Here is a 72089-nt window from a genome sequence, read left to right on the forward strand (position 1 = left end):
CAACATGAATGAGTGTTGACATCATCCCCAGCAGGAGGAGTAGGGTGTGTCAGCTGATGCAATGATTCAACAGCACAGATTTTTGGACTGCAGTCCAGATACATGACATTATCTAGATTAATATTAAATGCACAGACTAATATTTCACATTGTTTTGCACAGTTCGTCACACATTCACAGGCATATTACTAGTTTGAAAAAAAGGACAGAGGCATTGCTGCACAGCAAAGTTTTTAGTTTCCAGGGCTAAAAATGTTGAAAAAATGTTATAAGATACAGTGCTCCTTTCTTCACACTGCCTTATGTTGCATATTGGTATTGAAAATAATGTGGCAGACTGCTGCTTTTGTTCTGGGTTAATTCTGTTAGCTTGAGCTAATTGTGGTTTGGCTTAAATGCACAACATGTATATGGGTTTGTCTTCCTCCCTTTTATTTTTTTTCTGACATTTTGAATTCATTCAAGTCAAGGTGTGTACAGTAAAATGAAAGTACACCCATGTTCACTTCTAAGGTTTTATGTTTCGGGACATAAAAAAAAAAAATGGCCATCAGCAAGTCTTAAGATTAGGCAAATATAACTGCCGCTGAAGTCATGATTTATTTAACAAAAATTTAGCCAAATTGCAGAAGCAGTATATATATATATATATAAAAAGTGTGATCATCAGCGAGTGTGAACGTCCCTATAAAAGCAGAAGCTTTGGCAGTTTGTTGGACTGGAGCATTCAGGTGTTTGGTAACACAATGCCAAGGAGGAAAGACATCAGCAATTGCTTTAAAGAAGTAATTGTTGCTGCCTATCAATCTTGGAAGGGTTATAAAGCCATTTCCAAACAATCTGAAGTCCATCGTTCTTTAGTGAGAAAGATTATTAACAAGTGGAAAGCATTCAAGACAGCTGTTAACCGCCCTAGAAGTGAATGTCCCAGCAAATTCACCCAGAGGTCAGACCGAGCAATGCTCAAAGAAACTGCAAAAATATCAATAGCTACATCTCAGACTCTCTAGGCTTCAGTTAGCATATTAAATGCTAAAGTTCATGACAGTACAATTAGAGAAAACTGAACAAGTATGGCTTGTACGGAAGGGCTGCCCGGTGGAAGCCTCGTCTTTCTAAAAAGAACATGGCAGTGTTGCTTCTTAACAAACCACAAGACCTCTGGAACAAAGTTCTTTGAACAGATGAGACCAAAATGAAGATGTTTGACCACAATGCATAGCACCATATTTGGAAAAAAAACAGCATATCAGCACATACACCTTATACAACTGTCAAACATGGTGGTGGAAGGGGTGATGATTTGGGCTCGTTTTACAGCCACAGGACTATTGTCTAATAGCCACAAGCTATTGAATCATGGGTGTACTTAGTTTTTCAAACATAGCTTCTGCATTTTGGTTTAGTTTTTGTTAAACAAATAATGCCACAGTGTAATGTGTGTTGCTCATATTGGGTTGTATTTACTTAACTTTAAACCTGGTAAGAACTTGATAAATTTTATTATGTCCTGATATATAAAACTTTATAATTGAAACAGGGTGTACTTCTTTTTTCCATGACCATATGACTGCAACAGTCACTCAGTTCTCTAAAAGTACAAAAGATATCAAAATACAAACAAAAGAAGTGCATCAAAAATGTTCAGATACAAACGAACTGCCATGAGTTTATATGTGTGTGCACTTAATTCTCAATATTTCTCTGCCAGTGTTTGAACGCAGATGGTGGTCACAAAGCGGATGAGAACTGTTCAAAGCTGACTCATATCAAAGGCCCTCTGGCTCTTTTGAAGTGCAGTGTTTGCAACAGGTGACATTTTGGGCTCAAAACCATTTATAACTTTGAACAGTAGCCGTGGGCTGAACCTCCCTTTGACCCAGCAGGTATGGAGAGGACAAATCAGGATGGAGGGAGCCAGAGAACGAGGGAATACATGAAAGTTAGTATCCTATCACTTCATGTTCGACTGATAGCTGCAGGCCAGCAACACGAGGATGCTTCATCCGGAAAACTGAGGTAAATGTTTAAAAGAATTAGGATAAAATCTGGAGTAAGATACCTTTTTTACAGCCTATCTGGATAACCTGAAGATGACGTCTTTCTTCACATTTTGTTGAAAAGGAAAGAGGAAAATTAAGGTACGTGTGATGCTACTGTATGTACACTGTGGACGCATCCATTGTTAAACTACTCTATGGATATTCTTCCCATTTTAATTTTTTTAATGATATCACAAGTCTATAAGATGCATGTGTAATTTCAAATTGACAACAATAACTACAATCCATTTCCATCTTTCTCTTATTTTACAAGGTTTTTTCTTATATAAAAGACTCAGATGCAAAATTTATGCACACTTGAATGATGCATTTCCCATGTGTGAGTGTGTGTGTAGTGTCAGAACAATCACTGATTAAAATAATACACAAAAGACAAAATAAATCATCAAGGGCAAGTAGTAAAGGTGGCTTTAATTGATTTAAGTGAAAATGAGCTGCAGTTTTCCTTTGACCTGCAGAGATGATGGTAGACCCCCTGTCAGACTGTAGCCCGCTCATCAGTGCAGCATCTTCTGGTAAGCTCCGTCTGGTCCGTCTGCTGGTAGAAGGTGGAGCAGAGGTAAATGGGCGCAACCCAAAAGGAGAGACAGCTCTGCTGGCTGCCTGCAAGGCCCTGAGAGGGGATCCTACTGGACCTGAGGCAATTAAGGTCCTCACATACCTGCTCCAGAACAAGGTCAGCGTGCAGTGACAAATACTTCCAATTATATATAGGCACTTAAATGTAAACCTCTGCATACAAGTTCAGCAGTTTATTGATTTAGGTGCATTTTCAATGCATGAAAAACTGTAGTTGTTCTAAGAGAGGGGAACTTTTAATGCATAGTAAACAGGTTTGTGATGTATCCAGCTCTGCTCGTGATTGTCATTTTCTCTCTGAGTCTCTTGCTGTGATGTTTTGCACCAATCAGGCAGATCCTAATGCACAAGACCGTGCTGGCCGTACTGCTCTGATGTACGCCTGTATGGAACGAGCAGGAGCTCAAGTAGCATCCACACTCCTTGCTGCAGGAGCTGACCCAAGCATGGAGGACCACTCTGGAGCCTCAGCTTTGGTTTACGCCATTAATGCACAGCATCAGCCTACCCTGAAGGTCAGTCAGGAGTATTAAAAAAAAAAAAAATGAAAGCAAGTATAAATCAATACATTTGATGGATGGAAGAGATTTTGATATTATTGCTTAAAACAATGCAGATAGATTATGAGGTTTAGCATGGTTTATGTGCTAGGATTTTAACTCTATATCATGTTAAGATGGAGCTAAATTCAGTTGACATACTTTGGTTTATCTTAAATGACTATCATTCGAATATCATGAGTTTATAATAGAACTCCAAAAGAAGGAGACTTCAAAACCTCCACAAAACCTGTCAAATTCAGTCAGTACTTCACCAGTATTCATGTACTTCAGGTGTTGATGGATGCCTGCCGGGCCAGAGGTCGTGACATCATCATCATCGCCACTGAAATGGGAGTGCATGGGGGCCCTGTGACCAGGCGTTATCTGAATGTTTTCCCATCCCCTGATACCTCACCAGTGTCCTGCATGTCTCCATCTGACATTGTCCTGAAGACGGGCTCACCAAATTCACCCGAGGGCGAAAACATCTTCAACTTCAGAGGAACAAGTGAGTAAAGAGCATCACTGGAAGGAAAATGCCTTTGTTCAGTTGAGTTATGGTGTATCTCACACCAACGAGCAACTTACTTAAGATATTTAGTCAACATCAAGTTGGACAAATCAGACACTCTTGGTAGCCATGAAAAAGCTTCTGGAATAATTCTGGCTGGACTAGAGCTGGACAGACTGCTTGGCAGAATTGGTAGAGTTCATTTAAATTGGTTGGTTTTCTGGCACAGACCTGGTTCTTAAGCATAGTCCACAAAATTTGAATAAAGTTGATGTCAGGGCTTTGGGAAGACCATTCCAGAAGCTTAATATTAGCCTGCTTTATCCATTCCAAAACCAGTTTTGATGTGTGTTTGGGATCATTGTCCAGTTGGAACACCCAACTGTGTCCAAGTGTCTAGCTGCTGATTTCAGGTGGAGTTGGAGAATTTGGAGATGGTCCTTCTCCATTAGTCCATCCACTTTGTGTAATGTACCATTACCACTGGTAGGAATACAGCCACAGTGCATGATGCTACCCCCACCATGTTTGACAGCTAGTACAGTGGCTTGGAAGCCTCTCCTTTATTCCTCCAACCATACATCTTGTCACTGTGGCAATCTTTGTCTCGTCTTACCATAAAACTTTTGTTCAGAAGGCATTCAGCTTGTCCATGTGGGCAGCTGTAAACTTCAGTCAGGCTTGAAGGTGTTGATTTTGGGGCAGGGGCTTCTTTCTTGGTCGGCACCCTCTCAGTCCATGGTGATATGAAACTTGCTTCACTGTGGACAATGATGCTGGTAATCCAGCAGTTTCTAGATCATGGATGGCTTGAGCCTTGGTGGTTCCTGGTTGTTCCTGAACATCTTAACCAAGTTCCTCTCATCTGTGGGTGACAATTTGGGGTCTTTTTCCAGACCTGACAAAATGGTGACATTGCCAAATAAATTGTACTTATGTTCACGTGTTTGAACTGATGATCTTGGAACCTGCAGTTGTTTGCTCCAGGAGACCTTCCCAATTTGTGTAAGTCTACAATTTTCTTTCTTGGATCTTCACTGACTTCCTTTGCCTTTCCCATTGTTCTGAGTATTGGTCAATTCAATGAGTGCTGCAAACAAATTCTTTTTATGCTGGCAAAGAGGAACTACCAGTTGTAGTTAATAGGCCTTAGCCTTGTAAAGTTCAAAGACATTGTAGAACTTTCAGCGCCACTTGTTCAAAAATTTAAGTGAGTGTATGTATATATTTGAGCCTGTATGTATACTTTTGACCCTGTGTGGATTAGAGAAAATCCTAAATACATTCAAACCAATTCTTATTTTTTTAAAGTCATCAAAGATGCGTGCTGTACAATCATTTCACCCTGGAGAAATAACAGTTCAAAGGAATGATTAAAAGCCCAAAATTACCATAACATCCATGCCCATGATGAGTGTATGCAAACATCTGACCACAACTGTATTTTTAAAGTTGGAACAGAGCTGCATTTCTTAGCAAACCCAGACAGTCAGCATTGCCATTGCAGCCCTGACAGCATTTCCCAACAGAACAGAAACATTTCATCACAGGATGAGTTATGATTTTTAGATTCTTTTTAACAGATAAGCGGATGCTATCCATGTCAACAAAATACTCCCCCACAGCACACCGGGTTCCCTAACCAGGTCTTTCTAATATTATCAGAGTTGTCTGGCTATACCACCTTAAAATGGAGATCAATACCACAACTTCTGTATGCAGACACTTGCCTCTCCTGAATAATAGCAGATGAGCACTGAACAAAAGCAAGTCTAGACAGATGAGAACAAATGCCCTGTGGTAGAAATCATTAGCTGTAAACTCATTCCTGAGGAGAGAAAATGAACATGTGTTGCCAAGGTGAGCGAAGCTTGTAATGAAAGAAGCTACAGGTGCTGACTCATGAACTAAATTTGTACCATAGAAGCAGAGTGAATCAAGACAGATAGCTGTTATAGGAGAGCTGTGTCAAGTGTAAGTGATGGACCGGGGAAATCCTGGCTGAATATTTTTAGAATTTAAATCACAAGCTGCGCACAACATATTTATATGAATGTGCAGTCTTGTAAGAATCAGTCCCCCACTTTATTCTAGACTGAAGGATCTCAGAAACTATAAGCTGGATTGCCGTGGCTCCCAAGCGGTAGTTGTATGTGGCACTCTGAGAAGGGTTCAAAATGGGCAAATGTAAGTTGAAGGATCAGAAATTTCACATTGTGACCACTGCTACAGCTTGTGTCTTCTAAACAACCAGAAGGAATACAGCATGGAGCAAGAAACATCTCTAAAAGAGGAATGTAATCACTTTATTGATTGAATCCAACAGTTGCCAGATTTTGGGGAGTAAAAAAAAAATATTCAAGTGGTGATACACTAGCACCTAACTTGAACCTGCTTGACTCCGCACCACTATCTGCTAAGCTGCAATGTTTCTCTGTTTTAAGATCCTATTTTGGTAGACTGCACACTACATATCAAAAGCCTTGCTTGGACTTCCAATAGGGACATAGCCTTATGACCAGTGGTTCTCAAATCCAGGCCTCGTGGCTCAGTGTCCTGCAGGTTTTAGATGTGTCTCTGCTTCAACACCCCTGAGTCAGATATAGAAGTCTTTAGGAGGACTCAGGGGAACTGAGGAGGTAATTCAGCCATTTGATTCAGGTGTGTTGGATCAGGGACACATCTAAAACCTGCAGGACACTGGGCCACGAGGCCTGGATTTGAGAACTACTGCCTTATGACAAATATGAAGAACTTCTACATGTATGATTTTAACCCCTCAAACTGTCATGTTCTTTTCCATCAGGCCAGCGAGGGAGTAGCAGTGGCATTAGCAGTAGACATTCCTGCTGTGAGCTGAGTCCACTGGGCCAGTGCAACTCTCCACCTCCCAGACAGAGAATATCATCTGAGCCTTGGCTAGCAATTCACAACCTGGCCTGTCTGAACAGAGCTTACGAGGAGGGCATGAGGGAGAGGAGCCTGCAGGAGGAGGGACACAGAGAGGACTTGAGGAGGGATAAAGGAAGGAAAAAGGATGAGGAAGAAAAAAAGGAGTCCCGTTTTCATCGGTCCAGTGTGGAAGAGAGGAGAGAAGGCAAGGTTCAAAGGAGGGATAACAGATTTGGAGGAGAGAATTACAACTACTGCCATGAGGATTTCTCTTTGAAGGTCTCCCATTCAGTCCTCTCACTCACTGAGATGAGCTCTACTCCTGCAAAACCCAATGTGGTCTTCAAACGATGGCTTACTCCTGCAGGGTTGCCCTCAGACAAAAAACTCCCCACCTGCCTGCCCCCTCACTCCCAGCTCCGCAGGAATACCCTTCCCTTTGTCACAGTGGACCCACCTCTGCTGCACTTCCCTCCCTTAGTAAGCCAATCCTCATCTCACCTCCAGGTTCCAACTCAAGTTTCACCTTCCAAAAGCAGAACCATGGTGTTTCTGCCTCACCCACCCAGTTCCTCTCCTCCCTCTAAGGCATCAGTGAGACCAGCTCTACTCCCTCCACTGGCCCTCGCCTCCTCCGTCACCTCTCTTGTTGCTCCTTCTGCCTCCTGCTACAGCGAGAGAAATGGGAGGTCACTGCGTCGTCACTCAGTGCAGCTTGAATAGAGAAAAGGAGGAACACAGATGAACCCTTTAGACATGTTAGCCTGTGTTTAACTTAAAGCATTAACAGTCCCAGCATCAGTTTTAGCTTTAATAGTTAGGTTCATGGGTGTGGGCATAGGTGTTTGTAATTTTGCCTCTGTAATAGAATCATGGGAAGAGAAACATATGGAGAAGGAAGGGAGCAGCATACACATCACACCACATCATCTGTCAAACATGATGGAAGCAGCATGGGCATGTATGGCTGCCAGTGGAACCAGGTCACTAGTGTTTATAGATGATGTGACTGCTGATAGAAATAACAGTATGAATTCTGAAGTGTAAGCCAGAGCACCCAGAGAAAACCCATGCAAACTCCACACAGAAAGGTCCCAGCCAGATTGTGGATTTTAACCCAGGACCTTCTTGCTGTGAGGCAGCAGTGCTATTCACCATGCTGCCTTGCAACCTGGTCAAATAACAACAACAATTAACAACAAAAAAGCAAATATTTCAGAAAATGACTAAACCTCCTGTTGTGTCCCAAACCCCAGGCTGGGACCCACTGGTTTATTCTATATTGCCAGAGCAGGGAGTAATAAACTGTATGCCATTAGTGTTCTGAAAAATCTATATACATACCTTTTAGAAACTGAATCCTCTTCATCAAATTTTAAATTTCTGTTGGGAGGCAAAAATCATTGTTCTTTATATTAAGATTTTTAAAAAAGTGCATGTTCATGGCAAAAGGAGTGAAGTCATTTTATTTATTTTTAATATGTATCTACAACAAGGGGGACACGGGCAAAAAACGACTGACAACTTGATGAAAATTAAAACAAACAAAAAAATACATTATCAATGCAGATTTCCCACCTTTTTTCCGATAAGCAACATTTTTTTTTCGTCTAAAGAAACTTTACAATATAAAGAAACATACGAAGGAACCTCTTATTTTACTACACAAGACATTTAGGATCTGAAACTACCCTAACATGAGATACAAAGCAACTCCCCAAGGACAGACTGCCTCATATTCAATACTGCTTTGTCATCAAGAGGAAAAATGAGGAACTGAACAGAAAAACCTTTACTCCCCACCCTCCCCCGAAAGTCCTCTCTTAACCCTCCCTCCCCCTGAATGTTACAGTATTATACATCAGCACAATAGAAATACAGAAATGATCAACGTTGTGACGGCTTTACTTACAGGACAGAAAGAAGCCGGATTGCATTTTATACAACCCCATTTCAACGTACAGGAGAGGAAAAACACCTCTTCCTGCACCATCTCCACCTCTTCTTAGCAACAAATCTGTCCGTGTGTGTGTGTTTTTTCTCCATTTTTACTTTCCCAAACACGTCTCCTGCCTCATTTTAAATAGATTAAAAAAAATCCTTCATAGTAAAGTATGTACTCTGGTCCCTGGTGCTTTGGATTTTGATAGCCAGTGTCCTTTGTACCCCTGCTTTCTGATTCAGTTGTGTCAAGAGGCTAGAAGCTGTAATGCAGTGTAAAAACATCCTCTTTACTTGTTTTTGCAAATTCATGGTCAAAAATTAGCTTTTTATTTTTCTTTTTTGCCACGTTCCATTGAATTTCCAATAAAACAGGCAGAGGAAGAAGAATTATATTTCATCTGAAGCTGGGTTTTCCAGTAAATGTGTGTGACAGTGAATTAGCTTGACTACAAAAAGGTTTTTCCTCCATTGTCCTGCCGGACCCCTCGACACAACAGCGCCGACGCACAGTAAAGCCCCACGTTTGTCTGTGATGAGGTGAAATAGCGTAATAGCAGCTCCAGTTTCTGTTTCTCTCATCATTCATATTATTTCTGAGTAAAAGTCACGCCATCTCTGAACAAATACACAGTTGCCCAAATCAGCTCGTTTCTGATCAACTGTTAAAGTTGTGATTTGAAATATCAAAACATGTCAATGATATCAAAATGCATTTTACAGTATTTACAAAAAAATTTAAATGAAAACATGGAGTTGTACAAAAAAAAAAAAAAATCAGAGAGGGGTGGTGTGTGATTGAGTGTGTGTGTGTGTGTGTGTGTCAATGCTGGCCTATTAGAGAGGTGAGAATACGGAAGCAAAAGGAAGGGAGGCCACTCGCCACAGTCAACAGAGCAATGCCTTTGCTGCTTCCTGACCTGCTGTTCTCCAACATAAAGAAAAACCAAAACCCACCAAAGATCAGATCAGCAGATGGGCAGAAGCCACTTCAGCGCAAGCAACCGCAAAGAGGGGAGAACAAAACACCTGCAATCTAAACTGGTCTGTGAAAGCAAACGTTTGCAAAGCGCAGACATACATCACAGTGTGTGGGAACCTCATCAGCAAACGAAAACGAGCCACGTGTTCACTACAGGTCAGCAGACGGACTGTAACACGTAACGTATGTACACGACGGAGTGAACGGTGGGAAGCAATAGTGGAAGCAGTGTGAGTGCGGTCAAAATGGAGTCGTGATAACTTCAGCACCTTTAGGGATGGATGGAGGGGGCGGGTCTAATGACAGAGAAAAGGAGATGATGCTGAGTGGATCTGTATATTTACACAGTTGCTACTAGTTCTGCAGTTGACAAAAACTAGGGATAACACTTAAAAAAAAAAAAGTAACAAGGCTTCATAAGACAAATTAAAAAGTACATAAATAAATAGAGCTGTGCATTTTACTGCAGGGAAGCTACTAAAGCAGGAGACTCTTCTTCTGGTGTGGGTTACTGAGCAACAAGTTCAAATTTTTGGATTTTATAAAAGGAAGTTGCCAACCTCCAAAAAACAAACAAAGATTAAAAAAGGACCAATCAGTACCATGAGGGATAAAATATTACCTGCAGGGGGCAGTGTGCTCACACGGAGCAACATGTTACACAGCAAATAATTACCGATTTGTGTGCACGTATACTGTCTTCATCATAATAAATGTGCCCTTACAAACAACAGAAATTAGAACCTAATCTTAAAATGATCATACCAATAATCATTAATAACAATAATTAAAATAGCAATGATACAATACATACACAAAAAAAAGGAAAATCCTGTTCACTGATCATCACAACACCTCTGTTACAAATGTACACACAAGGAGAACAATGTGAGGGGACGAAGAAGATCGGATGAAACGACCTTCTGATAAACCCATCAGGAACAGCAACAAATCAAAATACGATGATTTAATAAAAAAAAAAAAAAAAAAGTCCAAAGTTGTGGTTGAGAAGCTTCCAGGCAGCTGCTAAGAGACCTGACACCATGTCACCAGGGGAGGGCTGTGTTATCCAGTCTCCTTTCTCCCCCTTTCTCTCTCTGTTTGTCCTCCTTCCCACACTCATTGTCTAGACCCTGACAGGAAGCCAGGGAGGCTGGGGCCGGACTCAGAGAGCAGGCTCTTCCTGTTGCTCTGCGACTGCTTCCTATTCACACCCGCAGCCAGTTTACATGCTCCGGGAGGGCCCGTCTTAATTAGAGTCCCAGCATGCTCAAGGGCCGTCCCAGAGGGCTGTGTGGCCGTAGAGTTCCCCCGAGTGAGAAGAGAGGGGGGGGGGGGGGGGGGGGTGTAAAAGGGGGGACGGCGGGTTGGGTGGTAGTGGGTCCCAGTTGAGGAGGGGACAGACGAAGGGATCCAGTCCAAGGTGAAGTAAGGATTCAGTTGAAGAAAAAAAAAATCAGGTGCAGGTTTACAAAAAATAAAGGGGGGGGTGGGGGTGTTTGAAACAAAAATACAAAGAAAAAAAAAAAAAAAAGGAAAATAAAATCACACACTCATCGTCATGTTGGGTGAATACTGAAAAGAGAGAGAGGGAAGGGGGAGGAGGGCACAGATGAGTGGATATGTCACTGACAACATTTAAACACCAGAGGGTGCTCAAACCCAGCCCTGCAGAGCCAGCAGAAGCTCAGGCTTTGGGTCCAGCCAAGTTTAATTCACCGGATTCAAGCAATCAGTACATCACAATTCTGCTGTATTTCTAATAAGGACTGGGAATGGCACACATATCCTTTATAGACTGAAATCAATCTTACCAAGTTTTCAAACAGATATTTTTATCAGTTTTAATGACAATTTAGCCAATAGCTGTTTAGCTCAGATGATACCAACCCTCCTACTGATTAATTGATTCAAATTATTAAGGCCTAGTTATAGTTCCAGCCAGTGCAACCTGTGGCTCTTCAGGCCAAGGGTAAGAGACCATTAGTTTTTATACAATACAAGGAGCAGTACCCCCCCCCCCCCCCAAATTGTGTGCTTAACACGAGGTTCAACAGTTTAGTGAGTGCTTAAAATATAAAAATCGATCTTATACTCAAATGCAGCATACATTTATGTCAATTGACTGCAATCACATCACTAACACAGAGGGTACAATATGAGTTCCTATGTGATTAGTAAGCGGCTACAATGCAAGCAGAACACAAGTTGTTAATTTGCTACGAAAACTATTCTTCAGCTGTTTTTGTGTGCGCTATAAAAAGTGTGTAGCAGGTTTTGCTTTTCAGATGTCCCAAATTACAAAGTATTTCATAATATATTACTAAACTTAAAAGGGGGACTAAATGCCTTTTGTTTTTTTATTGTCAAATACATCCAGACTGTTAAGATGGTGGCAAAGAAAACTCTAATCACTCACTTTTAGACAGTTTTTTTTCTATTCCTGGCACTATATGATATCAGTGAGAGGGGATATCCCTAATATAATCATCACAGGTGCACTGTTTGGGCTGTGAGCACATAAGTCTTCTGCTTGTTTAGGGGCAGCCACTCAGAAGAACGATGGCTTAAAGAGAGGGAAGTGAGCCAAAACAGCTTGTTTCAGACAGTGGATGAAATAAAGCACAAAGCTCAGTTTGAGATAAACAGCGAGTATTTTGAACTGTGAAACACGCAAAGCTGAGTGGTAGTCCAAGAATAAAATAACTGAGCACAACAGGAGCTCTTTAAAAGTACAAAGAATAAACAAGCAAGAGAGCTGCACTTTAAAAAAAGAAACTAATACTAGTCGCTTTCAGAGGTCTGCTTGGTTCCTCGTTACCAAAATCTGACCAAGAAATCGAGCTGGGTCTTTTAAGGCCCTGGTTGTGTAGTCACAGGCCTCCCTTTGCATGTATGCAATACCCAGAGTCACAGCATTGAACTGCTGGTATTTTTGTCTAGTGATGCCCTCTTCTTATCGTGTCTATTTGGATATATACGTGTCTATATGGATGTGGTCTGACGGTCACTGCTTTGGGCAGATTTGCCATTAGCTAGTCATGAATCTAGACTAAAGTGCTTTTTAATACTTGCATGTGTCATAAGAATCTCTTTATTATTGAAAACAAAGAAACTGAGGCATCCATTGAAAAGCAACACTGCTACCTTACTGCTCCAATAATATGATCTGTTAGACTAACATAAGTAAATTAATAAACTACTGAAGTAGGGCCAAAACACAGATATTAACAGAACATTTTTCAATAGTCAGATTAATTCTGGAAAGAAAAAAAAAATGGGTGCACCCTCTGCTTGCATTCTTCCACTGTTTCATGTCAGGATGTCAAGGAGAACTGTTAAGGGTTCATGAGATGTCATTCACCCGCTCTACTCACACTTTCGCTTTGGAATGGGTTCAAAAAGTTGCCGCCCATTTCGCCGTCATCTCTCGGCGTCCCGGGAGGGTTGTTCATGCCCCCCATGTTATTGGGAGAGCTCTGGAGGCAGGAGCAGAGGGTTAAAAATAAACACTAAACTGCTTCTTATTGGCAACACGATTGAAGTGTAGAAAGCAGAGATTCTGAATAAGTGCTGTAGTTTACAAAAACACTAATAAGAAGTGTTATAGAAAAATCTGACTCACCTTTGGCAACCCATCCATATCCCCAGACCCTGAGGCAATAAAAGAAAAAAAACAGTTCACTTGGTTTTGTAAGCAGTTTCACTTTGTACAGATAACAGTCATCAGTGTGTTTAAGCTGACCTAGTGATCCATTCATGTGGTGTGGCTCCATGGCTCCCATAGCTCCCATTGGCCCATCAGGCCCAGGTCCCATAGGGAACTGGTGAAAAGGTGTGGAACAAATCTAATGAGTAACCGTTAACATGATTCTCCATCCTTGACCTCTCTGATATAATTGTGACGTTTTTCAGCCTGAGGTGAAGTTCAGATTGCTTAATTTATTCTCCCCACTTCATTTCCAGTCAATTCTTATTGAGCTCAATGTGGCAGCATTACATTTCTCTAATGCTGGATTGAACTGGTGCCCAGTGATGTGGTTATAAGCCCTATTAGAGCGGGATTATATTTTGAGGGCAAGACTGTGTCATTTTAATCATTACAACAGCATCCATTATTTTACGCTAGAATCAATCTGCAACGTCTGAAAAAAAATGAAGAATGGCTGGAAAGTTAAACTTCTACAATAACAGTATAGTATTATTATAAAAAATAAGATGTTTTGGGAGACTCACATTGGGTCTGTTGCCTCCAGGTCCAATTGGATTCATCATCGTATAGATGTTTTCACTGGAATTAGTTGAATCTAAGAGAAAGACAGAACAAAAACATCAGTTTCAGGATATCAGAATGACGACATAAAACCTCATAAATATGAAAACAAAAGCAGACGGGAACTAATGAGAACACTCAGACTGATGGCACTCGGTTGGGGAGGGGGACACATTCATGCTTTTCTTTAGTGAAGAGGAAAATGGGAAGACACATGTACTTTTAATACACAAGTGTTAGTGCTGGGGACATAGTAAGGTGACGCACCACCTGGGCTGGGCATGATGGGAGTTCCAGGTGGACCTCCTCCACCCGGAGGACCCTGGGGAAGGAAAAAAAAAAAAAAAAAAAAAAAGAAAAAATTTTAAAATTCTACTCAGAGCATAAATGAATCATTCTTTAATTTAAAAAACAAACAAACAAAAAAAAAAACCTGCACCCAATCAGCAGACCTGCTTCTGTAGAACAACTCACCACATAGTTTCCTGGAGATGAGGAGGAGTAGGCTATCTGCAGGGGGAGGAAGAACCAAAGAATCAGATTTGAAGGTTGAAGGCTAGAAATGTTCATCCACACAAGAAAATTAAAACTAATGCAACATTCCTGCAGTAAACCGCTATCAATGTGCAGTTTGTCTTGAGACTGCCAGGAAGGTTTCCTTGAGCTATAAACTGGTGAAACTGCGATTTGTCAAATTTTGTGCAAGAGCTACCCATTTATTTTTTGGGTATCTGAAAAGCAGATCCTTTTCAGAGGTAGAATTGGTGTTGTTTGAACTTTAGAAATCGCCAAATGTACTTAAAGCAAAGTTTTTGGGGGATAAACTTGCCAGCACATTAATGGTGTTCAGAATTAACTCTCTATTGTGATTTAAACATGTTAAGCACTTTGTAAATGTTTTTGGGAAAACTAAATAGGTTATTTTTATAAGTTATTATACAATGGATTAAGCTTGAATTCTTGTCTCAGTGTTGCCATTACTCTGCCCACCACCCATCGTGTCAGTGTTTAATGTGTATGTGCAAAGGGCTTCAAACTCACAGAGTTAGCATTAGGACCTGGCCAAGGCCCTCTTCCTCCGGGACCCCTGAGGAAAAATAAGCACAAAGTTCAGAAAGCAAACCAGGAATAAAGAGAAAAGGGAGTGTAAAGGGACATATAGAAAGGTGACAATGATTTCAGCAACAACAAAGAGCTATAACATTTTAGTAACTGCGAGGACAAACTCTGAGTTCAAACCCTTTTTCTAATAGTCCTTAAGTATTACTACGAAAAACAAACTTTAACTTCTTTGGCCTGCACTTTTTTTTAGCCTTGCTGGCTGCTAAAACGACCTGTGAATGAATGGCATGATGTTAATGATCAAGCAGTTCCTGGGACTTACATGTTCATTCCTGGCATTGGACCACCCATTGAGTTGGGAGGAGGCCTCATGCCTCCATAATTCTAAGAGATAAGAGGTTTAAAAAAAAAAAACACTGTTAGAGCTTCCAAGCAAAGTCACAAACTCTCCAAAAAGATCTTTGATTTTGGTGACAGGACTCAGAGTTTTGTTTTATATTCACACGTAGAGACAGAGATCTTCTGATAAACATACCTGTGGGCCCATGGCCATTCCTCGGGGAGGGTTCATTCTCATTGGTCCGCCCATGTTAGGATGACCTGCAAGAAAAGACCCCCACAATCACACACTGAAAACAACAGACGTCAGCAATTAAGACATGCCACAGACAGAGGTTCATTCTAAGCCTATTAGGTGCAACTCTCAGGCCTCTGAGGCTGGAATCTGCAGCTAGAATCAGCATGGACCCCGTCCTGAGCCACACGTATTCAGTCTACAGAGGAAGAAATAATCACAGAATCTGAATTTGTATAAAATCCCCAAAAGATAACAAAAAAAAAAAAAAGAATTTACTAGGTAGAGTTTACCCATCCAAAACTTATTAGGGTTTTACGTGCCCTTAAAAACTTATTTTGTTTTGAAATATCGCAACTTTCAAAGTAGATTCAACAAAATCCAAAACTATAACTAGTTACAGACTTATCTACTATACAAAATGAGCATGGGTCCACCCAGCTCTGACCTAGGACTACAACAGTCTCTCCAGCCTTACCTTGCGGTCTTGTTGGATCCAAACTGTTTGGCAGGAGAGGCTGAGATCCTGGGATACCCCCAGGAGGCTGAGAAAAGAGCAAACCAATCAAGAACACTGGCATACTGTTGGCATCATAGATTCTCAGTGGTGTTAAAGAAAAGAGTCTGAGTAAACAATTCAAAATGCAGCTCAGTACCTGATTTGGCATTCGGAGTGAGGGGCGCGGTCCACCTGGATACCGCGGTGACATGAAAGGCTGCAGAAAGGAACGGGGGAGGGATTGAGGGTGAGAAATATGGGGGGGAAAGGAGGACACAGAGAAAACGCGGTTTCTATTATTGATAAATTCAAAATCACTCAAACGGGGGTGATGCTGAGGACACACAGATGGACGCAGTGTGGTTGGAAAATGAAGGATGAGAGCGGAAAAACTGCAGATTCATCAACATATTAACTTCAAAACATACCAAATACACTGGCACAAGAGCCCATTTTATGATTTTTGACAACTTCCGCTTATGCCGACAATATGCACTCACTACATGCATATTTGTGTGCGCTTAAAGGCAGCACTCACACAGCTCCCTGCACAGCCTGCCTGCTCTCGCTGTGGTGTAAGCTGATTCGGCCTCTGGTCTGCCTGGCGTAGTTAGAGACACCTCGGGCCAACAGCACCGTTCAAAACCTTAGCGGAAGCGTGTCCACGCTCCCTCGCACAGAAGACGGAAACCAGAAACCACAAGAATGAAGAGCTGAGCTGCCACAGTTAATGGATAAAGGCTAGCTTTACCTCCAGAGTGGCATCTGTAGCTACTGTTCTGGATAACCGCTGAACGGCTGAGGATTAAAGTTTTTAAAGGCTGGTTACATGTTTGGTAACTGGCAGCTTTAGCAACCCAAGCCTCTGGTTGTTCTATATGTGTTTAGAAACTGTAGTTACACTGGTGTACCCACGCGTTTTGTACATATATGTGACATGTTTATAATGCCTGTCCCCTGTTTTATTTATAAGGTGTTAGAACGAGTAAGCAGGGGGGAGGGAAGAGTTGTGTGCATTTGTGCATGTGTGTGTGCTAAGAGTTGCAGAGAAGATAAGTGTGCAACCCCCCTCCATGAGTTGCTCCAGGGGAGGGGCAGGCAGTGAATTATTCATCCCACACGGGGACAGCTGATTCTGGGCCTTGAAGAAGAGCTTGCGTTGCTGCCTCAGGATGCTCGGCTTTCATAAAAAAGGGGCTGACATCTATGGGGAGTTAGCCTGAACAAAACTAGAGCTCACAGGGCTCAAGGGTGGGAGAAGAAGAAGAAGGAGGAAGTGTGTGAGCTGTGAATGGGAAGAAAGAGGTAGTGTGTGGGTGAGGGGTAGAGGGGGGATTTAGAGGGAATGAAAAAGAGGGGTGTTTGAGAGAAAGCGTTTGCTTCTTACCTGGCCATGAGGTCCCATCATGGGGTTGCTGGGGTTGTGTGGGGGGGGCTGTGCATGGGGGGACTGCTGAGAGCCGGGTGGTCCCTTTAAGAAAGAAGAGCGATATCAGAGAGGGGAGGGGCAAAATGTGGGTTTACACCTGGAGGAATTACCCGATCAAAATTATGAGAGGAAGACGATGGGGGAGGGTTGGGGGGGTTAGTAGGGAGTCAGTGGGGAGTCTTTAATTTGAGGCAGAAAAGGAGAAGAAGGAAAGTGGGAAAAGGTTCACATTTTGGGCAAATCCTTTAAAATCTGGAGTTAAGAGTTACTCCTTAAAAAAACCCACAAAATTAAAAGTCGTATAGGAATAATTTTAACGTGAGTTTGAGCCCAAAATAGCTGACAGAAATCATAAAGCATAACCATCTCTCTGCATGGCCTTAACATGTGTGGCTACACCAGAAGATGCGATCCTCAGGCCCTTCTTATCTGAGGATTATGTGTATTCCTTAGATCCACATGGGGGCAGTATTGCCCAAGGCTCACTGCAACAGGACAGGCAGCAGCAGGACAGGCACTAGTGGTAACTTCAAACCAGAAAGATGATACTGACAAAAACAAGTACAGGTTGGAAGTTTTTCCCTGCTTATTGTAAGCCTACTTCAAAGTAAAACCACGATCCTGTGAGAAACCGCTCCGCTTCTCTAAAACACGACTGCGTTATTGCCCACTTCTCACCCAGAGACAAAAGGTTAACGGCCTTTAATAAGTCATTATGCAACAGTCTTGTTTCTGCTCCATCACTGTCAGTGCCTTCAGTACTTTGGTTTTTTTTTCCTTTTCCAGTTGTCCGAAGAAAACAAAAGCTGGCTGATTTAATGGCAAATGGAATTTTCCATGTATCCCTCCTAGGCATCCGGACACACACAAAGACAACACACACCGATTACCTCAGTGAGTCTGCCAGTTTCCAGTCAGGGGCATAAGTATTTGGACAGCAACAACATTTTTGTAATTTTGCCTCTGCAGACCCCCAACAATGGATTTGAAATAAAGCAACTGAGTACAGACTCTCAGATTAATTTTAGGGAGTTCAGCAAAAACACTACATTAAAATTTATAAATCATTGCAATTTTTTTTTTAAACATAGTTCCCCAGGTGTCATTGGCTCCAAAGTAAATTATACCTATAGAATATTTTAAATACTTGAAGGCAAAACCTTTGCAGTCAGTGACTGCCTGAGCTCTCAAGTGCATTGACATGACCAAAGGTTAGGTTTCCTCCCATGAAATGCTTTGCCAGGCTTTTACTGCAGTCTCACTAAGTTGCTGCTTGTTTGTGGGTCAGTCTGCCTTCGGTTTTGTCGTGACTAAACCACAAACATGCCCAGTTGGGTTGATGTCAGGTGACTGACCTGACCATTTAGGAACATTACATTTCTTTGATTACGAAGCTCTTGTGTTGCTTCCGTTGCACAATTTGGGTCATTTTCGAGTTCCACTGTGAAGCGCCATCTGGCCAGTTTAGCAGCAGGCTGAATCTGACCAGAGTATAGCCCTGTACACTTCACAACTCATCCTGCTGCTTCTATCAGCAGTCACATCAGCAATAAACACCAGTGACCTGGTTCCACTGGCAGCCATATATGTCCATACCATACCATTGCCTTGGCCATGACGTGGTATGCTTTGGATCGTAAGCGCTTCCTTTCCTTCTCCATATGCTTCCCATCATTCTAGTAGGAGTTAGATGTGGTGTGGTCTTACAGGCCTTTTGATGTTGCTAAGCTTGCCAGAGCATTCCTTCTTTTTAAGAATGTACCAAATTGTTGATTAGACCACTCCTTAATTTTCCACCATCTCCGTTATGTTTTTTAAGCCCAATGATAGCCTCCTTCACTTGCATCAAAATCTCTTTGGACTTCATACTGACAGTTCCAGTAAACAGCTACCAAAAGCAAGTTCAACTCCAGACCTTAATTTGTCAAAAAATGATGAGGGAACAGACCATACCTGGCCAGGACTGCTTAGCAGTTAAATGCCCAAAATGTAAGGGTTAAGTTAAAAAAAAAAAAAAAAAAGCCATAAGTGCTAAATAGTTGATGTAATATTATAACTTTTCAAGATCATTTCTATAATATGTGTAATGAGTCAGTATTAAAGATGAGGTCAGTCAATTAAGCAATTAGCTGAACAACAGAACCTCAACCAATCACTTTGGATAACTGACTGATTGTCCAAAATAACTTAACGCATAAAGACAGACTCACTCCATCCAACTGTTTGGGTTTGTTGGACACATAATTTTCTCTCCATTATACAGACCTAATGCTTACTTGAGGAAGGAATGTGCTAATTAACAAGAACAGAAATATTAGTTGAAGCCTAGTTTATTGCACTGACTAATATCTGTGTGGGGCAGCTGATGTGTTGGAAGTGCTGCCCTGATAAAAGTTCTTTAATGAATGCAATTCATAGAGAGAAAAAAAAGGGAAACTTTGCTATGAAAAAAAAGAAATGAAACCACTTGACCTACTTAATATGAGGTCAGTATCTCAAAAGAAAAATTTAAGAACTAACAATTACGATAATCCATTAGTGAGTCATTTTTAAACACAAAAATATAAAACTTTGCTGGTTCCAAGAGCTCAGCTGTGAAGACTTTCTGCCGTTTTGTGGCATGACAGAAAACTGAACTGTTTGTTATGATTTTGAACTCTTCTTCTGGCATTTTAAGTCATTTCTTGAAACTGTCATGTCTAATCTGACATATTGCAGACAAAATAACAAATCAAAAACAAAAAAAAAAGGAAAGAAAAACAGATAGACTGGTTATGAAAGCTGCCACTTGAATCTCAGATGTCCTTGACAGATGAGCGTAACTGCTTGCATTGTATATTAAGAGTGTTTAAATTTGTGACTGCTGTTGTTAAAAAAAAAAAAAAAAAGATGGTAAAAGCAAGAGTTTAACATTTTTTAAAAGTCAAATCTCAGAGAAGGGATTGTTTAGGTGTCAGGTCTGACATTCTTAACAGCACTCAGGATTTCAAACAACGCTCTGCCTGCACGAACCATATTTACTGCGAACAACTGAAGCTTTCTGTTACAGTAAGGTCCCTTGAACGTGCACAAACACACAGACACACAAACCATCGCCCAATCTTACTCCTCCACCAATGTTATAAATAGCACTTCCATGCATCTCTCGTCACCCTCTCTCCCCCTTACCCTTTCCCTTGCTTATTCACAGTCATACTCTCACTAGCCCCCATCAGCTACACCACCCTCACTCTCAGCCAGCAAACAATAGGGTGGTACGTAGCCACAGAAACAAACACTGGGCCAGAATCCTGGTGGCATTGATCTTTCACATTTCCCTCTCTTCTTACTTCTCCACTCACCCCTTTTCCTCTCCGTTCTTTTCCTCTCCCTTAATGTGTCACTCTCTCTTTCGCTCCTACTCTTCAACCATCACCTTATCGTGCCTCCTGCCAAATGCCAGTGCTGTCCATCACACCACTGCTTCACAGAGGATGTGTTTTTGTTTGTGAATGTGTGCTCGCATGCTTGCATGTGTTTGTATACTGTGTGCGCGTTTGCGTGTCTCATTCTTGTCACTCTTCAGACAGCCATCTCCCACACTAAAACCTTTCCCTTCACAGAGCTGGGACAGGTCAGAGACAGATGGAGATGGAGATGGAGGAGTGGAGAGAGGATGAATACGGGATGGCTGAATCACAAATCGGCTGAACAGCAGCCCAGCGAGACCAGAGCCACAGATGAATGAACAGTATGAGCTTCAGAAGCCCTGGTGGGTGTAAATATCTAGAGTGGAATAAACAGTGTTTGGAAAAATGTGGAGAAAAACGGGAACAGGAGTGGGAGAGTTGGAGACCCAAACTGCAACTATGGTGTCATCTGATTAAACTCCATTACAGATTTTACTGTAAAAGTCTTAATTAGGAGAACCTGACTGATAACGGAAGCTAAATTAAATGCTTGAAAACCAGTATCAGTATCTTAAAGAGTCTTGATCAGTATCTTAGAAAAAACTGTTTTTGTTGTACGTAAATATAGCAAAGATATTTCCAACAAGCTGCAAAATTATTATTCTGTTTTCTTGAATTAAATAAACAATCAAGTGGACTAATCAAATAATGCAGTATAATTAATGTGGAAGCAAGTCTGTTTTTATTTGCTACTTAAAAAAAAGAAAAGTTTTCACAAAATGAAAGTCAACTTCTGTACGGACGAGACTGTGAACACTGTCAGAAATATAACATAAATGAAAACTCAAAACCAAGCAATGAATAATTTCTCTTTAATGCACATAATATGATTGTGCTATAAAACATTTATTGCTACAGTTTATTGCTCTTGTAAACATATAAGTGAACAACCAAAGTTGTTGTCCACCTTTGGCTACTGCTGGACATAGAACTCAAAAAATAGACTAAATATAGATGATCTGTTTTGGGAAAGCCAGAAATGGGATGAATGGACACAGGATAAAAAGAGGAGTGGGTTTGGAGATGATATAGAGGGTTGGTCATACCTGGAAGAAGCCCGGGGGCATGGGACCACCTGGCATAGCGTCATTGGGTGGCATGTTCCCCATCACTGGGCTGGGCGCTGCTGCTGCGCTCTGAAACACAAACAGAGCAAATAAATATAGTGTTCCATGTGTGCATGCATCCTTCACTGATCTACCATAATGTATATGGGCATGATGCTGCACTGTCCAGCAAATGACAAGAGGGGGCAGTGTCTGCACCTGCAATCACTCACACCCCCAACTCAATTTAAAGTTTAAATGTTACATCAAGGGAGGTGAAGAGAGGGGCAATAACCCTCTCAGCTCTTTCTTTAGACAAGGACAGCATCAAAAAAAGAGTTGTGGGAGAAAAATGCTGAAAATATTATTCAAAAGCCTCAGAAAAGAAGCACTCATAAAGTGTCAATGACACAAACTGTAGAGTCCTGCACCTGTACTCTTATCTATTCCGTCATACACAGGGGAATAATGACCTGACCAACATTGAGCAGTTATTTATCCACACTCAAGATATGAAAGATATGATTATAATAAGTTCATATTTTTCTGCTTCTCTTTATTTTAAAAATTAAATTAAATTACATTTTTAAAAAAAGGTCTTTGGTGCACCTTTTTTCTTTCTATAATGAACAACAGAAATTTAACCATTAAGATATGAGCAAATTAATTAATTTTCTTTTCTTTGACACAAATGAAAATGATACTAATGCATAACTGGGTGATCCAGGAATGCCACATACAGTTTGTAGTTTGTACCCAAAATAACACACACACAAAAAGGTAACTACTGTCATCATAGAGGTGATGTTCAACTGAACTTCAACATCCCATCAGATGTTTCATAGAAACTGGTCAGTTAGTAAAGTCCAAAAAATAAGTTATTCTGTAAAATCTGAATTTTTAAAAACAGCTACTCCACAGATCCTCTCTCTTTACAAAAAAGCCACATGTCAGTTATGGTATATTTCCATAATGTTTTAAGAATTCAACACAAAATACTTTTGTTACATTTAATTTCTTTCATAATTAATTTTTCCCCAGGAAAAATTGAGTCACTTTTCACTTCTTAAGAGTCATTTTAATTGATTTGAAGTACAGTTCATTTCAATTCATTTCAGTTTTATTTATATAGTGCCAAATCACAACAAACAGTTGCCTCAAGGTGCTTAAAATGACTACTTAATGGTCACACAACAAACAGAGGCTAATACTGTCTTGCGTTTCACTAGCTATGCCTTAAAAAAAAAAGTCAGGCTACAGTTGAGTGTCAAAATAATTTATTAGTTTATCTTATTCAATTAAATGACTTCTGTTAAAATTGAAGGTTTTCTTAAGTACTTAATGAGTATCGATAGCACTTAAATACAGTAACAAGTCATCTGCAAATAAGTTGATTTGTACTGCTTCTTACACAGTTACAGCTAACTTTAAGAAAACAAGGCAGCCAAAATATTTGAGGTACAAGTCTGAGCTTGTGATTGTTACTTCAGTTTTTTTGGAACAATTAACTATTGCCTCGTTTCCACTAGTACCTACTCAGCGCGGCTCGACTCAACTTGACACAACTTGGCACAGCCTTGTTTTGTTTCCATTACAATTGAGTACCACCTCAGTGTGGGTGGAGTTGATATAGCAACTCGCATAATCTGTATGCGACTCAAACACAACACAACAATGTCTACACCGCTGTGCGATGGTGCCCATGAGCAGCCATTAGCTCGGAGACCTCACGATAAACTTTCTCATTTCTCATCGATCCATCTAGCTCCCTCGGGATTCTCTCATCTGCCACCAAGCACAGAAATGTCTGCACCTCCTCATTCGACCACCGTGTTGGTTTGCGTGCCTCCATTTTCTTGCTGTCAGGTTTTAAAAATGGCGCGGTTGATTCTGGTGAAGGAGTCGCTCTCATGACTCAGCTAGTGACAATCCTTGGACAATCAGTAGGATGTTGTTCTTCGATGTCACATTTTCGGATTGCTGCGGATCGCTTGGAACCCTGGCTGAGCGGGTACTAAAAAAGTACCTGGTACCAGGTACCAGGACCTAATGGAAAGGCCCCCAAAATTGTGCCGAGTCGAGTCGCGCTGAGTAGGTACTAGTGATGTCAGTCCCTGGCCAATCAGTGGTATGCAGTCTGTTGACATCACATTTTTGGCTCAACTCACCCTGCTTGGAACCGCTGCTGAGTAGGCGCTAAAAAAGCACCTGGTACCAGGTACTACCCACCTACTGTAAAACCCTAAAAACCAAGTACAGCCCAGCCGAGTTGGCGCCTTGAAAAACATCAGATTTTCAGTAACATTTTCTAACAGGGCATACACAATATCTTCATTTAACTCATAACAGTATCATACTAGACTCTAAATTTCTAACCGCAATGACCTTTGACTACAAATGCTATGTTTCTCACTTAGGAATTGAAAATTCTAAAAAAAAAAAAAAAAATCAGTGCGTAATTAGGCTATTTGTTGTCTTGAGAACAAACACATAAGTCATAACACTTGAACCTAATGTAAGCCGCCACTTAACTAAAACTAATCATACTACCAGATGTAACACCAGTACTGTCTCCAGTCCCCTTTACGTCAGTCAAACAATATGGGAGCATAAAATTAGAATCTAGAATAGGAAAAGGGGGGCAGAATGATTCAGCCCGGGAGTTAAATATGATATAACTGTATTCTTGTCAACACACATAGAAGGAGACGCATGTTCAGAGTGCTTACATAAGCAAGCCGGAACAAACACACATGCACGCAACCACATGAACGCGCAATCACACAGACACACAAAGGCTTGCATCACAGCTTCATAAAGCGCAGCCCTTCAGTACAGAAAAGCAGACAGGGGAGAACCGCAGGCTACAGGACAGAACAGGGAGGGGGTTTAAGACCCAGGGGAGGGAGTCGCTCTAACAAATACATAGACACACACTTTTGCACATCCACAGATCCTCCAGCACGCACAACGGACAAACACACTATATCCATATGACACACACTGTATGCATGGATGACGACACATACCACCAGTTACACAGATGTACACAAACATGCTTGCTGTCCTTCTTCTACCATCTGAAACCAAAGCACACAAAAACTGAAATATCACAAACACACGCGCACACCTCCCCCCATCTTTATGCTAATTCTGCTAGTGAACATGAGCAGGCCACTGAGTCCCTGGGGAAGAAGCAGGGTAGGCTGCTTCTTTCTCTCCTTCTCCATCCTCCTTCCTTTCTTCTGTACACTTTTCTCCTATTCGTGACCCCCACACTCATTTTTCTCAGTGCTCGTGCACACACACACCCACACACACACACACGCATGCATGCATGCACGCACGCACGCGCACATGCACACACCCCTGTGCCCCAGCCCTTGTACTATTCCTCCCCATCCACAACCTCTCCTCCCCTCAGTCCCCCCAGTAGGGTGTCAGCAGCTTGCAGAAGCTGTTGCTATGGAGACAGGTCCTATCTGCACTCTGTCCCCCTGGCATCCCCTGCTCCAGGAGCACAGAGACAGAGGGAGAGAGAGAATAAGAAGATGCAGGAGAGTGAGACTGGAGAGAGTGAAGATACAAGAGTGAGACAGAAGAAGAAGAAGAAGAAGAAAAAAAAAAAAAGACACGAAAGGAGAAAAACCCCCAAAGAAAATGCACCAAAAATGATTTCTGTTCACAATCAATCACTCGGTCGAATTATTTTTATGGACTATTAATGGAAAGTTATCTGCTCACACATACCCTAATTTGCTGATTGAAAATGAATGCAAACTGAAAGCGTGCAGAGTGAGCGCAATTGCCACAAGCAAAAATGAAGGTAGATTTAATATGCAGTTGGACTTTATTAAAATCAACTGGCCTGGGGAAATACAAAAGGATCCAGCAGTGCTTTTTTTTTTGTGTGTTTGTAGTGGCACGTACAGTAGTGTTTATATCCACCTCCCCGTTTCAACCTCAGAAGTGGAAGACAGTCAGAAAATCCTGCACCCATCACCTTGAATCACAATAACGTGATTTACAAGAAAGCAAATCTTCAGGAACTGGTTGACATTTGTGAAGGTAAACGATAACTGACAATTCACAAAGAACACGCAGGTAAGATAAAACAAGTTCAAGAAGACATAACAATCGACAGCAGATATTAATACTGCACTAATTAGGTAATATAAAATAGATACGTGGAGTTGAATTATTCATTTCCAAGCAAAAGCAAGGAAAAGTCTGCAAAAGGAGGAGTGCATAAAAGAAGCACCTGGTGGCAACACAACCTCTTTAATGCCTGAAATGCGGCAGGAAGGAGAAGAATGTGTTTCTTTCATAGAAGCCGGCAGAAAGTTCAACAAAACCCACGGGACGCATTTTCAAATGCCTGGGAATATTTACACTGTTTAAACTGTAAACTATATTTTAATGGCCTTCCTCAACAGCGCTGCACAAACAGTGTCAAAGCATCCTGGTGCAGCATCTACACAAAAACAATATTAGGTGAATTTTGATGTTACGTGCCAATCAACAACACAGCATATGGACCCCCCATATATATTGCACAGGTGTTTCTATTCTATAGGAATTTACAATAACGTTAATTTATTATTCACACAAAAGATATTTAATTCTAGAAAAATGTATTAAAAAAAATTGTAATCAAGCAGAGAGTGGGCCACAGTTAGGCCCACTCTCTGATGAGTGCATCCACAGTTTATTCTCTGACATACACTTCAGACCAAAGCATTAATTGGATACACTGACAAAGAACCTTGATGCATGTCATCCCACTGTCTCTTCTCATGCTTCCTGTTTCTCTCTATTGCACACATGGGCAAAAAGGGCAAAACAGTCTTCTTAATAGATTGGTATTTGTACTGCAGTCACAGCTTCCCTGATTTGAGTCTGGATGATGATTTCTGTGACAAGTCACCCCTTGTCTTTCTTTTCCTGTTATTTCTGGATCATACACTATCCAATACTATCACTCTCATCTAACAGCAGAAACAATAACATTCACTCAATAATATTGATTCAATTTTCTAACATATGAAGACATTAAGTACCAAGCAAAGCCTGAAGATGCCTTCGTGCGCGGTGTAAAAACCTTCGACGTGAATTTGTTTGCTTGATGAAAATTATTTTAAACCTGAGGCAGCTATCAGTTATCCGACTGTACCAAACTCTTTAATGACTTCATTTTACTGAAGCTGCTTCCTCCCAGTTGGTGTGAGGAGTTTATGTGGTGAAACTGAGGATGATTTAACTTATTCCACCCTCTGCCTCACCATCAGGATGGCAACATATTTTAAACTGACATCTTAATCCAGAGTTGTGACTGCTTTTCCTTCGCAGTGGAAACTCACAATGTTGATAAATAATCTATCAGAGAACAAGCAACTAATGATCTGATTGGCTCATATAGTACAGCATGCAGATAGGCTATACAAAATAGCATTGATCCCTCCCTCTCCATTTCCCTCTCCCCTCTCTCACCCATAGGACCTACCGGACAGATCAATAGTGCTCAACACATTATTGACCTCCGCCTGATACCTTTCACAGGGATAAAGACAGACGTATAAACACTGGATGGAGAGAAAGAGGAGAGGTAGGAAGAGACAGCAAATGTATCTGTACCTGTGTGTATGTGTCTGTATTTATGTGTGTCCCTGCCTGGAGAGGTACTAATCTACATTCTGGTTCACACTGATATGTACCTCATCACTGTCTCCTTGACCTGCTGTCCTTAGCGAACAGAGAGAGGGAGAGGAAAGAGAAGGGAGGAGGGACAGGACGGTGAAGGAGTGAGGATGGGAGACAGAGTATATGGAGATGGGAGGGAAAAAATAGCTGACTGTGGTGATCTAGCTAATTTATCAGTCCAGACAAAACAGTGTGTTTCACTCTGGAGCAACAGGATATGGCTGCTCCTCTCACCGTCACGTCTGACAAACGCGCACGCGCGCGCACAATCTCTGAAAACCCAGCTGGTCCTCAAAACTGGCACACCGTGCACGCTAAACACACACGCACTTCCCCAAACACTGCTGCCAAGGTAGCAGTACTGAACCAGACAGGCGGACTTGTGCGCACACACCGGATGACAGCACTAATACATGCTGCAGACACAACATCCACTTAGCCAACGCTCCAGAGAGATGGCAGCGCGGCCAAAAGACAAGACTATGAGTAGAACGAGAACAGCAGTGAACACCAACATATGGTTGAATAGAGGAAAAGGAACAATTTAACAAAAATTAATATGGATGTTTTAGCCATTAGGATTCTCACTAATGTGATAATAAATCATCAATATATATGAAACTCACTTCTTATTTCAGACATAATTCATTCAGCAATGATAAAACAAAGTCCACAAAGAGGGAAGTTCCCCGTTCAGCTGATCTGGAGTCTGATTTTTTTTTTTTCCCTTAGGGCAGCCAGTGACAAAAATACAGATGTAAATGAAGGGAAAACACTTATTATAGTTTTATGTCTCTTTGCTTTCAATACAGGAATGCATAAATACACACAAATATTGATTTAATTGGTTTATAGACATTTTTAAAAGGAGGAATGACAGACCTGTTCCAGGGACCATGAGTCATGGTGTTTAAAGAGATGCTCCATCACTGTGGTAATCCAACTTATATAAACTTTTAGACAGATTTGTTTAATATGGTCAAAAGAGGAGGAAACCAGCGGTTACAGCAGACGGCAATTTGGCAGAATAGTTTTTTTTTTTTTTAAATTCAATTGCAACTAAGAGGCTTTCTACTTAAACTATTCACAGTGAAAACATACTGCAGGTTATTTAATATGCTGCATAATGTGGGCTGGTTTTAATGGATTTTTTTCCAAGAGAAATTGCAGTATAACAAAGAGCTGCTCACTGTCACTAATGACTTATTAGGTTTAAACATTTTATGGCATTTAAGGCAACAGTACAAATATTATTACATCGTTGCTGTCCTCTAAGGCATCACAAGGTACTGAAAAGCACCAAAATTTTTCAATATAACAACGCTGACATACTTAAGTTTAAGTACGTTATTTCCAGTATTCCTAATTTCATATGAAGTTTTTATAGTGTTATGTTACACACAGATGGCTCTCATAGTTACTTTATTTAAAAAAAAAAAAAAAATCCGACCTAACTTTCATTTCCTTCCCCATCCATTTGGTTTGTTCACTGAACTCCATTTTCAAATACCTCAACTGTCTCTTGGTTGTGTCTTTATGCTATCAACACTGCCCTCTTCTCCTCAGCTCTACTAGGCATTGTGGGTAAACAGCTAGATTAGCCAATCAATCTTGTCTCCGGAAAAAGGGTTGTAGCAGTGGTGAAGAAAGGAGGAAGGAGGGGGTCAGGAAAAGAGAGTGAGAGAAACAACAAGAGAATGAGCATCGGAGACGGAGTGAGCGATAAGCCGAGTGGAGGGGGCAGACTTGTGTGTTCGGTAAAAGAAAGAGTAAGAGGTACAGTCAGGAAAGATGGGAGGTAAGAAAAAATTTGGGGGGGGGGGATGGCGATGGATAACAGATGCAGATGTGGGGGTGTCGCAGAGAAACCCAAAGCTGTGACAAATATGATGTGAACAGGATGAAGTTGCACCAAGTGTATGTGAAGAAGAGAAGGAAGGGGGGGTGGGGGGGGGGGGGTGACAAGAAGTGAAGAGAAAATGGAGGAAGAGCTTCCTGAAGAAGCCTCAAAAGTTTGAAGGAAAAAAAATAAAAAAAATTCATACTTTCAAACTGGCACTCACTTTTGAAGGCAGTGATTTAACACTGTGGTGCATACTTGTGCATTTCTGCAGTTAAAACAAAACAAAACAAAAATCATGTGACCTTCTATACCCAAGCAATGAGCACTCGTGACCCCTCAATCCATGATGAATACATCTACAAGCTTTTAGAAGCTGGTTTTCCCATGCTGCAAAAGAAATACAGAGTGGAAGAACATCATCCAATATAAAATTTACACTAAATCCATGACAAAATTAGATTTTTTTTTTTTTACAGAACTGCTAATTTACACAGCACTTTACACCATCACCTAAAAACTTAGGTAAACCGAGCATCTAATTAGCTGTGCTAAACTACCTAAACAAGCAAATACTTGAGGAAAGTTAAAAGGTGTTGCTGAAAGCTGAATGGCAAAATTTCACTTAATAGATGCCCAAGTAATCCAACACAGCCCAAGACAAGTATTCCTGCTCTTGGTCTTACTGACATGCGTTGATTAAAGCATACACATCACAGTGTTTGCTTTGGCTTTTCTCGGGTTTCTTCCGCACTTTAGATAAATATTGACACATATAAAAAAAAAAATCTCACTTAAATGATGAAACATAATGAAATGATGACTGTACTTTAGAAACTGTATTTCAGATATATAAAGCTATTTAAGCATTAAAAAAAATCTGTATAAAGAGATCAACTAAAAACAAGTCAAAATAATGTGAGTCTGCATGTGTGTGAAACTCAGTATGCTAAGCTCTGTAAACTTGCCCTTTTGTTGAAACAGATATTTTAACTTTTATAGTAACGGGATATTTATAGTATCTGGATATTTATATAGAGAGGGGGGAAAAAATGCTTCCATAAGCCAATCTACTAGATCATAACCCCATATTACTTTTATAACCTGTATCTAAAAAGTAGCCTTGACCACAACCAAAAAAATTCATCTGTCTCTGTACCCGGCAGAGAGAACTGTGATGTTTCTTAAACGCTGGCTTGCAATCCTCGAAGGACTAAAACTGTTTTCATGTAAGGTGAAATGCCTTTTTCTTCAGTACCGCTAACTCTCTAACTGGTTCATTCTTTTGAAACCAGTAGAAAGGACCTGTGCTCAGAGACCAGCCTCAGGAGACTAGAGCCAAAATTAAACCAGTCCCATCTCCTTTGCTTTATCACTGTGAGGCGCAGACATGCAGCTCACCCATCTACATTTATACACAGGGTTAACTGGAAGAAGGGTGTGAGCGCATCCACCCTCCTATTATGGGCTGGCTGCCAAAGATGCCCCCCCTCCCATCCACACACACACACACACACACACACACACACACGCACACACACACACACACACACACAAATCCCTGGCTTAGCCTCGGCCCAGTGCTGGGATTACCGGATTAGAACTCTATTCCATTATCTCCCCACACTATACAGTGCGCACACACAGACACATATACACACATACACAATGCCACAGTGTCTTGGCCAAAGAGGACACGCTGAAGACAGACACAGTGTCAATCACAGCAGATGACTTTTACAGACATGAGAATACAGTTACAATTTCTCCTCATGCTGGAGGGAAAAAAAAAAAAAAAGACTTTGCATTATTACTAGAGAGAAATGTGGAGTTGCTGTTTGCAGAATTCCTTTGACTCTAGAAACCACAGCTGACCCTGACCTTTGACCTCCACGTGCAATAGTTTTTCCTTTAGCACCAAAGGTATAAAAGAATTTTTCAAGGTTGTATGCATAAACGGCTTTCACACGTGAAGTTCAGAAAACATTTTAAAAAAAAGAAAAAAAAAAAAAGGGGAGGAATTACATTACATTTGACATTTTATAGTGATTCGTTGTTATGTTTATAATCAGTGTTTTTATGGCACTGAAGGGATCTTGAACTGTGCGATGTTGTTTCAGGTGGTGCACTGTAACAACATGCATTGTAACAAAGGAGAAACACTGACTTGCAAACTACCTACATGATATCATTTTCAGCGTCATTGTTCAATCAACACCACCATAGAATGAGACCCTTTGGATTCCATAATACTCAGTTCATTTTTCTCTTGCTGCTCCTTAAAATTGTTTTTATTTTTCTTCTCCTGAAGTTTCTTCCTTTTTTGTCATTTATTCACGCACCTTAAGAAATAAGGACTCCTTTTTTGCTACACTTTTCCCGCAACAGCTGAATTACACATGCATATATGTACATGCATGTTCAGCATGTGTGATAGGAAAACTCAAGAAGTCCAGTGCATTTAACTTGGCTTCTTGAAGGCTTCTGAGTCCAGCAGTGGGAATTTTAAATAAATTACGCTGAACATTATGTGACTTTAAGAGCTTTAAGAAGTTAAAAAGGAGACCCATTACACATATTTCCAAACTGAAATTGTTTTGTACGAGTCACAGGTTAAAATAATCTTTATACATCTTACACTGGAGCCTTGGTGCGGCCCCCAGTTGTAGCCACTGTTCCTCTTGCTTTAACCTAACTTTATTCTAAATGGCTGCGTCTTCTAAACAGAGGGTCTGAACAGCACGTGGTTCAGGCTGCTGAGAACTCAACTGTCAATGACATCATAAAAAAACAGCCAAGAACAGAAAAGAAATACTTTTAATGAGCACTAACACTGTAACAGTATATAGAATGCAGGGAAAAAGCATTTTCAATTAAACCTTTTTTTCCTTATACTTTTTTTTTTTTTGCAGTTTGTGTGTGTGGATCTTTAAGTTATTCTTGAAGCAGAAGGCCGAACAGTTAATAGCTTCAGCCTTTGAAATTGTCAGAATGTTTGGGTCTTTGTGTGTTAGGTCAGAAAACAAAAGGAATCTGAGAATTTTCACCTTAAACCTAAGGACAGACATTCACCATGTTCTTGCAATTTATAGGCCAAACATCAACTGATCAAGAAAAGAATGTAAACAATGAATTGGTAAACAACCATTTGTTAGAACTGTAGTGCTGGCTAGCAGAAATGTCTTGTATAGGATACTTTAAAAAAAAAAAAATCTAGTCTGCTGACATGCCTTGTTGTTCGAGAAACATTTTTGTTACACCTAATTATAATTTTTTTCTGTCCAATTTATCTTTGAGTTCCTCTTTAAGATTCTTCTATAAATTTGAACTTGTGATTAAAATATTTTAAGTGTTTATGTAAGAAACCCTGATTCTACAGTAACTGTTAATTGTTTCCTTTTAAGTGTTTGTGAAGCCCGTCTGTCACTTACATAGTCATGGAAGGCCTTTGCCTCACTGGAGTGTTCACACGTCTCTCTTCGGTCAGGAGCTGCACAATACAAATCCCAGAATACGCTGAAATGAAGGGGGAAGGGGATGGGGGTTCAAAGGTTAGCAAACAGAGCAATACAAGCAAATGTGTAACAGCTATTCATAACCCATTCACACACTCTCACTATCTCCCTAGCGCTCTTAAACTACCTCTTACACACTTGAGCATCATTGTAAGAGGGACACAATGCCAGTGTCGCCTCCTCAATCAACCTCTCACTCACTCAGAATACACACACACATACATTATCATACTTGCGCAGACCTCCTGCAACCATTTCCTGTCCCCGTCCCCACACTGTGACAGTTACACTGACTTGGCTGATATGTACCAAGAGTTGACCCAACTACACATAAAAGTATTTCAATGCAAGTTTCTTTTTCACTCCATTTGGGTGTGGTAAGTAGAAACCTGAATGCAAACTGCCTGGTCTAAGAGTTCCTAACTGAATTATTCTTTGTGCTATAAAACAGCAACATGACTAAAGAAAGGCAGCTTCACGTGACCTGGTCATCTGCAACACGCGCACACACAATGAATCCCAAAAATCTTTCATACACTCTTGCATTTCATATGAGACATTTATATTTGGGAGGCTTAGGTTTGTTCAATAATGAGCTCCTTTATTTGAGCAAAATGAGTAGAATGGAGTAGATTATGTTGATCCCTAAAGCTGGCTTATCCTAACTTGGTACCCTACCTTTAGAAGGTCAGAGTGGACACATGTTTTTTTTTTTATTTGATTTGATTATTTCACTAACAGCTTAAACAATGAGAATGTGAATTCAAAAGAGGAGAAAAACTTTGTTCTACAAACCCTGACTAGTTTAAGAACTACTTTATTCATCCCCAAAGTTGGGAAGTTACTGATGCTGTTGCTTCCACCACCGTGGAAATCCAAACTTTGATGCAATGCCTTCAAAAATATCATTAGTCCATATTATTTTCAATAACAGAGGGACAGATCGCCACAACAGTGAAGGCATAAGATGTCTGATTTGTATTAAAAAATAAAAATAAGTCTATTATTCAGCTGTAGTGAATGAGACTAAATGAGAAGATGTAGGTCTTTGAGGGCACTGCAGCACTCATATCAGCTCACTGTGGAAGAAACAAGAAACAGAAAAGTGCTGATAAAAGCTGCAAAAAAGTGCACCTAATAGAACTATTGCCCACAGTTAAAAGCTCAAATGTGCAATAAGAAAAAAAATGTATAAGACACCCTTCATAAGTGTCTACATAAACACACCATTACACTTATTTTGTTACACCTTTCATGTGCAAAGAAAGAACCTTTTCAAATTAAAGAGTTTTTAACTAAATAACAGATCAGACCTTTTCTTTAAATTTATACTGCCTTGTACGCTTTCAAATTATTATTCTGTGCTTTCATTTTCTTCTTATTACAACACGTCCTTAGTCTCGTATTGCTGATGGTGCTCTATGAGGCTGACGTTTACCCTTTTGCCAGGGGATTTATGTTCCTGTGTTAAATCTATGCTGTAGGTACATCGGAACCTCAAACTACTCTGAAACCCTACGACGTAATCTGATGTGCACATGTTGCATCGATGCTATTGTGATTGGCCTGTGCATTTCTGTCTACCTTTATTGTTGCAGTTTTTGAATGGATCAGTGTATATAAGGAATGATAACATTGCCCTCAAGATCAGGACTCTTAGAAGTCAGCAAATTCCTAAAGGATGATCGCTGAAACTCTCGGAATGGATGTGAAGAAATATATACAACAATATGGAAAAACTTGAGGGACAAACATGTTTGCTTCAGAAAAAAGCACAACAAAACCAAACCAAAACCAACAAAAACTGACCACACCAAAGACCGGGGAGCCAGAAGGGGAAAGGTTCCAGGTTTTGGTTTTATTTGTTTCTGTCGTGGCTGGCACTGCATCAAACCACAAGGTAATTAACACCACGCACAAGAACAAATGCTGGCAACGGTGTCGGCCACTTACGTCGTAGACTCTACAAAGATTCACTCTGCTCAGTCGCCTCTGTAGTGTTAAAGGTCCTGCTAGATGCTGTACTTTTAAATTTTCAGCATTTTTAATGTCGCTTTGTAATATGTATGGCACTAATTTTAGTGATGCAAGTCCTTCAGCAACAGGGTGAATCCATTACAAATCCAAAATCTGGAGCTGTGCTGTGATTTTTCTTTTTATATTAAATGTTTGGGCTGTTCACAATTATCAGCATTTTCATAAGTGTTTAAAAAAAACATAACCCAGGGGAGAGGGGGTTATTGGTCGATGTAAGCTTTTGTCAATTTAGAAAAATGCCAGTCCACACATATTCTGATTTATTTTTGTAGCATCTCACAACCTGATTTCAGATAATAGTTCCAGCCGTGCTAGTGACCTTGATCAATTGTTGAAATTCCTCCTTTGATGAGGACGCACTGTCCACAATAACCTGACCTACAAGTTATGCATTTCATTCATTTATCAGCCCAATGATAAACCCCCCATTCATCCAAATAAACTTCAGACCGCCTGCCAGCCCAAAGTAAGAGCTTTCTAACGAGTGGTCACGTCACTCCTTGGAAAGCTAATGCTGATCATTTTTTATTGACTGATCAGTGTGCGTCTGTCCAAAGCATGTGTCTGCTATTAAGCAGTGTTTGTGTGGTTTTCTTATTACTCGTGTTTGTTGCCAACTGTTTTTCACTGTCAAACATGCCTGAAAAGAGGAAAAAGGACCAGTATTCCCCTGCTGAAGTGGTATGCAGTTTAGAAAGTGTTTTATTGTTTGGAAGACCAAGACTGCCATGATTCAGAGCAAATCATTTTGGAAATAGTTATACAAAATGTAAAATTATAAAGACTACAACTAGTTGTAAATTGTTTTATTTTATTTTTTTTAAGTCTCAGATATATGGATTTAGCTTAGTGGACTATTTAGGGTGAATATTTTTTTCTAACTTGCCTCTGTGCTCAGAAGCACCTTGGGGGAGAATCACATGCTGTCCAGTTAGTATATTATGTGCAGCGAGCCATTAGTGGATAAGAATATGCAAAAATAATACAAATGTAATCGTCAAACTACGCATCAGAAAGCATAAAAGTTGACTTTATTGCATCTTTCTCTAAAATAGGCTAAAATCAAGTGGTTGGGTTATACTACTGTAAGTAAAATGGGAGAAACATCGTGGTACACTTGCTGATTCTCTGAACAGTCCTGTTATCTAATGCTTTAACTCTAAAGTCTTAGTTAATAAAGATAAACTGTGAACAAATGTAAATGAAAATACTGAAAAAGAATATTTCATCCAACTAACGGTTAGCAGTGAATAGCATAAACTTTTTAATATAATTAACGTGGACGGTGCAGTTATATTAACTCAGGCCTGCATGTACCATTCGACTACTCCAAATACTCAGTAGTGGACCAAATCTGACGCTGGAAGTGGTCCCCGTTAAATATGTAATTTTCACTATTCCCCAGCCACTTTCCAGGTCATTTTAGGGTATCACTTATAAGCAAATACTGACCAGATTTTAAAGCCTTTAGTGGAAGCCGAAGGGTTTTAAATGGCAAGGTTGTGGAGAAGTATAAAAAAGTGAGAACAAACTTTGTCATCTGGGGTTTTGGTCTTCTTATTAGATGTACTGATCCTGAGAAAAATAAAATACTGCCAGACAAATACTACTACTGCTACTATTACAATGTAGTAAGACAATTTAGCAGTTTATTTTCAGCTTAGATTTTCTACTGATCTGGCTTGTGCTTGTGTCCTTTTTAACTATGTAAGCTGAAGATTTGTTTTAGTGAAGCGGTCTTAACTACAATGGGACACTGGCATGGAGGGGACTGTTCTCAGGTTAACACTGGAACCACTTTAACATTTACATCAATTATGTCCACAGAAAGCCCACATACCCGTAACAGCGTTTAATATTTCCATCTGGGTTTAAATATGTAGCAGACCATATGGGAAAAACTGGCCATGCTGACCATGTGCATGTAAATGTGGGTTTTACAATAAAAGAAACATGTTATACCCGTAAGTGTGAGCCACAGGGTGAGGGCAATCCCCCCAAAACAAGTGAAACTGCTGATCAGTTCTTAAGGTATTGACCCTAAAGGTTAAATCTTAGCCCTGAGCAGAAATGATTTTGGGGGGGAGGGGGGAAGACAGTAAAGGGAGAAGTGACACAAAGGAAGCTGGAATGCAATGGGTTAATCTGCTAAGAATCCCTCTCCCATGTGAACAAAAGGGGGAAAAGTGGGAGGTGAGGGCTACAAAGGTTGACGAGAGGGTGAGGAGGGGGAAGGGAGAGGGGGGGGGGGGTCCATTCCCTAACCATCTGGATCTATTGTTTCAGAATCGGGGGTGAAGGCGAGAGAGCTGGAGGATGGGAGAGGGGAGAAGACAGGGAGGGAGGGGGTCACGCCCTCAGTGAGTCTGGTCAACCCCAAGGCTGAGACTCTGCCAGACCTCCCACCTCTGAAAGTCACTTAAAATCATGAATAAGGGCAAACAGCCTTAATTACATTTTAAAAAGTGGCATTTCTCAAGCACCTTAACTTTTGAATGTTTGCATGTACTGTATATTGAGTTTATGACTTTCAAAACAGGATTACAGCTGTTCACATTTCAGTAGTGAGTTATTAGGGGTCAAGCCCAATCACGCATGTGTTACTAAAAGGAGGGGGCAGGGGATGTACAGCTTAAGACGCTCACTGCAAAATGTGTTTACACCATCAAGCAAATAAAATGGGCATGCTTACTCACACAAGAATTAAAAAAAGTGAAAACATGCTGCTAATAATAGAAAAACTGGAAACATCACTTACCACCACCATGAATGGAGGAATCCAGGGGGCTCCCCTAATGTAATATTCTTCTCCCATCGAATCTGAGAAGAGAAGAGAAGAGAAGAGAAGAGAAGAGAAGAGAAGAGAAGAGGAGAGGTCACTTATGGCCACTAGAGAGGGAGGATTATGTCTGCAGGTCCAGGGGTTAAGAACACATAATCAGTTAGTCTCAAACTGTCACTGGTATTGAATGCGAAGATAGGCATCTTTCTGTGCATCTCCATCTTCCTGACTATCTTTCTTCTAGTAGCCCCTGTACTATTCCTCTTTTTGAATTTAAAGTACAATCATCATCTAGAGTATAGCTCATTAATTTACTTGCTTGCACCCAAATGAGCTGTCAGGAGCCTGGAGAAATTTCAGTTTACAATACACTGCCTACAAATGTCTACAAATAATATTACTTCACTGCTTCACTAAGATCCCTTGGTTAGACAGTGAGCATGCTCTGGTGTAACTTTATAGGATTTCCTCATGAAAAATGGATGCAACACCTTGCACCCTGTAATCATGTTTAGCATGTTTGCACTGATGATGTATGCCTGAGAAGGTACAAGCTGCTGTAAACATGAGCTACAGGAGAGATATATCATGTAAAGCTTGGTAATGCAGGAAGGCGTTTTCCATTCATTAGTAAGCAAGGCCAATGTTTCTGGTAGCATATGCTTAAACAGGAGCTGGTAAGGTTAAACTATACGATTGATTTTCAGAAAAGACTTTTCTGAATTCGACTGAGCTCAGTACAGAATAAACTAGTCGGTGTCACGGCTGCCGTCTTACCTCAGACAGGAAGGTCTGTGCTGATTTCTGTGCTCCTACATGTAGCAGGTATTCGTACACATATAACGCTAACCTGAAATTTAAAAGAAAAAGAAAAATTAGTGATATTTTATAATATAATGTCGCTCTTCTTTCTTGCCAAATCACACAAGAAGAAAGAAGATGTATTAACATATTAGTGATGGTTCAGTTTCCTTTACCATGAAGCAGAGTCACACTGTTTATTAAGAAGTAACAAAAGTGACAAAAAAGGCAGTGTGTGTGTGTGTGTGTGTGAAGTTATTTACAACTTTTCTCAAAGTTGGTCTGACTGAGTGTCATTCAAATACTGTTAAGATTAAACAGGAACTGTGTTCTGAAAGTTCAGGAACATTCAGCTATCAAGGACAACGAGAGCAACAGAAGAATCGACTAACAATGAAATCCTGTGGGACATGGAGACAGCGATATGCAGCTGACAAACTTATGATTTTGTTCGTGTCATTATAGTTCTGTTATCCTTTGGTGTAAGAAAATAATACAAGCAAGTATCGCAGTATCATGCTCCGTGCATACATGCGTACTCTATTCATTCTCAGAAACCCTACTGATTTTAAAAGGTATATTTGCATTTAAACATTTGCAGATTGTACTGTCCTGATTACATAAAAAGTCAGCTTTATTATCATGACGCATATTGCTGTGCTCAAAAATTATGTCACTTTTTGAAATATCTGGTGATTAATTAGAGTCATCTTTATAAGGCTTTACATTTTTGGGAAGACATAGATAACAAAGGGGCAAAATGAATGAGTTCTCTGAATGCTTCCTGGACATTACGTCCTGGAACTAATGGGGACTTATGTGGAAATGTTGCTCTTCCATACTACTACATTTTCTTTGTTTAGGAACCCTAAACTCCTGCTACAGGAGTGTTCAGGGAAACCAAACGTTCCTGTGACTGAAGCTCTACATTACCTCTGTTCTCATAGACCATAAATCTCACTTAAAGATTCTGCGACTCCAGGTGGCTTGTTTAGTTTGCTATAGTTCACTGCTTCTGTGCATTTTATTAAGCCTGATTATCCAAAGTCCTTTAATCAAAACATAACCTAAAGACATTCAGACCCTTTGAAGAATATGTGTTTCTACCCAAACCACCGTATACCAGCAGAAATAGCTGCACGCGACAGGCTTTTCCAACAACACCAACAATATTTTAAAAACTCTCGTCAGACTTTTCAACATCACTGCTTTTATAACAGGCCAGCAACACTTGATAATGGCAATCCACCAGGGTCTATTAACAGACAGACAACCATGCTGTGGATTGGGAAACCCCTATTGGCCCAACATTGTACTCCTAACTCCTTCACTTAGTCATGTTTAATAGGCTGTTAATGGACCATCAATCGACCAGGAGCGTGGATATGACAGTGCCCCGCGTGCCCAGAGCAGACAGTCCTCCGACAGGCCAATAAGGTCCTAATGAGAAGGACAGTAGCTCAGTGTCATAGTCCCCATCATTAGTCGATGAGCTGATCAATGAGACGTGTTTTGAGATAATCAGGATGTTGTTCAGTTTGTTTTTATCCACTGACAGCTTTTTGGTTTTTCTAATTCTGTCTTCATTTGTAGTGTTACTTAATCATAGATGAAATACTGTATCTATGAAACACATGTTTAATGCATTTAAGCCTCTTAAGAAGATACTAGAGAGGAAGTCGATTAGCACTATCAGCACGCCATAAAAAGAAAATAAATAACAATACAGTTTAATAACCGCTGAGGATGCAAATACTCATATTACCCATAGGTTTGTGTATAGCTGTGCTCCTCAAGTGCATATGGACAAGACAGAACCTTGGGGCATGTCTATAAAAAGAAAATTAATCCACCACTATTATTATAATCATTGACTGGAGGCTTAGAAATCACTTGTCAACTGTCCTCAAATGTTTAGGCTTGATGCTACATTTCTTCGTCACACAGTTTTGCAAATGTAAAATTAGCTTGAACTAATCCAGACATCCAGTGGACACCTGACCCTGTGATCTGAAATAATCACTGTTTTCTGATTTGTTTTTAACCAATCAATACATCTGAAGAGTTCATTATTCATGTGCTGGCTTTGTCGTGGACTTTTACTCCATCAACATAATGTTATTTTTTTTAAAAAGGCACTTGGAAGTCAATTTAAAATCCTTAGAACGTCAAGAACTATAATTCCTATGTTAATCTATTTTTCCCCCCCAACTACTCCTGCTAATCACAACTATAACAATTAAATCCAAATGTCTAAGACCCAGTTTTTGCTTTCATTTCAGTCATGAGATATGTCACACTGTTGGCTCCATCACTCTGTTAAAGTGATAGCATTCTGTCATTCAAACATAGGTTAATTTAATGTAATTCATTCACTCAAACACATTCACACTACAGACCCAACAAGCCAAAGTTATCATGCACAACAGAGAACTATGCGACAGCTCACCTGTCTTAAGTGAAGTAATAAATGTTTGCTAATTGAGCCTGTCCTACACTATTATAAATAATGAACTTGCTGCTTGTGCTACATGTGTAAATGTACACAAGTATCTCACTTGCTGTCTGATGCTGCAGATATGCAGCAAGGACTTCTAGAAACAGCTCGAAGCAACAGACTAACTTAAGTTTCTGTTCATGCTTTCTCAAAATCCCCAATTACTGCCCTTTCTTAAAAGTAAAAGACTTAAAGCCGTAACAAGACTTCCCTAGTTGAACCTGTGAAAGGATCATTAGCAGTTGCCTCCAGCTGCCTTTGTCTGCAGATGACAGAGGGCTTCACCCCAGTCCTATTCCACGACATGTGACTGCCTCTGTGGACTCGCAGTAGACTGTAGGTTTTTACCACCCTGAAATTGTTTTTAATTTTAAATATCAAAATTGATTTCAAGAAACTTTTTACAAGCTCAATAAAAAGCATGAAGTTTGTTAAATTAATGATTAATTGTGGTGATTAAAATGTTGACAAAATAATAGTGACTTTTTACTTTTTGGGGGGAAATTCAAGCAGCCCTAGTAAGGCAGACACTGAGAGCAGGTGTGATGCCAAAAATGTTAAAGTAGGCGGACAACCCCCCCCCACCACCACCACAAAAAACAAATCTTATTGCTGTTCAGAACTTCCAAAACTTTCAATTCTTTTTGCAGGCTAATGCACTCACAAAAATGCAAGAGAAACATGTGCACTGTGCCCATCTACCTACCTACCACTGAGCTAGTATTCAGACTGTGCTAGTATTAGCTACCTAAATTTAAAATTGCACTTCACATTTATAGAAAAAAGTGTCCAAAGCGCCATCCAGAAATGAAGCTGACTCTAAGAAGAAATGTATGTCTAAAGGAGACTTGTGTTTTCTTATTATTGCCCCCTTTATGAGTAAGTTTTGTAAATCAACTAAGGCTATAAACACCATATAGAGCATTGGTCTGCTTAGCTAATAGTCTAAATGTGCTTAAACTAAACATCCACATAGTAAAGCAATGAACAAATTTTCTGTGAGGTTCAAGCCTTAAGAAGAGAAATAAAAAAAAAAAAAAAAACTGCCATGGGTTATGTTAAGAGATATGATCTGTGACTGAACTGTTCTTACTACAAATGGTATGCAAATGTTTAAAATATGCATTGTTAGTATGCAAATGTAGTCTGTGAAAGATATGAATAGGCAAATAGACAGTAACAGCAGTGATGATGGTCCCTACATGATCATACCTTGTCCTTCACAAGAAAACATAGGCAGAAGACATTTCCTTGGCTAGTGAGTAGATTTTAAAGCATGTTTCTCAAGAGTTAAGCGTGACACTTTGAGTGTGTTTTAACACAAGGTATGAATCAGAAAACAACAAATTCAAGATGACCCATGACCAGTTCTGAGTGTTATGGTGTTTTAGTACATGGAAAGGAGTGGAATCTGCACTTCACAAGTTAAACAGATTCCGTCATGTAGAATTTCATACATATTTCAGGAAAACGACACTGCACGCACAACGCCATACACTATAGGTCACCCTAGACTCCTGCTGTGCTCTTCAGCTCCCCGCATACAGCATTAAAATGGGTCAACATAAGACACACGACCTGCTGTCCTCTTGACCTGAGCTCAATATGCAGTATGTTGTAAACTAGGGCTGCAACAAGTGTGAAACTCTGGGTCAAACCTAATTATTATCTTTTTTTCTTTCCTGTTTTCCATCCTACCTTTTGCACCAGGTAAGCAAAGATGTGGTTATTAATCATAAAGTTTTCAACCCATCCTGAATGAGCTCAAATTCTGAGTGAAATTTATGAACCTGGATCTCAGATATAAGGACTGCAAAACAGATAACCAATAAACTTTAAATGGAGTGTAACCAATGGCAGTAACAAGGTGAATATCAGCCAATACCAAAGTCTGGACAATAAATTGGTACATCCCTATTGGATACTAATTTGAACAGACTTTAGTGTTCTGCCTGGGTAGGAATTTCAATAATAGAAACATTTCATTACTACCAAGTTGTCTTAAAGGTTAAGAGTGTGAGAATGAGATCAAGCGAGAACAGAAACTGAAAGTTTCTCTTTAAACATGCAACCCACCTACAGACATGAGTTTCAGTCAACAATAACGACGCATATCTTACATAAAACTTTAACTTTTAATGGGCCAGTCCAAGTTGAACATGCGTTTAGCAGTCCCGCCCTTCTCCTCTGAAGGAGGTAACAGTTTCAAAGTGATTGTTTCTCTGCATATGTACAGTGGGGTGACCTGCTTGGAAGGCAATAAATAGCTGAGGGTGTTTCCCTCTTGCAGATAGTCAGAGATAAGAGAACATAAATGAACAGGCAGACATATCGATGAACAAACAATCAAAGCACAACTGGCCTTGAATTCTTCTCAGAGGAATTCACTTTTTAAAAAAAAATAAAATTCCATTGTAAATAAATCTCTCATAGTGCACTGATCTTTCAAAAGAAAGAATCCATCCTTGCTACATTCACTTAATTCAAAACAGACAGTACAGCAGATTAGTTGTACAAATAACCAATGCTCTTATGAGGCTAAAGACTGCACTTCTGCTGAAACACACACACACACACACACACACACACACACGAACACGAACACTTGACCACTTTAACCAGGGGAATCTGACCAGTTTCTGAGGCTCCTAGCAATTTGTAGGTCACAAAGCTCTCTGTGACCGCTGGTGTAGAGTGTAAGTCACTGCCACTTTCAGGGCAGTCTAGCATTGAGCCACACACAAACACCTACAACACACACACATGCTATGCATCACAGAGCCTTCAACACCAGCAGATTCCTTGGATTTAAAACCGGTTTTAAATATTTCGAAAATGCCTGGCAAAGGAATACAGGAAGCTTTAGGATACAGCAAGTGCTTCAAATATTGATACCGTCTGCATTTCCCTGTACGCTGCAGGCTTACAGGCTTGCTCAATACATGTGCATCCTTACACAGGAGTTTTGACTGGAAGTAGGAAACAGGTAAGGACTTGGTCTTATGTCTGGGGATGGGAGGTTCACACTGCAGATGCCCCCCAAGAGGCCTTCAATGAATTTTTTATGTGTGGTGTGTATGTGTGTGTTTTTTTTTTTTTAATGTGTGTGTGGGCTGCAAGAGGGGCAGCTTGTGTGTGCACCTGGCCTACTGCATTATTAAAGCTCAGAAGCTTGCACATAGAAAAAGGAAGAGAAGTTTAAGGTGAGGAGCCACTATTGGATGGTGGAGCACAGGGAGAGGAGAAAGAATAGCTTAGACTGGAACAAAAACAGGAACATGCCCAGTATTACAGTAGAGGGAACAGCGGGTGGTACAGGAGACCAGAGAAGCAGTCAAGTAGCAGTATGATATTATATTCATCAGGGAAGGTTAAAAAAAAAAAAAAAAATCTGAAGCAACCCTTTTCTGCCAGTTTTTAAGGTTATGTGGCCTCCACATAGCTGGAATAACACACTTCTTGGTTAGATTCTCACTCTTCCTTGAAGAAAATTGTTCTTCCTCTAGCACTTCACGTGAGGTGGCCTTTGACCTCCCTACCCACTATACTCTTATACATTTAAAGATGGGACATCAGTGCGTGCATAAACTTACTTCCATAGAGAGAGAAATCTCCCTGATGTACATGGTCGGCACACCTGACATCCTGCCTGAGGCTCCTGACAAAACCCCCTCTTTAAACATGGATGAGCCTGCCCACCATATCTCCCTCTCTCCTGTCTCCTTCTTTCTCTTCTGTCTCTCTCAACTCTGACGCAAAGCTGAGAGCAGCTGCTTCAGTCTGTCTCAATAATTCAACACTGAAGTGAGGGATGAAGAGACTGAGGAGCAGCAGTGGATGGGAAGTGAGAGTTAGGAGGCAGATGGAGAAAGACAGTGGAAAAGCCATGCATAGAGGGGGGAAAAAAAGAATAAAGCAGATGGCTTCACAAATGACAAAATAGGAGGTGTGGGGTAATGTGGCGCCTGCTGATCTTCATGCAAACATTCACAGGAGTGTCACAATTCGGTCACACTTTCAGCTCAGACTGGTCCGGCAAGTCAGAGCTGGTGTGTCCAACTCATCCGCTTTAAGGACTAATCGATAGGCACTGACCTGTGTGAAAGCTCTTCCCTCTTTCTTTTCGTTAGCAGGATATCTAGGTGTAGCGTAACCGACCCTACTGTAAATCATTTGCAGAGCACAACACTCAGTTAAATCTAACAAAGTTTAACGAATCTATTAAATGTTTTAATGCGCTTTGCTAGCTATGACTTTCAGGAAAGGAAGTTCACTGCAGAGGGTGGCTTCTATTTCGGAACTAATGCACAGAGGTTTCTGAAATCTTTGAGAATAACGTGTAAGCTCTGAGGCTCGTTGAAGTGTTGGTAAACGTGCGGCACGTATCTCCAGAGCGAACAACAGGCACCGAGGCAGAGGCACACAGACAAAGGGATTGGAGGGGCTACGGCGGCTCCTCAAGCTAACACCACCTAAGTTTCCGAACAAATCAACCGCGACAAAAGGCCCATGTGGAACTCCTACAGTTAAAGGTGGCTGCATCTTGCGAGCACTTTACCCCCATCGGTGCATCGCACAACTCGGGGTGACTGCAGAAAATCTATACGGGCCACAAAAGTTAAGAGGCGCAGCTCCCCCCTTTACGCGGAGACCGCAAGCGGCTCTTCGCTGACTGAACACAGGCATGGCTACAATGTAGCCAGCGCGTTCGGAGCCAATATCATTTTTGGAACAATTGTAGAACACGTTCCGCTGCTATTTTGTAACAAAGCCCCAAACAGCTGTATTCTATTTATACCTGCTGCTTCAGCGGGGCGACACAAAGCATGCTAGCTACAATGCACAGCATCGCTCCGAATGCATTGTTCCTCACACTGTGGGGCGAGGGGGAAGAGATGGAAGTGGGATCCCCATCAATGCTCCCGAGTGCATATTCAAACATTATTGCTGGAAGCACGTGCAGAAACACTTCCGCAGGTAAAAGTGAAGCAACTTTAGTTGCTCAAACTGCCGCTTCTCTCCCTCTCTCTCTCTTTTTTTTTTACCCTTTTCACTTGAGAGAATCAAGAAAGAGTAAAACTGGCAGTGCAGCTAGCCACTTGGGCTAACTTAGCAGCCATGCCTGTGTAGTTGGAGGATGCAAGAGAAGAAATGCAGAGGCACGAGTACAAAGTGGCAAACATAAAAAGTCTAAACTACCACAGCATCACTTTAAGCAGCCCGTATATTTTAGAAAAGAAAAGAGTTCTGTTAACATGCGTGACTCTGCTGAAGTGACTGAACTGCTCCACATCTGTTAGCAAGTTGAGCCACCTAGCACACTTCTTTGCTGGATTTCACTTGTGACAGTGCAATATTGTACTTACTTTTCTCTTGCTTGGCTATCGGAGGGGACAACAGCTCCTTTTCCTTTGCCGTACATCTTGGAGGCTGTTCTGATACTTTATTTTATCCCACTCGACACCTGTCAAAGAAAGCTACCAGGAAAACCTACGATCTCCATAGCTACCTAGTTAGTGTTGTCTCCCTATCTCTCCCTTGCGCTCTCTTTGCTCCGGTTTCCTTTTTTTTCTACATCCCCAACATTGCCCACAAATCAGGCAGGGTTTCAGCCGGGGGGGGGGGAACTTGAAACAGTCCGCTGGTGGAGCGTTTTTTTTTTTTTTTTTTTTTTCAATCGCTGTTCCTGGATTCAACTCACGCCCCCCCTGTTGCGAGTTGGTGGGGGCTTCTTAAAGGCACAGTGACTCAGTTTTTGTCGACTTCGCTGAAGTTCAAGTTCTTTTTGATGGCCTTCAAATTTAGGCCTTACATTACATTTGAGTTCATATAAACTGCCATATTGTTCAAACTAATCGCTTTTCCTATTTTGAAGCATTTTCTAACAATTATATATCAACATGTATCTTGCTAAGGATTCAGCATTTTGCTTTGCTACAGCAGATGGGCGATTGACAGTCCCAAATACCCACCCTTGTTGGCCTGTGTACCTCTAAATTACCCCTGTGGCCAGTCATAGCACCAGTCATGCAGTGATCCCTTATAGGGCAACCAGACACCCCCTGTCCCGCACACAGAAAAAGATGCCTTTTATTACCCTTGACTGCAGACCCCTCAGACAGTCAGTGCACCCCACTCATTGATGCTATGACCCTATTATATAACTGAAAATCATAGGCCTTAAGTGTTTTTATTTCTTTTTCATGTAATACTTCTCCATTGCCTCCCAAACTAGTGTTCAGTGACCACAACAGCCCCAAAAGGGGGAGTAGTAGGAACACAAGTAATTGAAGAAAACCCTTATTCTGCTATAATTTAATCTTTTAAATTTTGTTTTGTTGTGTAATCACTAAGGTCAGCTGCTTAAAGCACAAAATTCACTCTTTGTGTGTCTAAATTATTCTCGAAGTATAAAATGTTACCAATTTGATGTTTTTTGGAAGATAAAGAAGTAGTTTTATGTTGACTAGCAGACAAATACAGACCCACTGTACATTTGGACAATAAGATTATCCTAATCTGTTTAGTCTTTTTTTCAGTTTTGTCCTTCATTCACATCCTTATCATTAGAAAATTTTGTTAAGGCCAGTTTGAGTTTTAGTTATGACTAAAAAAGTTACATACAAATTTAGAGCAGATTCAGGGAAATATTCTTTGTCTCAATTTTAAGGGGGGCTGGGGGGGGGGCTTACTGTTTCACTACTGAAATTTTAAAATTTTTACACGTTTTATTTTAAAGCATTCATTTTTTTATGTTCTTGGATAGAGACCCCCAAACATTTAGTGCAGTAAAAATAATGTAAAAAAAAAAAAAAAAAAAAACATCTTATGAATACAAGGATGGGGCATTTAGGAAATATCTCTGTTCCCATTAGTTCAAAGTTTTGTTTGTTTTATATCTGTAGACGCACAAGCTTCATGTCAATGTAATGTTATAATAATAGTAATAAAGCAAGATGCAGCTCTTGCTCAGGTACTTTTTGATTGTCCAGGTATGGGGCTGGCACTCGATAGCGATGTGTAAGTTTGTGTCTTGTCCCTTTAAGAGTGTGTAGAGGGCTGTTTCAGAGTTTGTGTGCGCACATGAGTCTGTGTGTATATATGTGTGTAAGGCAGGGACAGGCAGTGTGTTCTGTTTTCGTGCTACTAGCTGTGGGAAGGACACAGCTGACTGTCTGCGGACGTGCACGCCTACGCGCGTGCCGGAGTGTGTATGTGCGGAGACAGGCGCACGAATTTCTGTGTGCCTGAGAGAGTGAGAGAGAGAAAAGGGTGGGAGAGAGAAATATTTCTGTATGTGTGGTAAGGCCTGTTTTTTTTTTTTTTTTTTTTTTTTTTTTTTTTACATGAGCATGTACCTCATGATGAGCAGGCATTATATGAAAGAATAGAGGAATAAGAGAGTCAGAAAACAGGGAAAAAAATAGGAGCGAGGAACATCATTTTTATGGAAGACCAAAATTTTCCTTGGTGAACTAGTGAATGTAACATAGCAACAAAGACACACTGAATGATGCAACAGACATAAGAGTTTTGGGACTTGGGACAAGTAATATACAATTAAAAAAAAAAAAAACAGGATTTGTAGCCTATTTAAACTTACTGAAATGTAACTGAGAATCATTTTCTGAAGAATTACAAACACATGCACACTTAATGAAAAACCACCGTGGTCTAGCTGTGGACTGCCATTTGTTTAAACTTTAAGCTTAATGATTGCATATTTGCATGCACTGTATGTTTACAATAAATCAGCTAAACACTGCTTTCACATGCAGACACCTGCATGCCTTCAAAAAGTTTCCGTCTCCTCACCTACAACGAAATGAGAAGCTGCCGTTTTCAGATTTATCCGCTTTGGAAACGACTTTTTAAAAGAAAGTTGGCAAAGTGTGGACGGAGAGATTAAGGAGTAAGAAGAATATGCATTTTCAAATTTAGCCAGCTCAGTGTGGACATACTCGGAGAGAGAAAGGGAAAGTGAGAAAGTGATGGTGTAGGTATCTTTTAAGCTCTAGACCACAAACTCTATCACTGTCTCATCATAGTACCAATATTGATCCAAGAACCCAGTGAGCCCCGGGAACACTGGCTCTTCCTCTTTTGCAGAGAATAAACACAAGCAGTGTCACTGTGTACCGCGTGTCTGTCTCTTCACTTCGAATGCAGATAAGGTTGTTGGGCTTTTGTCCTCATGCTTTCCTTCTATATATATGATTATTTTATTTAATAGTTACTGTTATGGCTCAACTGTATTTCACAACTTTTTTTGCTTTGACTCATGGCAGTGGTGCAGTGGGTAAGGTGCTCGCCTTGCAGCCGGAAGGTTGCAGGTTTGAGCCCCTGTCCCTGTGCTGCATTGTGTCCTTGGGCAAGACACTTAAACCACATTGCCTAATGGTAGCACCGGTCTCTGGCTGCATGACCGCCGGTGCTCGTCTCTGGATGAGTGATCTGGAACGATCATTTCATTGTGCGCACAATGACAATGAGTTGAATCTAAATAGTTTTGTTTTTTTTTTAAGTTTTGTTTGGCATGGATTATGGTTTATTTTATTCATTTATTTTTTGTATTTTGTCTCTGCAATGAAATACCATGTTGTTAATTTTAATTTGGTGCATTATTGGCTTTGCTGTCAGTGTCATCTGAACTACCACTATCCTCCCTCTCTCCACTCCATCCTTTCTCCATCCTTTCTCGCTTCTCCCAGCGCACTCTCTCTCTTTCCTTCTCTTCTACATCATCATCCTCTCCTCTGACCCACTTTAATGCCTTCTTGCCACTATCTCCCTCTGTTCTTCCCCACGCACCCGCATCCTTCATCTCTATCTGTCTCTCTTGCTTTCTCCTACCCCATTCCTGTTCTTCCTGTTCATGCTTCTCCACTCTTCTTCCTTTCCATCTCCTATTTCTGTTCCTTCTTCTGCTTCTCCACGTTTTCCTCTCCACTCACCTTCTTCTGCCTCTTCCTCCACTTTTCTCCCCGATGCATCTGCATCCCTACATTCTTATGCAGTCTCATTGAACATTCTCACTTTCCTTCCCTCTCTGTCGTTATGTTTTGTGTTCTTGTTCTTCATCACTCCTACTCTTTTCTCTTCTTTGTCTTCCTCCCCTTTTCATCCCTCTCTGCCCTTCTCCCTCATCTTTCCACCTTGTCCCCCCCCCCCCCCCTCCACCCTCCCCCCCCCCACCTCCCTCCTTTCTCCTTCCACCATGAGTCATATTGTGCTCTCTCTGCTCCCCTCACTACGCCACAGAGCCATTCAGGACAGACATTCATCAGCGGCCTGAGATGATAGATGCTGCTCACCACAGCTTCAGCAGCCAGTTAGCCTGGGGTGATGCCATATGCATACAGATATCACCTGGCTAGCTGTAGTCTACTGCCTCATCCAGGATCGAATACACACAAATGCTCTCAAGTTCACACACACACACATACTGCGTTGCCTGGTGTCTCGAACTGGCTCTGTGTGAAATGGAAAAGTTTGGCGCATGTAAGAATTCACTGATAACTATATTTGCCCTTAACTTAAGTGTACACAAGTGTGCATGCAATAGTGTTGGAATGGATTTTGTCTGTTTGTGTGTGTGTATGTATGTGTGTGTTCTGGAGAGCGTTAGGTATGTAAACTCCAGGGGAGTTAGGTTAATTGGGTCTGAAAAAGAGGTGGGTGTGTCTCTCTCCTCTATGACAGGCTTATTTACATAGCAAAGCTGTAATTACCCTAACGAAGCCCCTATCCTATCAGGGAGATTGCACACACACACATACACACATGTGCAATCCCCCAAACAGGTTTGAGCTCAATCATGCCAAACCTGTATTTTTCATCACTCCAGATCCCTCTCAGAAGCATCCCATTCACATGTTCATTTCTAATTGAATGGCATCCTTTGCAGTGCCAATCAGTCGGTTTGTTGGAATTTCTCTATCGGAGCTCATTGGCTTCTAAGAGAGATATGGGACTCCTTCCAACACTTAGCAATCACTTCCTTCCTTCCCCCCTCTGTATTCTTTTGTCAGAACATGCTTTTTCTTTGTGAGTTAAAGCAGGGAAAAAAAAATCTTTTCTTTGTGTGATATCAATTTAAGTCATGAATCCAACCCATTGTTGCAAATGACGGGAAAACGAAAGAACACCACTGACATTTCAGAGACTATATAATCTACTAAACTAGATGAAAGTAAATTAAACCTTACATTGCCCGTGTAGTGATGCACATTTAAGCAGTTTGTTGATAGAATAGTTCAAGTGTAACCCCTTCAAGAGATTTCTGTCACCAGTGTGTTATTTATGAATAAAGTAGATGTACGTAGTATAAGACCGAGGGAGTGTGAGATGATTTACAGCACAGAAAGAATGACAAACAGCATTTATGTTTTGATCGCTTTTTTACTTTTGAAAATTACCAGATAAGACTTGTAGGCCTCTGAAATTGGTCGTCTTTCCAAATTGTTGTCTTTCCAAAACAACATGTTGACATAAATGACCTTTGACAAGCTAAAAAAGAGCACCAGTAATCAAATAAGAGCAAAAAAAAAAAAAAGAGAGAAAAGTTGCAACAGCGTTATTAAATTACATTATTGCTGCTTTTCATCCACAGCGGACTTCTTCCTTCACAGACATACTAAGATCTTTTGTTTTTTTAAACTCAGGTGTATCACATTTAGATACTATAGCGCAGATATAGGAAAAAACAATAAATAATGCCAAATGTGATAGACAACCCTGCTCCTGCAGCTCGCCCCTCTCTGTTCACAGCCCTACCCACACAAACGTGCACATGCTTTATGTGCGCTGAAAACAAGTCACTGCTGAGTTTTGGCTTCAGGCAATATTCAAACCTCATTCTCCTAAGTGAAAGTTCCCTGCTTAACCTGCTGTATGACCGTGTCTTTTATTCTATGTTGAATTCTTTGATTTTGATATTATTTTTGTCCTGCTTACCTGCTGCTGTTTAAAAAAAAAAAAAACAACAAAAAAATGATTAAAGTTGACCAAAGCCCCTCATCACAGACTAGATTTAAAGCCTGAAAACAGAGCTCAGAGGAGGTGCATGAGTCTAGTTGCTTCTCAGACCACTCAAATTACAACATACTGAAAGGTTTTTATTGATTAAAAAAAAAAAAAAAACACGTGGGCCAGGTTTTAAGGGTGGTACACCCAATCAACAAAAATAGTGGTGTATGAATTGAATTTTTATGCTACAAGATCCGAAATTATCTGTCACAACATAAGCGGGCACGAATAAATGCAAATTCATTCACTTGGTGAAAGTTGAGCATTTTAACTTGCGCAATAATGTTTACCTTACCCAGCCTTGTATTACTCCACCATAAATTAGAGTTCAAGCTGAGGCTGAAAGGCCACACAAATCCGCCCAGCCCCACTCCTATATGCATACACCAGAAGTATAATGTCATATACTGTCTGTTCATTGACTGTTTGAGGAGCAGTAAACCCTTAAAGACTCTAAACTGCGTAAACGTTGCGCGGAAAAGAAATCACTGCAAGTTCAAGCCAAATAAGGATTTTTAAACCTGGCTCACAAAGGACTAACTGCAGTTACATTTTGTAATATGCATCCAGCATCTTCTGCGGGGGTATGTGAGTATTTTATAGTGGAATTTTCCTTAAACAATCTGCACTAAAGCCAAAACCAGTACCTTTACCCAGCAGCCCCATTGCCTGCCTCAGTATCTGCCCTTCCCTCTCTGTGCACTTCCTATTCCAAGAGGAATTTAATCTTTCAAACCATCGTTGTTTTTCCTCTCCCCTATTTTTACTGCTGCTGCTGCTGCTGCTGCTGCTTGGAAGACTACAGACTGCCTCTGTATGTTGATGCCCCCCCCAAGCCTGTCTCTCTCTTTCCTTCTGTATCTCTATTTGTCTAACTCTCTAATGCTCATGTCTTTCTCTCTGTATCTCTTCCTCTGCTCCCCATTTTCATCTCTCATCCTTCTCCTCCTCCTCCTTCTCCTCACTTGTTCTCTACTTCTTATTCGCTCCTTCACCCCCCTACCCCCCCTCCACACACACACACACACACACACACACACACACACACACACACACACACACACACACACACACACACAGGTACACTTTTCCTTTTCCCTCCCTCCTGTCTGTCTCTCCGCTGTTTCGTAGGTCTACTACTATACGTGCCACAGATTCAGATGGCAGTCAAATGGTAGACTGAGACAAACACGGAGACACATGCATGCAATTACATGCTCACACAGTCATACACACACACACACACACACACACACACACACACACACACGCAAATGGATATGCAGACTGGCAACTGCACGCATGGACTCTCACAGACATCTGTGTAAAGACACACACACCTTCACACACCAACGTGCAGACTTTTACAAGAACATACTGTAGTGTCATATAAATTCAAGTATTTCAGTCACCTCCCTCAATCAGTTTAGTGGGAAGAAAAGCAGGAAGAATATATTGGAGCACAAAGCTATCAGAAAACAGAATGCAGGAAATATTAATGAGAAGGGAGACTTTTGTGAGAGATTAAAAATGAAGAAAGAGAGGAAGAATATGCTGCAGTGAAATGAAGTTGTTATGAAAAGTAGGCTTTTTAGGTGTTAGTGTGTGTATGGTAAAAGTATACAATACTATTTTTGCACTGACTGTTTTAATGTTTAGGTGAGAAGAAGATAGCGGCATAAAGAGAAAGCGAAACTGGGAGGGTGGTGAGGGGTGGCAGAGAGAGAGAAACAGAGAAGAAGGAGGTCAGTCTAAGCTTATGAAACATTTTCTAACCTAACCCGGCCTATTTCTGACAGAGCGGACTGTGGACTTACAGTCAGACACACAAATTCCCATGGTTGACAGCAACACGCCTTTAGGGACTGACACATAAAAATATGCACACAGAGAAAGAGTCACACTGAAACCAGTAACATGCAAGTTGACAGCCTTACACTTAATTTAGATGCAGTGGCCTTTTTGAAACTGTCCTTTGAGTTTGGAAAACCTGTGTTAGCTCTGAGATTGTGAAACGTATGCTATGTGGCAGTAAAGTTTTAGGGAAAGATTTGGCAATGTATGCTGCACTAGAAAATAATAACATTTTATAATGTCTAATTTCTTGGGTCTAGATATAAAGCTGATGTCTAGCAGTATTTAGATTAGCTTAGCATAAATAAGCAGAGGGAAATAGCAAGCCTGGCTCTGTTTACAGTTAAAAAATATACCTGTTCCCCTCAAATTATTCTATTCTATAGGTATTAGTTGCAAATACCACGTAGACCCCGTTTAATTCTACACGGCATAGATTCAACAAGGTGAAAACACTCTTCGGAGATTTTGGTTCATATGACATGATAGTGTCACACAGTAGCTGTACATTCATGATGTAAATTTCCTGTTCATTTGTCCTATGCCCTGGTCATAAAGGGATGGACATGGTCAGCAACAATACATGGGTAGCATTTAAATGATGCTCATTTGGTACTTAAGGTGCCCAAGAGTGTGCCAAGAATATATCCCCCTAACCATTATACCACCAGCCTGAACCACTGATAAAAAGCAGGATGGATCCATGCTTTCATGTTGTTCATGCCAAATTAAGACCCTACCATCTGAATGTTGCAGCAGAAATCAAACCAGGCAATGTTTTTCCCACTCTTCTCTTGTACAATGTTGGTGAGTCTATGCAAACTGCAGCCTCAGTTTCCTTAGCTAATAGGAGTGGTACCCATGGTGATCTTCTGCTGCTGTAGCCCATCTGCTTCAAAATTTGACATATCGTGCATTCAGAAATGCTCTCCTGCATACCTTGGTTGTTACAAGTGGTTATTTGAGTTACTGTTTCTTCCTATCAACTCAAAAATAGTCTGGCTATTCTCTTCCGACCTCTGGCATCAACATAGCTTTTTCACCAAGAGAACTGCCACTCACTGGATATTTTCTCTTTTTTGGATAAATCTCTGTAAACCCTAGAGATGGCTGTGTGAGAAAATCCCGGTAGATCAGGAGTTTTTGAAAAACTCAGAGCAGCCCATCTGCTGCTAACAACAATGCCACATTAAAAGTCACTTAAATCACCTTTCCTCTCATTCTGATGGAAGTTCAGCAGGTTGTCTTGACCATGTCAGCATGCCTTAATGCTTGCTAGCATGTGATTGGTTGATTGGCTATCAGATAGATATTAGATATTACAGACAAAAATTGGGAGATATTGTGGAACATGGCAGAACAAGTTCAGAGCAAATCCAGGAGTTCAAGCACAAGATGCAGCATAGCCAGTGTTTTGCATTTACCACAGTGGAGGCCAATTACACTTACAACTATTAAAAACCGAATTATAACAATATAAAATATTTGCTCATTTATTGAGAATTACTTTAAAAAAGAAATCTCTCTTATATCCAGTTTGGTAAAGATAAAAGGATGGAGTATGTTCCTTGGTTAAAGATTAGCAATTCTGTGGTATCGCTACAGAAATTCAATGATACATCAACCCTATTTGTTGATATTTGATAGTCACAGCTGGCTTACTGAATTGACACAGCAGCCCAAAAGGTCAGGGGACAAAAACAATCACCATTCGGGGGATCCATTTAGGTTATCCGCTCTCTGTGTCTAAGAAGATGTTATGTGCCATTTCTTTACAAATTAAAGTTCTGATTAATATTTAAGCACAGAATTTCCGCAGCACTGACTGGGGGAAAACCATCACATAACAGGAAAATGATCACTGCTGTTTAAACAACAACAAATATTTACAAAAACCTGCCCAGAAGTCAAATGCATATTGTTTTACATGTTTTTTTCCAGATTTATTTTAAATGGTGTGAAAAACTGTTCCTTCCTGTGCTGTCAGCAGTTATTCTTGTGTCAAACGTGCCAAAATACAGCGCCTAGTGTGTGTGTGTGAGTGTGCTGAGTTTTTTTCTGATAATCAGATATTGCGGTGACTAACCAGCTGGTATGGAGGATGATGTCAACAGAGCATTTTAATTACCTTTACATAACTTATGAAGATTTCAGCTGGAAAAGGATTGCTTCTCTGACAGTACCTGAACATAGTGTAAAATTGGTAAAGCAGTTTGAGCTATATGAAGCAGGAAATATAAACATGGTGTAGTTACATAAACATAAAACATTTTACTTTTTCAGCCACACTTAAGGACAACACTTCATTAAGTATTCCACAAAAGCATAAATCATGCATTTGGTATGGATTGGGCTATTTTCTTTTTGCTCTTTGCCATTTTGGGAAGAATTAACAACACGAAGTGCTCACAGTCTTTTATTTACATTTGACCTGAAAGTTCGCGACAGAAACATGTGTTCCCTTGGATGTCAAATTGGATCCAGATTGTGTCTCCTCTCAAAAACATTTGAACAGTTACAAGACCTTTTTTTTTTTTTTTCATCTGAGACAAACATGAGTGTGTGGTGGTATAATTGGCTGCACAGACAGTCTACAGATGTTATTTTCCTTCGGCTAGTAGAGCAAGTTCAGATGCTGTTTTTCTGTCACCTTCTAAGACTGAGAATGGGTGTTCTCCATTCATTTCACAAATGACCATAGCAGTGTTGCCTGTCACAAGACATTAAAAGCTGTTAACATATTAACAACTGTTATTATGAAACTATGTTGTTGTTTTGATGATGATGATGATGATTCCGAGCTCTTTTGTGAATGCCTTGTGTTGACATAGCCAAGATGCAAACTCCACACCTAAAAATCAAGCCAAAGCGTTATACCAGTTTGGTGCTCTAAATACTGATGTTGCTGTTACACTGTACATGAAACAAATCCAAGCCACAAAATGACATAAAGAAAATTTGATATTTTTTATTGTTGCGGATTAACACAGGACACGTGTTCAAAATTGACCCACAGTTGAAAAGTGAACAAACCTGAACAACTGAATATTTTTATCATGTTTCCACAAACTATATTCTTTTAATCTAAGTGGTCCCATCTGTGAATCACCCCTCATGGTGGAGGGGTTTGTGTGTCCCAGTGATCCCAGGGGCTATGTTGTCTGTGGGTTTTGCCCCTTGGTAGGGTCTCCTAAGGCAAATTGGTCCTGGGTGAGGGGCCAGAGCAATAGTGATTCCAACAACCTTTATGGCAGAGACATAACCCTGACATAACCCTAATCTTGCCCGGGATGGGGTTACCGGTATCCTTGGGGGTATCCTTTATCCCATAGGCTTGCTTCCTATACATCAGAGTTTTCACCAGCGGATGAGATGGTCGTTTCCCAGTGCCTTCAGGCTAGGGAAAGAGTCCTTACTGTTGTTTATGGCAGTTCAGTGTACCCAGCCTTCTTGGAGTTGCTGGGTGGGGTGCTTGAGGGTGCTCCATCCAGTGACTCCGTCGTCCTATTGGGAGACTTCAATGTTTACGTGGGCAATGGCAATGAGACCTGGAGGGGCATGATTGGGAGGAACGGCCTGTCTGATCTGAACCTAAGTGGTGTTCTGTTATTGGACTTCTGTACAATTACCACCTTTGACCTTTGACAACATTAGGAGGGAGGCTGAGCACATTGAGTCAGAATGGACCATGTTCCGCACTGCCATTGTTAAGGCTGCTACATGATGCTGCGGCTGCAAGGTTGTTGGTGCCTGTTGTGGTGCTAATCCTTGAAACAGATGGCTGACAGTGAAGGTAATGGGAGCCATCAAACTGAAAAAGGAATCCTATCAGGCTTGGTTAGCCTGTGGAACTTTCAGAGGCAGCTGACGGGTACCGTCAGGCTAAGCAGAACATAGCTCGGGAGTGGCTGAAACAAAAACTCGGATTTGGGAGGAGTTTGGTGTGGCCATGGAGACAGACTTTTGGACTGCCTTGAAGTGATTCTGGCAAACCTTCAGGCGACTCAGGAGGGGAAGTGGTGCTCTACGCACACCATGTATAGTGCAGGTAGTGTGCTGCTGACTTCAACTGAGGATATAGTCAGGGAATGGAAGGAATACTTTGAGGACCTCTTTAATCCTACTGTAATCCTTAATCCCTCCTTCTGTAGAGGAAGAAGAGTCTGGGGATGGGGGGGATGACTCATCCATCAGTGGGGCTGGGGTCACTGAGACAGTTAGACAATTTCTTGGTGACAGAGACCTGGGGTGAATGAGATTTGCCCTGAGTTCCTGGAGGCTCTGGATGTTGTAGGGCTGTCTTGGTTGACATGCCTCTGCAACATTGCATGACTATCTGTGGTGGTGCCTCTGGGTTGGCTGATTGGGGTGGTGGTCCCCATCTTCAAGAAGGGGGACTAGGGGGAGTGCTCAGAGGATCACACTCCTCAGCCTCCTCGGGAAGATCTATGGCAGGGTGTTGGAAAGGAGAGTTTGTTTGTTAGTCAAATCTCAGATTCAAGAGGAACAATGTGATTTTTGTCCTGATCATGAAACACTGGACCAGCTCTTTATCCGTTGTTAGTTTGCCCAGCCAGTCTATATGTGATTTGTGGACCTCGAGAAGGCATTCAACCATGTCACACTGGGCATCCTGTGGGGTGGGGGGGGGGGGGGGGGGGGGGGGGGGGGGGGGGTGGGGGGTGGGGGTGGGGGGGGGGTGCTGTCAGATTATGGAGTGTCTTGCCTCTTGTTATAGGTCATTCAGTTCCTGTACAACTGTTGGACTCATTTCTGGTGGGTGTTGGTCTCCGCCGGGGGCTGCCTTTTGTCACAATTCTGTTTAGAATTTTTATGAACAAAATTTCTAGGTATAGCCAAGTGGCGGAAGGCTTCCACCTTAGTGGCCTCAGAATATCATTTCTGCTTTTTGCAGATGATGTGGTCCTGTTGGCTTCATCAGATGGTGGTTTCCAGCTTGCACTAGAGTGGTTCACAGCCAAATGTGAAGCGGCAGGTATGAGAATTAGCATCTCCAAGTCTGAGGCAATGGTCCTCAGCTGGAATAAAGTGAAGTGCCCACTCCGGGTCAGGGACAAGTTGCTGTGGAGTAGAGGAGTTTAAATATCTCAGGGTCTTGTTCACAAGTGAGGGGAGAAGAGAACAGGAGATTGACAGACAGATTGGGGCTGTGGCTGCAGTGATGCTGGTGGTGAATCAGTCCATCGTGGTGAAGAGAGAGCTGAGTGTAAAAGCAAAGCTGTTGATTTACTGGTCATTCTGCATCTCTACCCTCACCTATGATCACAAGCTTTGAGTAGTGACCAAAAGAATGAGATTGTGGATACAAGCAGTGAAAATGAGCTTCCTCTGAAGGGTGGCTGGCCTCTCCCTTAGAGATAGGGTGAAGAGTGCAACCATTTTGACTAGGATGCCTCCTGGGCGCCTCTTGGGTGTGATGTTCGGGGCATGTCCTACTGGAGCAGGCTCCGGGACAGACCCAGGACATGTGCAGAGATTATATCTCTCAGCTGGCCTGGGAATGCCTCGGCGTTCCTTCGGATAAGTTGGAGGAGGAGGCTGGGGAGAAGGAGGTCTGGGTTACAGTAATTGTTGCCGGAAGTCTGCGAATGGCAGCAATTTTGAAGTTAATGGGCGAGGTTCTTACCTCTTCCAAAGGTGGCAAAAGTAAAGACATTCTGTACTTAACTAGAAGTACAGATACTCAGTTAAAGTACTGATTCAAATTCGTTACTCAAGTAAAAGTGAAAAAGTACAGGCTCTGAAATATATTCAAAGTAAGAAATTAAAATTAGCTCTTTGGAGGACATTTCTACTGGCTATTTTTGTATAAATAGCCAGAGAATACAAACTTTATTTCACTCTAAATTCTAATTCTAATGAATGCATTCAGCTTGAACAGTGTTATGTAGAACATGAGCTGAGAAAAAGAAAGAGAATTTTTAAAAAGCTCTATTTGCTGATACCTACATTGTGGAGGGTGACTCTACCTCACCTCAACAGGAAAATGAGTACAATCAGGGGTTACAGTGGGATTCAGCAGGTGGGGGGACCCTAAGATCGGTTGTAGTAGCTCAATGTGGGGTAAAGAATCGCACCTCACAATAATTTCTATTGTGAGCTCCAGTAGATTTTCTTTGTGTGCAGGCTGTGATCAGCTGACCTATGCTGCTACTGCTCTGTGTGGATTAGGGTTTAATATTTTTCCCGAAAATGACATGAATCAAATCCGGGGAAATGACGTTCCCGGGAATCCCGGGAAAAAGTTTATTTATTTTTTTATTTTAATTAGGCCTTCTGTAGCCTGTGTCGGCCTTAACCTATTGTGATATTGTAGAGGTAGCTTTCCAGCTATGTCCTGTTATGCCCAGTAGGGGGTAACGTCGGCTTGATTAATGCAATAAAACCTACATCTCGACATTCGAGTGCTCGAGCTATGCGGTGTTGTATCGTTCCTCAACGCTCCCTTAACAAATATAATTCGAATATTCCTCCATTGTACATGGAATTATACCAAGCTATTTTACAACTGCTGGTGCAAAACAATACGGTTCATCTCCACAGCATTGATAAAGGCTCAGCCACGCTGTCGTGGCGACATCTGTTGCGCTATATCTCCACCAGTGGAACGCTGTAATAGTCATTGAAAAGTTAACTACCGTACTACACTATAATATGGCATAACACAGGGCCTTGAGTAATGCACTACGACTTGGTCATTGCCATTCTGGCAACAACAAATTTATAACACCGTGTCTGAGGGTTAAAGTAGGTTCGCTGTGAATCGTCTATTGAAAAACTGGCCAATCCTTATAGCCTAAAAGATATACATTTTACTCAACTCCATTTTAAAAGCGAAATATGTTAAAGCAATCTATTTCATGATAATTTCTTCACACATTAGGCCCGTATCCTAATTCATGATTGTTAGTAAGCGGCTGCAAACGAGGAAAAGAAACACTCGAAGTTAAACAGATATTTCTTTATTGTTCAGGGCAGGCATATTTATAGGCTATATAATGCAATATAACAATATATAATAATATAAAATTATATAATACAAAATACCTTAGGGTAAACACATTGCCTACGATTTCAACAAATTAAAGAGGAAAAAAGCACAACTGTGTAATACCTCTATTAAAACGCTTGAGATGAAGGCTGAAGCCTTAAACGGAGGCTGAACGTGCCTGAAATGAAGAGTAATGCTTTTCGCATTAAACGAACCCTTCTCTCAATATTTCCTTAAATTTAACATTCTGAAGCTTTTCTTTCTGAAAGTCAAATCGACGCGCGCGACTTTTTTCCCGGTTTCCCGTCTAACGTTTCCCGGGAAACGGGAAATGGTTCTGATCGCATTTCCCGGGAATCCCGGATCCCAGGATTAAACCCTAGTGTGGATTTACACATCTGAATCCAACAAGATGTAACCCAGTATTTCATGAGCTATCTTGGCTGATTTCCATCCCCTACTCTGACAGTATACTGTTTATACTGTTTTTACACTGACAGTATACAGTTGGTATAAAGGTTGAATTCAGTGAACATCAACTTAAATTCAGACTCATCTCCGCTACACTTGATGTAACCTAACAGTGAGCATGAACACCACAGCCATGTGCACCAGTCCAGCACAGAGCTTTACTGTAAATTCGCCACAGTACAGCAAGCTAACCTGTTTATCCTGCACTAAACTGCAGTATTTTGAATAACACAAAATTAGTATACCTCAGTTTGTTTTGCAGAACGTTTCACAATTTGAAAAAAACATCCACTTCACATAATATACAGATTTTAAAATGTAAGCTTTAAATTTCCAGTTTGTCAGATGTCACTGAGCAGTCCTTTCCTTAAATATAACCTCTCTTCTTCCTCTCCTCTTTCTTATATCTTTCTCCATCTCTGAATGAACTTCTCTCTCTCTTTTTTCTCCCTGGGAAAACAGCAGCTGGACCTTTAGCTTGCAGACACACTGCAGACCGTTTGTGTGTTTACTGATATTTGTTGAGCATTTAGAAATGTTGAATTTAAAATGACCTGCAACACGTTACTCCCTAACCCCTGCTTATAGCGCTATAAATGATACATAAATTATATGATTTTAACTCTTTCATCTCTTTTTATACATAAATCCTGGGGATGGATACAACACAATTCTCCCTTAATATGTTATTATTCCTCCATTTAGGCTCAGATCGGTTTGATGTTTGTAGTGTGAAGTCAGTTGTGGAGTCTCTTTTAGCTCATTGTGTTTTTTTTTTTTTATTATTATTATTTTGTTGTAGTATGGTTTGGGTTCACATCCCAGCTGTGGAAGGCTGATGTTTTCAGCAAAAATATACCAAATGTACACTTTGTGCTCAGCACTGGAGACAAAATCTTAGCAATTACCTTGTGAAAATAGTGTAGCATTTACCAGCTAGAGTAATTTATTTCTAAATTGGTAAAGAACAACACTAACAGAACAGGTGTGGACACTGAACACTGAACATTAGTTGCATTGCAAGGAACTGTATTTTAAAATAACACTATGCATTAATGATTTATTGGCTCATAAAATGTTCAGCTTTAACTTAAAGGCTCCACCAATTCTAGAAATTAAAGTGTGCTTACATCGGTAAATAGGACGTGTGGTTCAGCTGCACTGATATTTTTAGTTTGAAACCATCCATTGTCAGTATGAAAAGATTACAAAAGTGCTTGTGTGCTTGCAGTCCAAATCGAAGTAAGCTTGATCATTACTTAGAAATAAATTTTCTTACACCTTACATTGATTTTATTTGGATCAACATTCTTACTCCAGGATGTGTGCAAGCCATTGAAAAAACCCCCCAAAACAAATTAAAAAAAAACTCATTCACAGTGTATTCCTATTAGTTGTGTTCCTATTGGTTGGATCTGCAGCAGCGAAGTTTCAAAGGGTCAACAGTCAACATTACCGCTATCTCAAATTGACACAAATAAGCATAGAGGAAGCTGTAGTTATTACACACATGCAGAGCAGGTTTATGAGAGTCATACTTCTTGTTCTGTGCTATTGTCCTCACTGATGAGGTTTGTCTGGAGGTTTGGATGCATGTGTTGTTGACTATCTTGCCCCTTGGCCAAAACTATAGACCCTCCTCTCCCCCCTGCAATGGGCCCCTCAACCTCTCGCCTTTTCTCTTTTTCTAATATTCTCAGCTATTCACCCTATCCTCCCTGTCCATCTTCAGCTTTCTTTCCCTCTCTACACGCTTTCCTTCTCTTTCCCTTCTTTTCCACACACACACACACACACACACACACACACACACACACACACACACACACACACACACACACACACACACACACACACACACACACACACACACACACACCCATTCCATCCTTTTGCCTTTGCTCACTGCCCATATCTTTCTCCTTTCTCTCTGCACGACTCACCCCCCCCCATTCCCTCCCCTCCCCCTTGGCCTTCCACCCCCCACCCCATCCCCCATCCTTCTGAAACAGAGTGTGTGTTCTGCCACTCTCTCACACACCCACACACACCCACACACACACACACACACACACACACACACACACACACACACACACACACACACACACACACACAGAAACTGGTGCTTTACCTCCCCTAGGAGTTGTTCTTAACTCGCTGACTGAGGCACGCTCTATTTTGTGTGCATGTGTCTGTGTATCTGCGTGCGTGCACTAGTGTTAATGCAGACCGTGCATGGGGGGGTGGGGGTTAGCATGTTTTTTGTGCGTCTGTGCTGCTGACTCCACACATGATCCCCATTAAAGGCTGGCGGGAATAGACACAAACACACACATATACACTGCACACATGCACTTTCATCTGCACTGCACACACAATTTCATTCTCACACACGTACACACAATTCTCACGTGCACACATTCACATACATGTACATGTGCATCTGAAAACACACGTGCACTGTGGGGTTCTGTGGGGCCCGATCCCATTTCACCCCTGAGGCTTTTCCACCAACAAGGGGCCGATGTTGGAATCGGTTCCTGAATTTTTTTTTTGTGAGCATTTTCATTGCAATAAAAGCAGGTTCTCAAACATTAAAACTGTCCTTGTTCCGGCCACTTAAACCTGCTTTTCTAGAGCCACAGCAACACCAAGGATTGGGGGCGTAGGGGTGGGGGTGATGTCATCACTATGTAAAACCTAACATCATTCCTAGGCAACCACAAGTGTCCTAGGAAACCAGATGTGATGTGAGCATAAAGCAGAGTTTTGAGGCTTGGGTTTAGTAAATATGATAGAATGAATAGTAAAAGTGCCATTCACCAGCTTACTGAAGAGGCTGATGCTTCAGTGGCAACATAACAAAGACTGAAAGTTTACAAAAAAGCCACAAAATGGCGGACAAACCCAGGCTCTCCGGAACAATAGAAATACAATGGAATATGTTACAAGGGGCCACAAAGAAATCAACAGGTGACCACAAATATAACAGTGGAGTGAATATTTATTTGCTCATTTCTGTGGTGAGAGATAGACAAACATAAAATGACAGTGGAACTGAACCGCTACATTTGAAAGAATGTTTCTATTGACTACCTGAGATCATTCTTACATACTGTTGCCAAAAATTTCACCATAATTTTGTAATGTGTTTTCTTGGTTGATGTGTGACAATAGCTCAGAGAGAAATTTGGAGTCAGGTTAGGGTCATGTTCTTTGCTTTTTATCAAGCTCAGAGCAGTAAAAAAAAAAAAAAAAAAAAAAGGCTTTTGCTGCTGCAATTATGATTAGATTAGTGTATGTTTTAAAAAGATTGCAACAGTATGCTCACTCCTGAGAGATGTATCTATCTCCAGTAACAAAAACGATTGGAGACACACCAAGAGTCCAAAAAATGAAACATTATGAACTAACACTGCATCCCAAACTGAAGAGAACACACAAGCTATTTAACGTGTTCAACTTGACATAATTGATATTGAAGGCACTTTCCTCTGGTACAAGTTGTCTCTACAAGATTTATTATTCACATCCATAAAACACATACAAGTTGACACACTATACATTGGTATTTATGTGAGCACAATATGGTTGTAGTTACTAATAAAATTGCTACAAGAATCCCACCAAGCACTGGAATAAACCCTTTGTCAGTATATATCAAGAAAAGTATTTAGTTTTGACTCCATGCCACCTTTTACTACCAGAAAAAACTCTCACTACTTTGAATGCCATGTAGAGATGAGAAAACCTTATAATATAGCTGTTCAAAGCAGAAAAATCTGAATCTGCTGGACCATCCTATTGTCAGGATTAAGGTAGGCTGGGGTGGTGTGTTTTCTCTCTTTGCTTTTTCTCTTGTGTTTTCTCTCCGCCCATGGGCGGAGTTGACGTTTCCCAGGCTAATTGTGCACATCTGCCATCTGTTATCATCCTGTGTATTTAAGGGCCGGCAGTAGCTGTGTTTCTCTGCCAGATCGTCCTGTCCACTGCTGTGGGGTTTGCCTGGTGTTACTGTCAGCCTTGTCGAGATACTCACCTGCAGTTCAGTCTGAAGCACGGGGGCTGCTGCAGGATTTTCATTAAGCAACCATTCCTGGGAACCAGCCTGGGAAAACTATGTGGGTTTCAGTGTTTTTCTGCGGCCCGTCTACCTGCCCACTTTCCACCATCAAGACCATCAAGACCCGGCCCCTGGCCACCGAACTCAGCCTCCCTGCCGGCACACCCTTCTCCAGCTATTCTCCAACATAAGAACGTGCCTCAGTCACATTATAAGCCTTTGCATTTGCTTCCTCCCTACCAGTCATCACTGAAACGTTCTCTCTCTTTTTGTAGACCTTACCGGACAATCGCTTCAGTTTCTTGCTGCCCATTGCCATTGAATCAATTTATAGTAGCAAGTTTCTTTAGTGAAAATAAACCTTTCACACTTCACACGGCTATTTGAGTCTGCTTTCTGGGTCCAGCCATAAGCAAATCTTGACACCTGTGACAAAAGTTGAGGCAAAATATTATGTCAGTGGCAAACTGTTTAGTGGATGTGCAGCAAGTAACGCTGCACATTTCATACATAAACTCTGGATGTTTGGAGAATGAGGTCAGGACACTGTTCAAAGTCATGCATTTCACATGTATCTTAAAATACAAGATATTCAACTTCAACCATACACTCACTACAGGAAATATACTATGGGTGGTTCAGGAAAGAGAGCTGAAGCAGGCAGTCCACATGCTCCCTCGCTACTGGTAAATGCAACAGGTTATTTGCACATGGGCAGTAATGCAACATCACATGGACTAGAGACCAGCTAATGTCCAATCTGCACTGGACATTTGCATTCTTACATGGGTCTCTGTGGGTGCTGTAAAGAAAGGTTCAGAGCTTCAGTGCATATGTGAAAACGGTTAAAGATATACAACCAGGTCCGTAATTTGATGGACAATTACAGTTCTTTTTTTTTTTTAGCTTTTCTTCTGCACACCACCACAGTGATGTGGTAACTGTGATTGTAGTGCAGACTTTCAGCTTTGATCCAAGGGATTTTACAAAAAAATCTACATTAACAGTTAAGGAATTACAATTTTTATACACAGTTCCTGTTTTCAGAGGCTCTAAATTTATTGGACAAGCAGCTTCATTTTTAAATGAGCCCTGCTTCTTTGTTACTTTTCGACAAAGGACACAGATATATCTGAAGTTCATTCAGTGTTGAATTTGTATTTTATAGCTTTTCCCTCTCTTTTTAAATATGAGGCCCCAAGGAGATGTCAGTGCAAGTGAGGGAGGCCATCATTAAGATGAAAAGAAAAAAAAAAAAGAAACGAGATAGAAAAAAAAACTTTAGTAGCCAAATCAAAAAAGAAGGAATGCACTGACCAACTCAGCAGCACCGCACAGCAAAAGGCCTGAAAGAGCACAGAAGAAAACTAAAGTGCATGATGACTTTATGTTATATCTACAGTTAAAAACAACTTCACAACATCTAACCAAGTCAAGAGCACACTCGCAGAGGTAGGCATATCACTGTCAAGGCCTAGAACCAAGAGACGCCTTCATGAATGTAAATATGAAGAGTTTGCAACAAGGCACAAACCACTACTTACGCTCAAGAACCAGAAAACCAGACCTTTCCAGGAAACATCTAAAAGAGCCTGAACAGTTCCCTAAAATTTCTTTGGACAGATGAAACCAAGATTAACTTGTACCAGAATGATGGGAAGAGAAAATTATGGAGGAAGAGAGAAACAGCTCATGATCCAAAGCGTAATGCATTATCTGTCAAACATGGTGGAGGGAATGTTATGACATGGGCATGTATGGCTGCCAGTGGAACCAAATTACTAGTGTTTATTGCTGATGTGACTGCTGATAGAAGTAGTGAGATGAATTCTGAAGTGTACAGGGCTATACTCTCTGCTCAGATTCAACCAAATGCTGTAAAACTGATTGGATGCATACTGCAAAAACAACCTGAGAGTTTCTCAAGGCAAAGAAATGGGACATTTTTCAATGGCCAAGTTTGGCACCGGATCTGAACCTGATAGAGCATGCTTTTCAGTTACTGAAGACAGAACTGAATGCAGAGAGACTCACAAACAAGCAGCAACTGAAGATGGCTGCAGTAAAGGCCTAGCAGAGTGTAAAAAGAAGGGGGGGGGGGGCATTTTTGATCTGGCAGAGAACAGCTGAAAAAGAGATAGCAACCAAGAAGCACGCAGGGACCAGGGTAGTGGTAAAAAAAATATAATTTCAAGCTTGTTAAAAAATTGTATCGTCTGTTTTTGCCTCATATACTGTTTCTGTGTGTGTTTGCACGTTTCAATAAATGAACCTAGCAAAATATAAAGAAATGAAGGGTGGCTCAAGACTTTTGCACTGTACTGTAAGTACACTTTTTTCTGCACTATTTTGTCCATTTCTTTTCACTAATTAATTTGAAGATAATTAATTATCATGGGATGAAGTCAGTCACCATCAGGTTCACGCAAGTGCTCCTATCAGACTAACTATGTGTAGCTGATTACATCCAAAATGGAAGGCTCCAGGTTTGAACCTGGGCCTGTTGAGTTTTCATGTTCTGTGCCTCCGTGCTCCAATTTCCTCTTCAAGTCCAAATATGTGTGTTAGGTTAATTGGTGGTTATAAATTGATTATGTTGTCGGAGCTGATAGGAATGTGGTGCCTTGTCTGTGCCTTTAGGTTGGCCCTGTGAACCCTGCCTCTTGCCGTGACCCTTACCACTGGTGATTCAGTTTAAAGCTCAAACATAGGATTGAAAGTATTTTTCAAATACATACTGTACTAGATTTACAGGGAACAGTACATCATGTTATACAGTTACTGTTTGTAATTTTATCACTCTGATATCAGCCTCATTGTTTGCGCCCTCTTGTAATACTTTGTCAGAGCTGCAATAAGATAGTAAGAGCTTGACATTTCCCTCTGCTGCTGCTTTACATTAAAAAAAAAATCATTTGGTGAAACAGGGCAACAGGAAATCCAATGTAATTGTCAATGACTTTTGCAGGGATTGTAAACACCATCTTTCGATTCTTTGATTGTTCTCACTTTACAGCTTATGTTGTGTTTCTGTTTGCTATAGTATACCACACTTTCTGCTGTTAGTGATCACTGGTATCAGACAACCAGGAAATCTTAGGAATTTCAACAGTAATGACTAATTAGTAGTGGCGGATTACTTTTTACATGACATTGCTAATTCAGAAAGACCTACTGTTGGCCATGAGTGACACGTTTCCTTGGCAAAAAAAAGGGGTAATAACTAAAAAGTTACCATTTAGCTGGTGCTAAATTCCATCCATCCATCCATCCATGCATCCATCCATCCATCCATCCATCCATCCATCCATCCATCCATCCATCCATCCATCCATCCATCCACTTTTCTGGGCTGTGTGTAGATGGACAGATAAGTAGACCTCTTTTTGCCTTAATTCTTCATGGCACAGATTCAACAAGATGCTGTAAAAATTCCTCAGAGATTTTGGCCCATATTGACATGATAGCATCAAATAGTTGCTGCAGATTTGTCGGCTGCACATCCGTGAAGCAAAACTCCTGTTCCCCTACATCCCAAAGGTGATTTATTGGATTGAGATCTGGTGACTGTGAAGACTGTTTGAGTACAAAGAACTCATTGTCATGTCAGACTCAGGTTTTATGTTGCTTATGCCAAATTCTGACCATACTATCTCAATGTCACAGCAGAAAGTGAAATTCATCATACTAGGCAGCATTTTTCAAATCTTCGTTTGTCCAATGCTGATGATCCCATTCAAATTGCAGTCCCAGTTTCTGATTCTTAGCTGGCAGGAGTGGGACTTGGTGTAGTCTTCTGCTGCTGCAGCTGGTCTGTTTCAAAGTTTGATGTTTTGTGCATTCTGAGATGCTCTTCTGCATACCTTGGTTGAAACAGGTGATTATTTGAGTTACTGTTGCCTAACTGTCCCTTCAAAGCAGTCTGGTCCTTCTCCTTTGACATCTGCCATCAACAAGGCATTTTCACACAGAGAACTCCTGCTCCCTGGATATTTTCTCTTTTTTGGACCATTCTCTGTAAACCCTTGAGATGGTTGTGTGGAAAAATCCCAGTAGATCAGCAGTTTCTGAAACACTCAGGCCAGTCTATATGCCACTAACAACAATGCCACATTCAAAGTCACCTAAATCACCTTTCTTCCTCATTCTGGTGCTTAGTTTGAACTTCAGCAGGTCCTCTTTACCATGTATACACACCTAAATTCACTGAGTACCTAACAAAGTGGCCAGTGAGTGTGCATATTCAATTTTATTATGCCCAAAAAAGATTTGAACAAAATTACAACACGCTAATAAAACTACATGGCTGAAACATTATCCTACATGGTACAGACAATGTGTGCAGCTTTAGGGCTACTGAGGCTGCTACAAAGGGAGAACAAAGTTCATAGAGTTGGCAGGTAACTGGAGCACATCACCTACTGCGTGTTATCTTTTTTGGCTGGGAGCACTACTGTGTAAGAGTCATTACTGTGTCATTACTTCATAAACATTCATTTTATAGCATCTCTGCTTGACTGCATATAAGTGGACAGCGACAGGCGAGGAGGGAGGACATCTGTGATTTAACAAGCCAGATTTACAAAGCAGATTTGGTGTACCTTCCTTTTTTACACTTTTGGTGTTATTAATTTTTGTCCATTGAATAAAATAATATTTTTTCCTTGGAAATGAAAAAATAAAAGAAGATTACTTTTCAATTGTTTCAAGCACAAGAGGATTATAAAGGTTATGAAGATCATGTGAGGTCATATAAGAAATGCAACCAATGAATTCATAAGAATGTTTTGCTCAATTCAGACATTAATGGAAATGTAATTTAATATGTTATGCAGTACATTTATGAAAAGGGATCCCTGACAACCACAATTAAATAAATTAGGGTTCTGACTGCAATGTGCAAACTCACATACCTATTTAGACTTTATTTATATATTTACTCCACACAAATATCTTTTTAAATGGCAAAAAGAATGCATAAAACTTCTCATTTATACAACACAGTCAGCTCCAAACAAACATGCTGCTTCACACACATTTTATTCTCAACTGGACTCAGGATCAGAATCAGAGTTGCAACAACTGGAGCACAGAAATATTGACCTGGTTAATTGGTGCTGACACACTGCAAGAAGTATGGGAGTGACACATTGGATCCAGAGGAAACCATAACAGCAGCTCTCATACTAAAGCGTAGATAAGACAGGGTGCATGGCGGCAGACTAAACATAAACAATCTGCAGGTATACTTTCAGAGCTGAGGAATCTTTCCACTGCAGCAGCGCAGCAAACTTAGTAACAGCTCATATTCAGCTGGACTGATATTCAAGCAAAAGATTCAACCCAGATGGGAAGAATACAACCACACGGCTCTGCAGACTGAATGGCTAATACCTGTTTCACTACTGATATGTACAAGTATGCACATTCTCATGTGCTGTACAGTATTACCCATATACGCAATAGTAGCAGCAAAAACAAAAGCTGCACCATAGATAATCAGTCTTAAGTCCTCATCTAAACTACACCCAGTCTGTCCAATGCCTGCTGGCCCTGGGGATTGTGCTGGACTTTTAATCCACTTAAAAGCAGAGGACCTCTGCTGCTGTTTCCAAGGGGCTTGACCCACGTCGAATGCGCACGCACGCACACATGCACAAAAACAATCAGCAGCACAAGAATGCAGCCGCTCCCCATAAACACACTCATACATACGTAGTCATTTCTATTAAGGCAAATGCACAAATGGAAACATGTGGTCCATGCGTTAATCTGTACTCAAATTCAAGGGCGCTGTTGAGGCCTGAGATGCATGAATCAAGAAATTTACAATAACTACAGCCAAGTTGGGTCAGATCTTTGAATACTTTACTGCTGTAAGAGGGGCCAGAAGGAAAACTCAAATTTAAACCTACAGTCTATATAGAAGGCTCAACCTGAGTGGATTTACTGAAGAGGGGTCAACAGTTATTCAGGCACTGCTCAACTCCACTTTCTACTGTAGCCGCTACAGTGTGAGTGTACGTGCGTGTGTGTGTGTGCGTGTGTGTGTGTAAGAGACACTTCTCAACCTTTAATATCACAAGGTTTTTAACGGAATTTGCTCTTCTTGTTCTCGCTCCTGCACTAACACAAATGCAAAATAAACAACACGCACAACACTGTTTATATTAATGTGGTGTCAACTAACTGTTATTAAAAAAAATAATAATGCTAATAATTTGTTTAGCTATAAAAATATTTTTTTTCTTGCTCAGGTTTAGATGGTTTATTCTGTGCATGTATGCCGAAACATTGTCATACTTTTTCTCTTCTTGCACCAACGTTTGTCGTTATCTAATTTGAAATGTACTAATTCCTTATTCTTGCGGAGGGAGGATGAGCCACTGACTTGAACAGCTGCTTCATGACCCAAAAAACTGTCAGTCTTTCCCTGGAATAAATTGTGGAATATACCATCTTTGGGTACAGGGGGGAGCTGGAAACGTGCATTTTAAAGATAGCAGATATCGCCAGCAGGTGCGTACGTTTTGACGGGATTACAAATCAATATCCCTACATTATAAAGTCTAAATATTTCAAAGTGATCGTTTTAAAGTGTCAGAAAAGGTAAAAGTAAAGACTCGCTCGTAGTCAACCTCCCC

General features: G+C 40.8%; 2 protein-coding genes across 2 annotated transcripts; one reads left to right on the top strand and one right to left on the bottom strand.

The window, feature by feature from the left end:
- The first annotated feature begins 2523 nt into the window (after positions 1 to 2523).
- Positions 2524 to 7310, top strand: LOC115801364 (ankyrin repeat domain-containing protein 34B-like). The gene is made up of 4 exons (XM_030759143.1): positions 2524 to 2739; positions 2975 to 3157; positions 3476 to 3692; positions 6502 to 7310. Exons 1-4 carry the CDS (start codon positions 2524 to 2526, stop codon positions 7308 to 7310), a joined length of 1425 nt encoding a protein of 474 aa, XP_030615003.1.
- Positions 7311 to 10931: 3621 nt separating this feature from the next.
- LOC115772347 (single-stranded DNA-binding protein 3) lies at positions 10932 to 46436 on the bottom strand. Its single transcript, XM_030718537.1, has 18 exons — positions 46381 to 46436; positions 38494 to 38566; positions 37693 to 37754; positions 32814 to 32898; positions 21843 to 21932; positions 17306 to 17389; positions 16076 to 16135; positions 15898 to 15964; positions 15381 to 15445; positions 15168 to 15229; positions 14825 to 14870; positions 14258 to 14293; positions 14051 to 14105; positions 13747 to 13817; positions 13256 to 13334; positions 13136 to 13164; positions 12888 to 12989; positions 10932 to 11085 (listed from the first exon to the last, which is right to left on the bottom strand). The coding sequence occupies exons 1-18, from the start codon at positions 46434 to 46436 to the stop codon at positions 11056 to 11058; spliced, it is 1152 nt and encodes a 383-aa protein (XP_030574397.1). The 3' UTR covers positions 10932 to 11055.
- Positions 46437 to 72089: the final 25653 nt, after the last annotated feature.

This window comes from Archocentrus centrarchus, chromosome 22 (genome assembly GCF_007364275.1).
Source record: "Archocentrus centrarchus isolate MPI-CPG fArcCen1 chromosome 22, fArcCen1, whole genome shotgun sequence".
Classification (NCBI taxonomy): Eukaryota; Metazoa; Chordata; class Actinopteri; order Cichliformes; family Cichlidae; genus Archocentrus; species Archocentrus centrarchus.

Coding starts and splice junctions, on each gene's coding strand:
- LOC115801364 (XM_030759143.1), top strand. CDS start 2,524: ATGATGGTAGACCCCCTGTCAGACTGTAGCCCGCTCATCAGTGCAGCA. Junction 2,740..2,974: donor CATACCTGCTCCAGAACAAG/GTCAGCGTGCAG, acceptor TGCACCAATCAG/GCAGATCCTAATGCACAAGA. Junction 3,158..3,475: donor AGCATCAGCCTACCCTGAAG/GTCAGTCAGGAG, acceptor CATGTACTTCAG/GTGTTGATGGATGCCTGCCG.
- LOC115772347 (XM_030718537.1), bottom strand. CDS start 46,436: ATGTACGGCAAAGGAAAAGGAGCTGTTGTCCCCTCCGATAGCCAAGCA. Junction 37,755..38,493: donor CACAGACCTTCCTGTCTGAG/GTAAGACGGCAG, acceptor TTCTCTTCTCAG/ATTCGATGGGAGAAGAATAT. Junction 14,294..14,824: donor CAGGTCCTAATGCTAACTCT/GTGAGTTTGAAG, acceptor CTCCCCCTGCAG/ATAGCCTACTCCTCCTCATC.